At 42.5% G+C, this 72,089-nt stretch overlaps 1 long non-coding RNA gene across 1 annotated transcript; it reads left to right on the top strand.

Annotated features, from left to right (window-relative positions):
* The first annotated feature begins 37,022 nt into the window (after positions 1-37,022).
* On the top strand, positions 37,023-71,606 carry LOC148978574 (uncharacterized). The gene is made up of 4 exons (XR_016168871.1): positions 37,023-37,466; positions 62,271-62,348; positions 63,331-63,376; positions 68,580-71,606. It is a non-coding gene; the product is annotated as an uncharacterized LOC148978574 (long non-coding RNA).
* Positions 71,607-72,089: the final 483 nt, after the last annotated feature.

Genomic DNA, 72,089 nt, shown 5'->3' with positions numbered 1-72,089 from the left:
ACGAGTGTTATCTGCCTGGCCTGATCTTGGACTGTCTCTGGATTGTGATTTTTGCTGCCTGCCCCGAACTCTGCCTGTTATCTGGATTATCCCTTCGCTCTGCCTGTATTGCTCTGTCTGCCTCGTCTTGACCCTGCCTGTACGACTCTGTTTAAAATAAAGCTGCAAATGGATTCTTCTGTGTTCCGTGAGTCCTTACAGCTCCAATGTCCAGGCTGACCACAGTAATAACACCTGCCCTCTCTCTTTGGACATTTACATTTCTGTGGGTTTTCTGTGCTGACCTTAAAGAATGCTGCTGCAACGTTTACACTTGCCTTAACATCCGCATCTTTTTCCCATGCTGCCAACCTATCCAGATTACTTCTGAGAGTTCGGTGAGACCAAGTCAGATCTAAAAATGGCAACGCTCTTCTGTAGTCAACTATAAGGCCATCTGACCAGATGCGGACCAGCGGTGCTTTGTCATCGAGTACACCTTCAGAATCATCCACTATCCCACTGTACGTTACAGCTGACTGACAAAACCTTTGTCAGTCAAAAGTTTGGTGCAAGAATTGATGAAAAATGAATATGCTGTACAGTATCTGGAACTTTTATTTCTAGAAAATATTCACATCATTAAAATCGCACTGTAATGTCACTCTTTACATTGTCGTGGTCTCGGCGCTGGCTCGGCAGAACTGCGGATCGTACACACAAGTCTTGTACAGGACCATATAGGCATCTAAAGATTTATATGCCCTCAGTTTCTCTTTACGATCGGTTTCTCTATAAGGTAGGTGTAGAAGTCAGGCCACTACCCGAGGTAACGTACGTTAATCCTGTCAGATCATCCATGCATTGAGTGAGCGTGTAGGCGGCTACGGGTCGGCCAATCTGGTTCTGTCCGTTAAAAATAACATCGGATAATAAAAAAGATAAAAGATAATATCGGATTTTCTCCAGTCATTGTTAAAAAACAAGCGGCCAGTGAAGCGGCCAGATGGATCTTTCTGCCTCCACCTAAGCTCCGCTCACAAAAAAACGTCACCATGTTTACCAACTGTAAAAGGGTCTATATTCATGCACAGTTTCTTCTTTCTTTTGTACACAGTTAGTAATTCTAGACCAGGGATGGGCAACTTTGATGATAGTGAGGGCCACAAATATTTTATCATCACTATCCGAGGGCCAAATGTGACGTGCACTTCCACCAATGGGATATTGGAGAATTAGAGGTACCATTTTAGAAGAAAACATATGTAGGTATGTCTTTATTACAGACTCTGCTAAGTAAATCAACCTGCATATCCATATTCAATTATTTCCTCAGCTTCTTTTAATGAATGAACTTTTAACATAAACAAAGACACATTGCTGTCCCAGATAGCAAACTGACATTGAATCAACGTGGAAATATGACATCGAAACAACGTTGATCTGACATTGTTTTGCTCATCGAATTAACGTTGAACCAACGTCAGACGCGTCATTCTTTCAAAACTAACGGAAAATCAACTTGAAATCAACGTGTTGTTTCAACGTTATGAAAGCAAACCAATTTTCGATTTTCATTTAGCTTTGAAGAATGCCGCGTCTGACGTTGGTTCAACGTTAATTCGATGAGCAAAATCAACGTTGTTTCAATGTCATGAGAGACGTCGTTTCCACGTTGATTCAATGTCAGTTTGCTATCTGGGGTGGCATTACTGTGTTTTTATTATGATTCCAGTGAAAACATGTTGGGCTCTCAAAAAACATACAATGATTGCACAAAACTGAAAAGTAGCCTATTAAGTAAAAAAAATAAATGGGATATTGGAAAATAAAAAAACTACCATTTTAGAAGAACAAAACATATGTATGTCTTTATTACAGACTCTGAAATGTTTAGTGAACCAACCTGCATTTCCATACTTAATTATTTTTTCTGCTTCTATTCATTAATGAACTTTTTAACAAACTTTTTAAAATTATTTTTTTATTATTCCAGTGTAAACATTGTGGGCTCTCAAAAAACATTTACTGATGGCACAAAATTAAAGAAAGTATTAAGTGAAGCATACTTTTCACCATAGGCTGCCGCTTTATCTCACCTACAGAGGGAAGTTTACAGTTAATGAGATACTTGTGGTTTAGATAGATACAATAGACTGGATGTCAGTGTCAATGTTAGTGCAGCCAATCCTCATGAGCTGAAACAGAACGTCATCGCTGATCCTGTTTCTCTCTTTCGACTTGATATATTTCATTTCCCTTTGAATTCTGTAAATAGGTAGTCTGTTTCCCATCTCGTCTGAAAAGTGCGATTTTCTTGGTTCAGTTTTCTTTTTTTCCCGCTCATGGTTCTCTTCATCGTTGACTGTAGTGACGCTGGTCAGATTGGTCCAACTAAGCATGTTTTCACGAAGGCGCCCTCTATCGGTATACTTTATCATTACATTTGGAATTGGTTCAGATGCGCAACCCGTTTTCACGCGATAAAACATATGAAACCAACATTTCTATGGTATTTGAAAATTGACCCGCGGGCCGCACTGAGTGAGGAGGCGGGCCGCCAGTTGCCCATCTCTGTTCTAGACCAATCTATCTTGGGTCCTAGGATATTCTTTAGGATTTTCAAAACACCTTCTCTCAATTCATCTCTTCTGGCATGTTGCAGTTCAGCAGTAACAGCAGACTCAAAACTGTTGAATTCAGATTCAGTTACAATTTGAGACATTAACTGTGTGACTTCTGTCAACGACATGTCGTAGAGACGCATTTTACTGATCAATGCTCTTCTAAATTCAGTGAACTGTGTGCGTGCTGACGGTAAACTCTGTGACAATCTCTCTATGTTTCTAGGTCCAAGCGTTGTAGCAGTTTGGATTTGAACAACAGAAGCACTGGAAGGAACACTTTCTGACTGTTCAATTCCCTGTGATCTTTTTCTAGAAGCACATACCTTCACTGAATTTACACGCTTATCTGTTACTGATGGGATGTCTACATCTCTTTCAAACAATGATTTTGTAAGTCAGGATAAGTTTCATCTGACTGTTGGTCTTCAGAGTTACATTTGGTTGAGGCCTGGTTATGGCCCACCTTTGTCTTGAAACAGGACAATTGAGTCTGTAATTGTTTGTTCTGTTCATTTAACTTAGCAATACACCTAGTTTGTTCTTGTGCAATGGATAAGGTGAATTCTTTGTGACAACAGATAATGGCTTTCACATTGTTCTTGCGAATACTTGCTCCTAGCACTTTTTTACAATCTTCAATAGACCATATTTTTTTCTGGGTGAATGCCAAATTTCTTTGTCAAATTCAATCTGACTGACTGAGTCACTATGGAGTCAATGTGTTCTCCTAACAATGACTTAAATTCGCTATCTGACCACAATGGAGCGGCAAGGCCACTTTTCTCAGTTGTAGGAACCAACCTAGCATTTGTCACAACTATTTTGTGAGTTTCTTTGTTCATACACAAAAAAACTAGCCTGACTTCGACATACTCATATTCAAGAGAGAATATGAGTCTGAAACTCCTCCGTTGGGCTTTGATTATGAGGCGTGTCGTAACCGAACCAGGAAAAAAACCCCTCTGCACTCAATTGGATAGTCGGTAGACCTACGACCAATCAGAGCAACGCATTAAGTCAACTCCTTTGCATAGCGCAGTTTTCAAATACAGAACGTAGCCTAACTTTATTTATTTTAGAAGTTTAACGAGTGTTGCTTCTTTTACTTACTTCTCCATGAGTGCCACCAAAGGAGAAACCACAACGACCACAGGCTTTTCATTATGTCAAATCTTCTTAACGACCATCAGAGCCAGCTGATAAGTTACACTTTTCCCGAATCATGTAGGAAGGACGGCAAAAATATCTTTCCGATCGACAAATACCTTGATTGCAGTTCTCTGTTTGTCTATTAAAATGTCGATTATTTTACAAAAGACACGACAGCGGAATCTTTACATCTCAATTCTCCAGCTGCAGTCATCTTTGACAAGCGCTCTTTGATAACATGATGATTACGTCCCTGCAGATCATCTGTCCATCATCGTATAAAGCCTGCCCTGGCAATTTGATTGGCCCGATCATTTTTTGACTGATCATAATTACTCCTCAATGGATCGAGTCCAGACCGAACTTCCCAACCAAAAAATGTTGTGGGCGGAGTTCGGGCTGGCATCCAGGCTACGAAAAAAAACTAAACTTTATCTGAAGAGAGGCTACACTTGTTAACACAGATCAACTGTTGTTTAATCTTCTTTGGCAGAGCAAAGGAAAATCCACAATATTACTAGCACTTTATGTTAATCTTCTCTGTTTGTACAGAGGTTCAAACTTACCCTCTAAAAATGTATTTTAGAGATGAAACACCACAAAATAACAAAAAACAACACAAACTATTAGCATGTTACACTAATCTTCCCTGAAAGAAAATGGAAAGGATCTTTCAACTTCCAAAACTTTTAGAGGATAAGACCACAATAATTAGCACAAAAATGCTTATCCTTCTCTGTGAACAGAGGTTAATAACACGTAATGTTAATCTTCCCTAAGTTTAGATGAAGTTCAAAAGGAACTCTGAATCAGTGGTTAAATGCGCCCAGCAGAGAGTACATATATTGCGTAGGCTAAATTCTTTCGGGGTTTCTAAACCTATATTGTGCACTGTGTATTTGTTGTATATTGACAGCCTTCTTACTTTTTCTTTTATTTGTTGATTTGGTAATATTTCAGTGAGGATCGAAATTGTTTAAATAATATTGTGAAAGTCTGCTCCAAAATTATGGGAATTCAATTGTGCAACCTAAATTCTCTTTGGGAGAAACGTGTTCTTCAAAAAGTAAAAAGCCTTGTAAATCAACATCATATTCTGGTGAATGAATTTGTTCTTATGCCATCAGGTCGGAGTTACTTGCAGCCCCCGGCAAAAACCATTATGGAAGATCATTTATTCCCTCAGGAATCAGGCTGTTAAATATGTGGCTGAGGTAATAATTATGGACTGAACTGTTTTTCTTGGCACTATGCACTTTAGAAGCTATGGATTTTGAACTTTTGATGTTTCCTTTTTTATACTTCACTTGGACTCGGTCACTATCATGTTTATCCTGGTTTTACACTACATGGTATGTCTGTGTGTCTGTGTGAATGGTTGTATGTATAGACGGTGTACTGTAGAAACGGAATTGTTCTTTGGGGATTAATAAAGCTATCTGTATCTGTATCTTCTCTAGCAACGTAGAGGCACTATTCCGTTAAACAAATCTTCCCTGACTTATTCAGAGGATATCTTACAACTTCCCTGACTTATTCAGAGGATCCCAAAATATTAACATTTAATGTCAATCTTCCCTGCCTGACAACAGAGGATATCTATCATCTTTAAAAGACAACTTTTAAAGGATAACTTTAGTTAATCAAACACTACAGCTGTCTGATAACTCTCTGATGGTGCAGAGGCACAACTGGTCTGGTTCTTTGAATAGAGTGAAAACTCACAGAATCATTGTTTGTATGAAAATATTCAGTCTGGACCTCAGTCAAAAAAGTTCTTTTTGTTCTTGTTCTGGAACTCAGTCCGCTTTTTTGATCTTGTTCTGGAACCCAGTCCGCTTTGTTGATCTTGTTCTGGAACTCAGGTAAGATTTCTCTGTTGAAATCTTTTGTTGCAGTTCTTGATTCAGGTAAGATTTCTCTATCCGGGTCACGGCACCATCTGTAGTGAAGTTTTATTCTTCCACGCAACAGACCAGGAGACTCTTGAGGTCTCTTTCACGCAGAAGTTCTTTAATGCGTCGCCGTAGTCATCTCAAAATAAGTCTGATTTAACTTAAAATACAGAACTATTCTTATACATTTAGAAGGGAGGAGTTTACATAAGGGTGGAGTCACTCTGAAACAAAGCATGCAAATGAAGTAGGAACACACCCTGCTCTGAGGGCATTACCAATCCAATTGAATCAGCATAACTATTCAAATGCTGATAGTGGCCAGGAACTCTGGTTTCAAAGAGCCATCCCAGAGCCATTACAGACAAAAGGTGGAAGTCTCCCCTATAGCTAATCTAATCAACCTAAACGATTCAATCTCTTGGCTGATAGGTGAGAAAACAGGATTATCAGGAAAGGAGACTCTTGCTGGGGAATTATCTAAAATCCATCTACTAAACTTTATCAGTTTTTATACCATTGGAGTGGAAACCTAAATTAAACACTTGACAAATTTGTATTCCTCCACTATCTTACACTTGATGGCTGCTCTGTCAAGTCTACGTCGTTTAGGAACGTTGGTGTGCTCTTTGATATCAAACTTTCATTTGAAAGTAACGTGTCTAGTATCTGTAAAACCGCATTTTTTCATCTTAAAAATATATCTAAATTACGTCATATGCTCTCATTGACAAATGTGGAACAATGCGTTCATGACCTCAAAACTAGATAATTGTAATGCTCTACTGGGTGGTTGCCCTCTCTCCACAACAAACTACATCTAGTTCAAAACACTGCAGCTGGAGTTCTTTCCAGAACCAGGATGTATGACCATATTAGCCCAGCTCTAACACTGCATTGGCTGCCTATCAAACATTGTAAACATTTTTAAATATTGCTGATTACTTACAAAGCACTTAAAGGTTTAGCTCTGCAGTACTTCAGCCATCTCTTAAAGCCACACTGTTTAACTCTTCAACCTTTATAATATATAACCAGGCGCGCGGGAAGCTGTTTCAGGCGAGGGGGGCTGAGGGCTGGGTTGAAAAATATGACGTCATTATGACAAAAAAAACATGTAACTTCTCTGTACAGTACACGTTACGTGTTGTAGCCAATAAAGTAAATATATTTAGCATCATATTTGTTTAAATAGCCTATTATAGATTAATGTTTTTTTTTATTTGATCAATGTTGATTATGAAAGTGAGCATGCAGCATGAGAAGATGCATCATGAGAGACGTCTCGGTTACGTATGTAACCCTCGTTCCCTGAGTAGGGAACGGAGACGTTACGTCAGAAGTGACGGAGATTGGGGGATTTCGCATAGAAAGCCAATCCTCTTCGAGTATTAAAACACGAGCCAATGGCATGCAATGCCTTGGGGCTGCGGAAATTTGCATAGCGTACTCCGCCCTACTCCGTGAGTATAAAAGGAGGAAGTGAACGCAACCGCAGTATGTCTTCGCTGAGGAGCCAAGACTGAACTCGGCCTCTACCCAGCGATACAGCAGAAGTGGCAGGGAGACGTAACGTCTCCGTTCCCTACTCAGGGACCGAGGGTTACATACGTAACCGAGACGTTCCCTTTCGTAGTCACTTCGAGTTACGTCAGAAGTGACGGAGATTGGGGGTCTGTGCCATCACGCCATCTTCAAGCTGTCTTCCAGTGCCCTGCGAAAGACTGAACCCCCGAGCTTTATCTCTTTTTTTTTTTTTTTTTTTTTGGGGATCCGACTTTGACACAGGATTACCAAGGTACACTGGGAAACATATCCCGAAGGGGACATGCAACCAGTTGCCTACCGAAGGGAGGACTTAAGAATACATATGGCCACATAGGAACGCATATGGAACACTGGAGTACCAACCGCAGGTGGCTAATAATTTAAACTCCAGGGGTGGCAGATGGCTTGCCAAGGGAAGACACATGCTCAGAGAGGCTTACAGTGGATAATACACATGAGACGGTTACCAAGGGGAACCATGCGCATGGAGGCACCTAGCTAGCATCCAGAGCAACAGCAGTGGTGCCCACATCGTCGGTGCTGGAGGACTCAAGACTTCAATGGAAGAACTGAGAAATATCGCACTTATCCAGTCCGGGGAGTGGAGTGGCGAGCAAGCGAAGACACCTGAGCGGGTCCAGTACCGGCCGGAACGAGTACGAGAGAGGACACTGGCTCAATTCGCAGATTATAGAATCTGGCGAAGGTGTTGGGTGTCGCCCAGCCTGCAGCTCTGCAGATGTCTGTTAGCGAGGCGCCGTGCGCTAAAGCCCAAGAGGAGGCTACACTCCGAGTGGAATGGGCCGTCACACCAAGGGGGCACGGAAGGCCTTGCTGCTGGAAGACAAAGCAATGGCATCCACAATCCAGTGGGACAGCCGTTGCTTTGAGAGAGCCCTTCCCTTCTGGCTCCCTCCATGACAGACAAAGAGCTGGTCTGAGGTCCTGAAACACTGCGTTCTGTCGACATAGGTGCGGAGAGCACGTACCGGACAGAGCAGTGCCAAGGCTGGGTCTGCCTCCTCCGGGGGCAGCGCTTGCAGGTTCACCACCTGGTCCCGGAAGGGAGTGGTGTGAACCTTGGGCACATATCCAGGCCGGGGTCTCAGGATCACGTGAGAGTAAGCCGGCCCGAACTCCAGGCACGCTTCGTCAACGGAGAATGCGTGCAGGTCCCCCACCCTCTTGATGGAGGCCAATGCAACCAGGAGTGCTGTCTTCATGGACAGAAACTTTAACTCTACTGATTGCAAAGGCTCAAAGGGATGCCTCTGCAGAGCACTTAAAACTACTGAGAGGTCCCAAGAGGGTACGAGGGGAGGACGAGGCGGATGCAGCCTCCTCGCTCCCCTCAGGAACCTGATGACCAGGTCGTGCTTCCCTAAGGACTTACCCTCCACTGCTTCATGAGAAGCGGCAATGGCCGCGACATAGACCTTAAGGGTGGAGGGCGACAGCCTGCGCTCCAACCCTTCTTGCAGGAAGGAAAGCACGACACTGATCGGACATCTCCGGGGGTCTTCTCCGCGAGAAGAGCACCAATTGAGGAAGAGGTTCCACTTCAACGCATAAAGGTGTCTCGTGGACGACGCTCTTGCGGAAGTGATGGTTGCCGCCACCGCAGGTGGCAGCGAACTCAAACCTGCCTCGTCCCGTCCAGGAGCCACACGTGCAGCCTCCAAAGATCGGGACGAGGGTGCCACAGAGTGCCCCGTCTCTGAGAGAGTAGGTCTTGTCTCAGAGGAATAGGCCAAGGAGGTGCTGTCGCGAGGAGCATGAGATCGGAGAACCACGTCTTGGTGGGCCAATAGGGGGCTACCAGCAAGACCTGCTCCTCGTCCTCCTTGATCTTGCACAACACCCGTGCAAGGAGGCTCACTGGGGGAAACGCATATTTGCGTGGGCCCCGTGGCCAGCTGTGCGCCAGCGCATCCGAACCGAGAGTGCCCCAGGTCAGAGAATAAAACTGGGCGCAGTGGGCTGAGTCCCGGGAGGCGAACAGATCTATCTGTGCCTCCCCGAACTCTTTCCAGATCAGCTGGACCGACTGGGGATGGAGTCGCCACTCGCCGGAGATAGGACGGACCCGAGACAGCTCGTCTGCTGCCCAGTTCCGGTCTCCAGGAATGTGAACTGCACGAAGGGACCTCAGGTGCTTCTGACTCCATAGCAAGAGGTGGCGGGCGAGCTGCGACAACTGGCGCGAGCGTAGACCCCCCTGGTGGTTGATGTACGCTACAGCCATAGTGTTGTCTGAGCGGACAAGCACATGCTGGCCCTTGAGCAACGCTCTGAAGCGGTGCAGGGCGAGCCGTACTGCCAGCAGCTCGAGGCAATTGATGTGCATGAGGCGCTGGGCCCCCGTCCAGGAGCCGGCGGCTGCATGCCCATTGCACATGGCACCCCAACCCGTGGTAGATGCATCCGTGGAGACGATGAGATGCCTGGAAACTCGCTGAATAGGGACGCCCGTCCGTAAAAAGCTGAGGTTCGACCACGGGAAGAAGGTTCGCCGGCATGCCGGAGTCACTGGGACTCGGAGCGAGCCGCGATGCCATGCCCACCTCGGGACTCGATCGCGAAGCCACAGCTGAAGCGGTCTCATATGAAGCAAACCGAGCGGCGTTGCCGCGGCCGCGGATGCCATATGCCCCAGGAGCCTCTGAAAAAGTTTCAGTGGAACCGCACTCTTGCCCTCGAACTGACGAAGACAAGTCAGCAGTGAGTGCGCGCGCTCGATCGTGAGCTGCGCGGACATGGCGACCGAGTCTATCTCCACGCCGAGAAAAGAGATCCTCTGCACGGGACAAAGTTTGCTCTTTTCTCGGTTGACCCGAAGGCCCAGACGGGCTAGGTGCCGGAGCACCAAGTCTCTGTGTTCGCAAAGCTGAGCTCGAGAGTGTGCTAGTATCAGCCAGTCGTCGAGATAATTCAGGATGCGAACCCCGTGTTCGCGAAGGGGAACAAGGGCTGCCTCGACGATCTTCGTGAAGACGCGAGGGGACAGAGCTAACCCGAATGGGAAAACGGCGTACTGATATGCCTGGCCCTCGAAGGCAAACCGAAGAAACGGTCTGTGTCGAGGTAAGATGGACACATGGAAGTACGCGTCCTTCAGGTCGATCGCTGCAAACCAATCCTGATACCGAACACATTCGAAAATGCGTTTGGCCGTGAGCATTTTGAACGGTAGTCGATGGAGAGAACGGTTCAAAATGCGCAGGTCCAGGATCGGTCGTAACCCACCGGTCTTCTTGGGGACAATGAAGTAGGGGCTGTAAAACCCGGACCTCACCTCGGCTGGAGGGACCGTCTCGATTGCACCCTTCGCCAGCAGGGTCGCAATCTCCGCTCTCAGGACTGGGGCATTGCCACCGACTATCGTGGAGCGAACTCCCCTGAAGCGGGGAGGAGACCGTGCGAACTGAATCGCGTAGCCGAATCTGATCGTTCTGATGACCCAGCGGGATACCCCGGGAAGCGCTAGCCAGGCTTCCAGGAAGTGAGCCAACGGGGTCATGTGAACCACAGACGTCCCCCCGGAGGGGCAGCGTGGCGGGTCGACTGGCACGCGTGCAGGAGTTACCCCGCTCGGATGCGTCGAAGCCCGCTCCCCGACAGAAGGGACCAGGGAAAGCGGAGCGTTCCACGGGGGTCCGTTCTGCCGGGGGTCTGGCGAGAGAGGGGGAAGGGATTGGTGTAGCCCGGGGACGACACACGCACCCTTCCGCGCCCTCCGAGACAGAGAGGAGTGAGTGGGCCGACACACTGGGGCATCGGGGGCACTCACTCCAGTCTGTGAGCTCAGTGAGGATGTCAAGTCTTTCTTTAACCAGTTCAGGGTGCTGCCCACCCGTGGGTGAGCAGCGGGGAGCTGAGAACAAAAGATTCTCCCCCGGCCCTCCACCGGGGGAAGGAGGGGGCCTGCTACCGCCTCCTGGGAAAGACTCGAGATCGACACTGAGCTGCCCGTGTCAGGATCTTCGCTTGGCCTGGCGTTTAGCGGGGCGAGCGGCCTGAGGGGGCTGTGACGCCGGCCTGCGGCCTCCTCGACGCCGGGGCCCGGCTGAAGGCTGCTGCTGGGGCCGGGCGGGAGGGAGGGGAGCCGCAGGGGGGCGTCCTCGGCGGCGAGCAGGGGGAGGCACCTGTGCCGACGACTGGGTGGAGGCAGCAGCTGGTCGTCGGGGCAGGATGTGTTTAATGGCCTCCGTCTGCTTCTGGGCAGTGGAGAACTGTTGGGCGAGGTCCTCGACCGCACCGCCGAAAAGGCCAACCTGGGATAGCGGAGCATCGAGCAGACGAGTCCGCTCAGCGCTCCGCGTATCCGCCAGGTTGAGCCACAGATGACGCTCCTGAACCACGCTAGTGGCCATCACCTGACCAACGGCGCGAGCAGCCACTTTCGTTGCCCGAAGAGCAAGGTCAGTGGCGGACCGCAGTTCTTTAAATGCCGTCGGATCAGTCCCGCCCTCGTGCATGTCTCTGAGCAACTTCGCTTGGAAGACCTGCAAAGTGGTCATAGCATGCAGAGCGGAGGCCGCCTGTCCCGCCGCTCTGTAGGATCGCGCCGCCATAGCAGACGAGAACCCACAGGCTTTGGATGGGTGCTTAGGAGGACCACGGGTGGAAGCGCTCTGTGGACACAGCTGCATCGCAACAGAGCGCTCCACCGGGGGCATTCCAGTGTACCCACGGGCGGCCCCGCCGTCGAGGGGGGGAAAGGCGGGGGAGAGATCGCGCTCTCGAGTGGACAAAGGAGCCCCCCAAGAGCGCGATAACTCCGCATGCAGCTCGGGGAAAAAAGGTATTGGAGTCGGCCGTGGCTTTGCAGCGGCAGCCTTGTCCAAAAACCAATTATCCATCCGTGAGAGGTCGGGGCAGGATGGAGGTTTCCATTCTAGCCCGATACTCCCAGCGGCTCGAGACAGCATGGCCGTCATCTCGGGATCTGACACGGACAACGCTGGAACTCCCGAAGGAGGCAACGCAGCCGGATCTTCCTCTCCCGAGGAATCAAGCCCGCCTAGTGATGCTGTGATAGACATCGCATCATCATCTGGGGCGCTGCTCGAAGCAGCCGGTGCCGCCGAAGAGACAACCGACCGAGTCGAACTAGCGCCCGCTGGCTCACGCACTGAGGCGGGAGGTGTGGCCCGAGGAATCGTCGGGGCTTTATCCCACACCGTCACCGTTAGATCGCCCGGTCCCCGGGTCGACGGGCCCCCTTTCGAAAAGGAAGCCGATCGAGTAGGGGGGACCGGGGCTCTCACTCTAGTGAGATCATTGAGCCGCGACCTCAGTGTGGAGATGGTCATGCTCCCACAGAAGGAACATGAGTCATCCACGAACGCTGCTGCTGCATGCTGAATGCCCAAGCAAACAAAGCAGCGTTCGTGACCATCAGATGACGATAGAAATCTACCACATCCAGAAGGGCACGGGCGAACCATCTTTAAAAAGACGTGCCGCGTGCAGCTCTTTTACAGAGAGGAGAGAAATTCACTCTTTCAGCGCTGAGGCTACCAGGGAGAAGCGCAAAGTCTGGCAAACCACTGCACAGATCGCAGGCAATGCAGAATCTCGCTGGGTACCGCCGTCACACCAACACTGAAGAGGACGCTAGTCTCGAAGAGTCTTGAATCAGCTTTGAGGAGTGAAGAGGTTCTCTTGGCTCCGAAGCGAAAACATACTGCGGTTGCGTTCACTTCCTCCTTTTATACTCACGGAGTAGGGCGGAGTACGCTATGCAAATTTCCGCAGCCCCAAGGCATTGCATGCCATTGGCTCGTGTTTTAATACTCGAAGAGGATTGGCTTTCTATGCGAAATCCCCCAATCTCCGTCACTTCTGACGTAACTCGAAGTGACTACGAAAGGGAACATGATTTTAACCACTCACTTCATTGTGTTTTGTTTTGTAGAAAGACTCTTTTTACAAGATTTTCGTTTAATATAAATTTCTTAATTTTGATCAATGTGTTATCAACCAATTGCCTGTATTTAATAAATAAGAAGCAAATATCTAGCAGAATAATAAGGCGCTGGCACAATCACTTGCATTGCACGTGAACTTGGGGGCGCCGAAACTCAGCTTGTGCCTACGCTGTGTCCATTGATCACGCTTCATCAATAATCAATCACGTAAAATGAGAGGCCAAACACAAATATCACTGTGTGTCAAATAAAATGTTTTATTTACGATAATAGTGATTGTCAGACGAGATTGGATGCCTGACTTCCCTTGGCATCCGGTAGAAAACGCCACTGAGAACGGGTATGTGATAATATCTCTATGGATAATATGTGAGAACAGTAACTAATAATATGACAGTTACATTTTTATTTTTCAGAAATTATCTGATAAATAAAAATGTAACTAATGTCATATTTAATCACTATACATCCATATTATTTAGTGATGGGCTGCCCAATGTTAGCCTCAGGATGACGATGAATAGGCAACAGAATACAGAAATAAATAAAGGTAAAATGCTTGGCGGCAGTAGGCCTATTGTTACATGTGTGTCCTGTGGTCCCCCATTCTTTGTGTATTTGGTTCAGTCCTGTTTTTTTTTTTCCCGCTCCTCGTTTGTATTCAGTCCCTTCACCTGTGTTTGGTTAATTTGCCCCAGCTGTGCCTTGTATTTAAACCCTGTGTTCTCCTCACTCCTGGTCCGTTCTCGTTTATGTAAAGTGTGATTCTGTGCTTCCTAAGTTTTGTTAATTAAATATCCTGTTTCCTGGTATTCCTTGTCTCCTCGTGTTTCCAGTACCACACACCCGTAACAGAAGAACGGACCCAAAGAAGAAAAGGTGAAGAACGACGACCACAAACTACAGATTGAGATGGGCATTTTCGTCACAGCTTCCAACTCCACCAACCCTCTTTTGACCTGTTTCCAGGATGGTCGTCACATTGACGAATATGTGACTGAATTCCTGGAACTCTCTGAAGGGGTAAGCTGGGCAGATGATGTCCTAAAGACTGTGTTTTGGTGTGGCTTGGATGATATCCTATACCAGCAAGCGCCAGCTGCAGCAAGCCCAGGCTCATTTGCCCAGTACCTGGACTATGTGCTGTGGTTGAGTGGCTCAGCCTTTACTGTGGGTGAGGCTGATGACATCGCCACTCAACCACCGTCTCCAGCCATCTCCATCACGCCTACCATCAAATCAGCCACCGGGTCGGTATATGGATATCCTGCACTGATTTCCTGTGTAGCCGAAACCCCGCTGACATCAGCACGTGCTGCCAGGTAGGCCATAGTCCCAGAGTCTCGTCCCACCGAGACCGCCCAGGGTCCAGAGCCTCGTCCCACAGAGACCGTCCAGCCCGAGAGCGTCCAGCCCGAGAGCGTCCAGCCCGAGCCCATTGCCTGCCCGCCAGCGCCTGAGCCCGTTGCCTGCCCGCCAGCGCCTGAGCCCGTTGCCTGCCCGCCAGCGCTTGAACTAGGGTCTGCTGTTCCTGAGCCGGAGTCTCGTCCCGCTGAGACAGCCAAGCTTGAGTCTCCTCCCGCCGAGCCTTCGCCGCTGGTCAGCCCTGCCGAGCCTGAGCTCCACGCCAGCCCTGCCGAGCCTGAGCTCCACGCCAGCCCTGCCGAGCCTGAGCTCCCGCCGCTGGTCCCATCCAGCACCGAGCACGAGCCTACTCCGCTGGTCCCCTCCAGCATCGATCCCAAGCACGAGCCTACTCCGCTGGTCCCGTCCAGTCCCAAGCCTATCCCAGATCATGTTCCTGAGCCTGTCACTCTCCCCAAGAAAAGGGGGGCCTGAAGCCTCAGCCTGCTCCGCCCTGGCCACGCCCTCAGCCTGCTCCGCCCTGGCCACGTCCACATCCTGCTCCGCCCTGGCCACGTCCTGCTCCGCCCTGGAGGCTTCCTGCTCTGGATAGGCCTCGCCCTGGTCAGCCTCCAGGGCGCCCCCCCCCCCCCCATTGAAGTTCTACGGCGCGAGGTCGCGCCTTTTCGGGAGGGGCCGTAATGTTACATGTGTGTCCTGTGGTCCCCCATTCTTTGTGTATTTGGTTCAGTCCTGTTAATTTCTTCCCGCTCCTCGTTTGTATTCAGTTCTTTCACCTGTGTTTGGTCAATTTGCCCCAGCTGTGCCTTGTTCCCCTAGTCTGTTCTAGTGTATTTAAACCCTGTGTTCTCCTCACTCCTGGTCCGTTCTCGTTTATGTAAAGTGTGATTCTGTGCTTCCTAAGTTTTGTTAATTAAATTACACACACCCGTAACACCTATAAGGGATTTAAAATAGGGCTGCAACAACTAATCGATAAAATCGATTATAATCGATTATGAAAATCGTTGTCAACAAATGTCATTATCGATTAGTTGGTCTGATTACGTCACGGGGATTGTTTACATGGAACATGCGCTTCTTACATGCGCTTCATGAGGCGCACATGCAGTCTCTCTCCCTCGCCGCTCTACCCTGTCTCGCGCGCGCAACACGGACAGTTTGGAGCACATTATCTTCTGTCTCGCATGCGCACTCTTGATTCAGTGAGTTTGAACTAATTTGCGGTCATCAGGAAACCGCTATCAATATGCAGCACACGAAAATCATTCACCTTTCGGTAAATTTGCCGTTTTGAAACCAAAATAGGTGACCTACGTTAATCGTGTATACTTTATGAAGCCATACTATAGTATAATGTGAGATAGAAATGTATATTTAAGTCATTAAATTCAAGTTAACCTAAGCTTTTCCCTCCACTGCGGCTGTCAGTCATTCTCTATTCGGTGTTCAAACAGCGCGTCACGTTACAACAGTTAACATGATGATCTCTTTCCAAGATGATTCAATGTTATTATTATAATTGATCCGTAGATAAAGGTCTATGATGGTTTTTCTATCTTGCTAGACTTTTATTGCTGTAACTTAATCACTTTCTACTGAGTGTCTGTTAGATCACAACACTATAGTAGAGTCGGCGCAGTATAATTGTTCTTCACGTGCACAGTAGCCTAACTGAAATTTAAAACTGTTAAAAGAAAAGGCTTAATAAACTATTGCATAGATACTGTATAATACACCGTCAATATGTCTTTCTCTTTCCTTGGTGCTTTTAACTTTAATGCGGCGGACACTGAAGAGCTGCGCGCCGCCCTGTGACTCCGTGTTGCTTCAAGCGCATCATTCAGCGCTCGCGATGCGCATTTGCACTCTGTGCAGCTCTTTCATGATCATGTCATAATACTTTTGCGCAATGAAAGCTTATTAATAGCCTTTCTTGTTCTGTCCTATCTATTATATTTTGCTTCCTCACTAAACAGCTGTGCTTTACATTTAAAACAGCTGTGCATCTAAATTTTTACGATGTTTTTCATGAATGTATAACAACAATACAAAGAGCAATGTGTACGTTTTACCAGAGTTAGTGCTACACTTATTGTCTCTTATTTGTTCCCCACTAAGGAATGTTTTTTTCACTAAATGTTTAGATTTTATAAAATTATTGTGCACTTGTGATATTTCTAGGCTAAGTTTTGCTGAGTTATCCACTAATCTAGTTTACAATAGCATTTTTGTCATAGGTTATGGTCATATATTTTTTTTTATTTCTTGTTTTTCTTTATAATGAAGTTATCTAGGGTTTTATTTTGTTATAATAAACAAAAAATGAAATATAATTTTTTATCCGATTAATCGATTAATCGAAAAAATAATCGTCCGATTAATCGATTATCAAAATAATCGTTAGTTGCAGCCCTAATTTAAAACAATTTCTTACCTCTATTTAAAGTGCACCAAACATGGCCTTGCGTTCTGGTTCTGGTATGTTTCTGATGAATCTCCGAACAAGAGAGATTCAAACGAGTGTCAGGTTACGGAGGCAAGCAACTGAGGAGGAGGAGGCGCGCGCAGGTGTAGTATATCAATTCACGAAATATTAGTTTATTTCATTAGTTTATATCTTATACACTGCCCATACATCTTATACACTCTCTTATACATATCAAACACGTATCTTTTGTCTATTTTACATTTTTTCTCACGTTTTTAAGTATAATATTTATTATAGTCCACCACCACAGCCCCTCACCAGGAGGGGCTGATGCTATGACGAGGGGGGCTGCAGCCCCCGCAGCACCCCCCTTCCCGCGCCAATGTATATTACCAAAACCCATTGAGATGCTAGATCGACTTACAACAGGTTGAATGACGCGTCTGCCGTCTCCTGAAGGTGTCTGTATCGCTTTTACTTGCACTTTGTAACTTCGGGTTTCGGGTAGGACACTTCCCCCACCACCCACAACTTCCTCAGAATCTAACGTTAGTGCTCAACTCGCGTTTGATTGCCGTCTGTATGTTTTCGTAATGCCGAACAACAGCTACAAGGAAGAAGGCAAAGGTTTTATCCGTTTAACAGAGGAAACTAAAAAAGAAAAGGGGAGAGTGACAAATTAAAAGCCAGGACGAGGATTAACACATTGGTCCAGCTTTCGCTTCACTCGCTGGCGTGAGCTAAAGGAGGAGGGGTTCTCGACCGATGCGGATGCTTGCCTGCACACAAATGCCGTTTCTAAGGTAACTGTTAACCCAGATAAATTCATATAAGCAGTGTAATATTTTCTAGTATTCCGGCCACAGCCGATGGTGTTATGAGTGTAATATAATGCCCACAGCAAAGTGTTCATTTCTACAAACACAGCCCGCATCAGTGCAGGGCTCGCACTAATAAAATCGGCTCATGTCAAATATAACGTTACAATTAAATGTAGTGAACGTGCCCACGACTCAGTAGTACCCACAAACACTAACATTACACACCACATGTCCCACGGTTTCTGTAAAAATAAACCAACACGCATAATAATTTTACAGTCAGCTCTGGCCGACGTGTTTTCAGTGCAGTGAATGTGTCCGCTGTCCCGCGCCCACATTCACTCACAGACATGATAATCCCCATGGGGATCACCCTGCTCGCTATGTCTCAGCCGACTGCTATAAGGGAATCAAGCGCGGCAAGGCTGCCCGGCCCGCCTCATACACTGCAAGCACCATAGACAGTAAAAGCACAAGCACACACAATCTAAAGACACGGGAGGCTGACCGGTTGACTGTTTGTTGACTTTAATTTGCGACAGTGCTGCAGAGCTTGTGGCCTCTAGGGACACTGGACGTGAAAATTACATGTCGAGCACCATCTAGTGGCCAAAAAGTTCCGCAGTGTGCCTTTAACGTATTATAGTCCTTCACGTCTATTGCAATGTCAAAGTTCCGGCCAGTTGATAATACCTAGAATATCAAAATCGGTAGACCCTTTTCCTTTCTAGCACCAAAACTTTCTCTAACACCCTATCATTGTCCGGGAAGCAGACACACTCTGTCAGTTCAAAGCTAGATTAAAGACACATTTCTTTTCCCTAGCATTCACATAATACATTATCGACCTCTATAATTCAAAGTTAGGTTGCATCGATTAGGTCAGCCAGAACCGGGAACACTTCCCTTAAATTCTGATGTACTCGTTACATCATAAGAAGAATGGCATCTACGCTAATTTTAGTGTCTTTCCAGGTTCCCCAGGTTTTCCTGAAGAACCTTCACCTGGATCGATGACAACGCAGTGCTGAAGTACCAATAGCCTCTCCCTATGGAGGTTCCCTATACCACTCTACAGAAAAAGCGTTGTGAAATTTCGGTTCTTGTACCGACCTCGAAGAGATAAATTAAAATAAAATTCTGTGTCAAAATTCATAGGCAAGACAAGTAGTTTGTTTAGGCATGGTTTGTAGGGAATTACAAACCTGCGCACATATATTCTAATACACATAACTATAGTGCAAGATATCCCCTACTCGGCTCAATCCAGGTGGTTGTGGTGCTGGTCCACTGGAGAAGCCATACTGTAGTTGCAGCCGTCGTGTGTATGTAAAGCTGCTTTGAAACAATCTACATTGTTAAAAGCGCAATATAATTGAGGATGACTTGACTTGACTCATGCAACAAAGAATTTTTAAAAATCTTTTTGGAAAAAATACTTCTCAAACCAAGGCTGCTGAAAAAACAGTCTAACAGAAGAATAACGATCTCGGTTACTTAACTGCAACCTTGTTCCCTGAGAAAGCGGAACGAGATGCTGCGCTGCTCAGAACTTTGGGAACATCTTTAATCGTGACCAGCTGTGAATATTGTGCGTAACGCGTCGATAGAATTGACCCGGAGGTAATATAGCCTCGGTCGATGACGTCATCGCACGCACCTGCAACACGAGGTTATAAATAAATGAGCCGCAGGTGCATCAACAGGATATTTTGTCTGAAGAGCAGTCCTGGGACATTTTCAGCATGGCAAAGCAACGCAGCATCTCGTTCCACTTTCTCAGGGAACAAGGTTACAGTTAAGTAACCATGCTCACAAGAACGCAAGAAGGCCTCAGACAGTCTGTGATATTAACTTAAGGACATGAGAGCCCGGAGTTGCATGAACATCCAAACTATAAAATCTTATGAATGTGTGCGGAGAGGACCAACCTGCCGCACCACAAACCTTTTGTAAGGGGGCACCCCTCGCCAAAGCACTAGAAGAGGTGACCCCCCTGGTGGAGTGAGCTCTAAAACCTATAGGCGAAGCTTGATCGTGCGCCTCATAAGCAAGAGCAATAGCATCCTTGACCCAATGAGACATGGTCTGCTTGGTGGCAGCTGCTCCTCTGTTACTTCCACCATAACATACGAATAGTTGCTCTAACTTACGCCACTGACTAGTGCGGTGGATGTAAGCCTGAAGAGCACGGACTGGACACAGTCTATGAGATTTCTCCTGCTCCGGCGTTGTAAACGGTGGAGGACAGAAGGCTTCTAGAATGACCGGATATACAGCCGAAAATGGAACCATGAATGGCTCCTGGGGCAAAGTCTAGGCAGGATAGAGAGATAGACAGAGCCTGCATATCCCCAATTCTCTTCAAGGAAGTTATTGCCATTAGAAAACCATCTTTAGAGTCAGAAGTTTATCAGACGCTGATTCTATAGGTTCAAAGGGCATTTCAGCCAGACCCTCAAGGACTATAGGTAGATCCCATGAAGGGATCCTGGTTTTTACTGGAGGCCTCAGTCGCCTGGCCCCACGAAGGAAGCGGGAGAACAGAAGGTGTCTCCCGAGCGGCACCCCGTCCACTAAGGCATGGCAAGCCGAAAGAGCGGCCACAAAAACCTTAAGAGTGGCAGGGCATGTGCCTGTTGATAATTTCTCTTGCATGAAGTCCAGAACTGAAGCAACCTGGCATTTGACTGGATCTACATTGTGTACAACACACCACCTTTCAAAAACACCCCATTTACTGGCAGAACTTAGTCTAGTGGAGGAAGCCCTAGCACTCAGAATGGTCTCAATAACAGCAGGCAAAAGCCCAGTGTCCCTCAGTTGGTTCCCATCAGGGGCCAAACATGAAGATTCCACAGGTTGGGCCTGGGATGGAATATCATGCCCTCCACCTGAGACCTGAGGTCCCTCCTCTCTGGAATCGCCCAAGGCGAGCCGTCGAGGAGAGATATTATCTCCGAGAACCACACTCTGTAGTAAATCTGCTCCCACATTCAAATGCCCTGGAATGTATACTGCCCTGAGAGACAGGAACTTGTCCTGGGCCCAGAGAAGAATCTGCCTCGCTATTCTCGTCAGATTGTGTGAGTGCAGAGCTCCCTGGTGATTTATATAAGAGACTGCTGCTGTGTTGTCCACCCGCACTAGGACATGGCCATCAATTTATCAATATTGAGAAAATATTTCAAAGCCAGAAATATGGCCTTCAGCTTGAGGCAATTGATGTGCCAATTGAGCTGATGACCCTCCCATTCCCCTTGAGCTGGACGGCCATCTAAGACAGCTCCCCAGCCCATCAGGGAGGCGTCCGTCATTAGCAGTCTGCGACATGGATAGTGTACGATCGCCACAGAGATAGTGTACGAAGCCCGCGGCACGCCACTTTTATTAGCCTTTAGAGGATTGGCTCTTGGACGAAATCCTCTGACTTTTAGCCACAACTGAAATGGTCTCATGTGCAACAGCCCCAGAGGAATCACCATGGATGCTGACGCCATGAAACCCAACATTTTCTAGTACTGACGAACAGTGAGTATTTGGCCTAGCCTGACTTTGCTCATGGTCTGCTGAATGGTTTTGATTCGAGCGGGAGACATTTGTGCCCGCATCATGATCGAATCCCAAACAATCCCGAGATAAGTCGTTCTCTGGGCCGGAGAAAGAACACTTTTCTTGGTGTTGAGTCTCAACCCTAGAGCAATTCGATGAGCTAACATGATGTCTCTTCAACTGCCAGGTTGTTGGAGAGCCATCTCTCGCGATTGTGCTAGTATTAACCAATCGTCATTCGTGTTATTCATTCGCGTCAATCGTCATCGTGTAATTCAAAATGTGAATGCCCTGGAGTTCTTAATGGAGCCAGTGCTGCATCCATGCATTTTGTGTATGTGCGGGGTGACAAGGCTAGGCCGAATGGAAGAAATCGAAACTGGTACGCTTCGCCCCTGAAAGTGAACCTCAGGAATATCCTGTGTCGTGGCAATATTTCGATGTGAAAATAAGTGTCCTTCAGATCGATCGTGACAAACCAATCATGATGTTAAATTTGCGTCATGACCGTCTTGACGGTTAACATCTTGAACTTGAGTGCTTTGACTGTACGGTTTAAGCTTCGATGATCTAAGATTGGATGCACCCCTCCATCCTTTTTGGGAACCAGTAAGTATCTGCTGTAATAGCCTGACTCTCTCTCTCTGGAAGAGGAACATGTTCTATGGCCTCTTTGCTCAGAAGGGATTGCAGCTCTTGTGAAAGTAAATGCATCAGCTCTGGTTTTACGGAAGTGAAAACCACGCCGTTGAAACGTGGAGGACGACAAATAAATTGGATTCTGTATCCTATCTGTACTGTGCTTAACACCCATGCAGAAATGCCAGGCAGAAGTTTCCACGCTGCCTGACTTTCTGAGAGTGGTATCAATTTTAATACTTCCTATTGAGGGGATGTTAGATGTTCGGTGTCCTGAATGACGGCAGGAAACAACGGAACATCTAACATTTCGCTGGAAACCGCTGCCCCCCGAAACACCAGAGGTGGCGGGGATGGAGAGGTTTTGTGAGGGTAGCGAGAAGGGATGAAAAGATCTTGAACGCGCCCCATCCTGCTGGGGGCTACCCCCACCAGATTGAGCGCCAGACCATCAGGACTTCTTCTTCTTAATAATAGTCCTGAGGTCTGGTCTGGAAGGCTGTCCCCAGTCTCTACGAGGGGAGCACGACTCGCCACACTCTGCTTTTTAAATTCCCTGGGTTTTGAAGGACCGGGGCGGGGCTGGGTGGCCGACGGCCCCTCCCCTTGAGTACGGCGAGGAAGGAACTGAACATACGCTTCTTTGTGTTTCTTAACATCCTTGAACCTGTTGACTACGGTGTTAACAGAATCGCCAAACAGACCCGATGGTGAGACCGATGGTGCACCCCCCCTTCTCTATATATCTTTATTGATGCAAAAGTCATTGTTAATAATTAATAGTGAGAATTGAACCCTAATCTTAAGTGTGACCTAACTATTATATAGTAAAAATAATATAGTAAAATAATTTCTCAGGGTTTATAAATTGCCTTATAGTCGCATTTGAAATTTATTCGAAGGATAGCCCCTTGAGATGTAACATCTTTTTTTCAAGGGGGTCCTGAGTACAAACATAAATCAAAACAGCATTTAGCATTATGTCACATAATAATACACAATCATATTCTTACCAACATTTACAAACATTTACAAACAATTACAAACATTTAGCTCTCCATAACTATCTCATCACATACAAGCCTTATAAGTACAATAATACAATAAGTATGCAGTTATCACACATAACATACGTTATGAAAATAATGAAGTCCACGTGATAGTTGAAAATAGTTATACTCAAAAACAGGAACATGTGTTCTGAAAATAATCATTTAGTAATAACTTAAAAAAGAAAGTAGTGGATTTAATTTCCATTGGTAAACTGTTCCAGTCTGACGGAGCTTTATATTTGAATGCCAGACGACCCACTTCTTTATTAATTTTAGGAACGTGAAAAAATAGTTGATCAGTGTGTCTTAAGTTTAGATATTGTTTTAGATACATAGAATAATTGAAGTAATGGCATTTAAAAATAAACTGAAACAAGTGATACTGCCTTCTTGAATTTAAAGAAAACGTCTCGGGTTATGACTATAACCCTTGTTCCCTGAGAAGGGAACGAGACACTGCGTCGATAAAATCGACTCTTTGGGGACGCTCATTAAGCGTGCGCCTCTGAAGTATGAATGAAACTAATTCAATCCTGAATGGTGTTGCGTCGTGACGTAACATGTGACGGCATACCCGGAAGTATAAAAGTGACGCTGTCACAACACACACTAGCCTCGCGATGAAGCAAGACGCTCAAGGGTCTTAAGGGGCGTGGCAACACGACGCAGTGTCTCGTTCCCTTCTCAGGGAACAAGGGTTATAGTCATAACCCGAAACGTTCCATATCGAGGGAACTCAACACTGCGTCGATAAAATCGACTCTTTGGGGAACGAGTGCCCACTAGGCCAAGCACCGAACAGACCCGCCCCGGAGTGAAACTGTATAGGCACTTCAGCAAGGGCTGAGTACGTGTGCACCGGGCGTACTGGGAAGGTGGAGACTATAAAACCTAATGAAAGTATGTGGGGTAGCCCAACCGGCTGCCTCACAGATCTCCTGCAGAGGGACTCCCGAAAGAAGGACCCTAGAGGAAGCCATGGCTCTAGTTGAGTGAGCCCTCAAGGCCAAAGGTGAAGGCAACGCGCGCACCTTGTAAGCCTCAGTAATAGCCTGGACAATCCAGTTACTTATAGTCTGTTTGGTTGCCGGGAGCCCCCACTTAGTTGACCCAAAACATACTAACAACTGGTCCGACCTTCTCCAAGAAGCGGACCTTTCAAGGTATACATTCAAAGCTCTGACGGGGCAGAGCAAGTGAAGCCTCTCTTCTTCTGCCGACACATGAGGAGGAGGATGGAAAGCCTGAAGGACTATAGAACGAGCCGTATTTGAAGGAACTTTAGGCACGTAGCCTGGACTCGGGTGCAAAAAGGCCTTTACTCTGCCAGGGGCAAACTCCAAGCAAGCCGGCGTTACCGCCAGGGCCTGGAGATCTCTCACCCTCTTTAGTGAAGTAATCGCTAAAAGAAAGACCATTTTTAGTGTTAAGTCCTTAGGCGAAGCCGACTCCAAAGGTTCGAAGGGGGCCAGGGATAACCCTTCCAGAACTATTGCCAGGTCCCAGGCAGGAACCCTGGACCTGGTCGCCGGCCTCATCCTCCAAGTACCGCGGAGAAACCGAATGACCAACCGGTGCCTCCCCAGAGGTCCACCATCTACTTGCGTGTGGAAAGCCGCAATGACACCTTAAGAGTGGATGGGTAGAGACCCGCAGAGAAGCGATCTTGGAGAAATTCCAGAACTGAAGCCACCGGGCAGTTTACTGGATCTAACCCCTGTTCTCTACACCAAGTGACAAACACATTCCACTTGAGGCCATATAATCTCCTGGTAGACAGAGCCCTAGAGCTAAGTATGGTTTCGACCACTCCAGCTGACAAGCCAGTATTCAGGTACTGAACCCCCTCAGAGGCCAGACCCACAGTTTCCACAACTCTGGGCGCGGGTGGCAGATTGTGCCCTCCGCCTGAGACAACAGATCCCTCCTCAGAGGAATCTGCCATGGCGGAGCTATGAGGAGTGATATTATGTCCGAAAACCATACTTGCGTTGGCTATCTTGGGGCAACCAGAAGTAGACTGATGCCCTCCTAACGGACCCTCTCCAGGACTCCCGGGAGCAGAGCGATTGGGAGAAATGCGTACAGGCGAAGCCTCGGCCAAGCCTGTACCATGGCGTCCAACCCCAGTGGGGCTGGATGTGAGAGGGAGAACCAAAGTGGACAGTGGGACGTCTCTCGAGACACAAACAGATCCACTTCTATTGGTCCAAACCTCTCCCATATCGACTTCACCACCTCCGGATAAAGTCTCCATTCCCTGGGCCTCAGCCCCTGCCTCGACAGGATGTCTGCTCCCTGATTCTGAACCCCCGGAATATACATTGCTCTTATTGACCGTATCTTCCCCTGGGACCAAAGGATAATTTGATGCGCAAGTCTGCACAGAGGGTGTTGTGGCAAATCAGAAGTCTCAATTCAATTCAGCAGAGTCAGGTCTTGTTCTTGTAGAAAATGCGCAGAGTCGAGGTTTCCAGTCTCAGAAGGATAACTTTATTGAGCAGTTGAACAAAGTGAGAAGGTGGCCAGAGCATCTGAAGCTAAGTCAGTCTGAACTCTTCATAATATACTCTTTTCTTATCGGAGCTGACCAATTGGTGCCTTTACGCTTATCTCTTTTCTTCTGCTCCACTTCTTCATTTCGCTACCATTATCATTTGCATATGATACATATGAAACATATGTTAAACTGTTTTTTTTTAAAAAGCTAGTAAACCCTAGAAAACTAATAAAAAGCTAATGCATACATTTTATTTGTTTAACCATGTTTAACCTTAGGTACATTCTTACATGCTTAGTTTGAATAACATAATTGCATTTACCTTTCATCCTGTATTGGTCTTTCATCTTGTATTGGCCTTTCATCTGCTGACCTCTGCCCTTCAGATGATTTGACCACTTACACAACATGGCCCTTGGCCCTTAGGTATCCCTCTTCGAATGATTAACTTTCACAGACATGACCTTTATGTATTCTTCTTTGAATGACTAGAACAAGCAGATTTCCCCAACACATCCCCCCTTTGGGACTAATATTAGTCCCACATTTTCTTAAGCCCAGAATGCATCTGCATGAGCTGATCCTCTTTCCCTCATGTTATATGATCAATGAAGTCCATCCACTTTTACCAAGCTGACCTGCATCACCCAGGTGCATCCTGGAGGATAGGTATGACCAAACCCCCATTTGCCCCCATCTCCACCCCATTTGACTAGAGTGGAGTAATAGATCCCACCCTCCTAGTTATTCAATCAACTTAGGGGACATGCTTAATTAACCACATTCTGCCAACCTTTCTACAATGTAAAAATCTTTTATGTCTTGTCCCGCGATGCCAGAGGAACTGCACAGGCGCTTCCGGTGGCCTGGAGTGCTATCTGGGTTGCTCCATCGTTGCCAGAGGTGCTCAAGTTGCCTTGGAGCGCTATCTGGTGTTGGAGCAGACAGTGGGTTTTTAAACCACCAGTTGAGTCTGCCCTTGCCTTCTTTGACAATCGGTGACCGCGCCTTTAATGCATAGTTCCTCTATCTACGGCATCACATGCCCATCTAAAAGAAGCAAACATCAGAGTGTGTCTGTGTGTCTCACAATATTTGTTCCTCCATCACGTCCCGGTAAATGTATGCTGAATTTTTTGTTGCGTGGCTAAAAGTTTAAGCATATGATGAATTGCCACAATTGGTCTGACTGTCGTGTGAGAGAGACATGGGTGCACGCGCTTGCTTACCTCTCTGCCGTTGTACGCGACCCGCGGTTAGGAGTTCAACATCTTGCATGCGCGCTCGCACTAGATGCGATTCGCACTAGATGCATTTATTACTGACAGACTTATAGACTAATTATAGACTTATAGACTAGCCTTTAGCCCGCTAGCATTCCACGCGTGCCCTCTCGCCTATTGATTGTCTCATTTTACACCCGTTTCACTGAATCCTGGTTATTTCCGACATTTCAATCCTAAATTAGTAGTGATAGTTGTAGTATCACTAGTGGTGCAACGGATCATCACTGATCCGTGATCCGTTCGGATCAATGTCTTCGGTTCGGCACACACGTGATCCGCGGATTGATTATGAAAAAAATAAAAATAAAACGTGCGCATGTTGTTCAGTCAACGCACAGCTTCGTCATAGCGAGCGGAGGAACGGAGAAGCTTGAACGCCCCGCGTCATTTCAGGGCTCCAGACCAGACTGCGACCAAAATTTGAGAGTGTGCGACTGAATTTTACATCCAGTCGCACATGTGCGACCAGTAAATTTGCCACACGTTAAACGCATGGTAAAGCGGCGCGACAATGAATCCGTGACAAGAATAGCGCGCGTAAACATCTGTGGGAGGGAGACGGAGACAAATATCACAACCTGATGTGCGTCTGAGCAATCAGCGATCTATCGACTCGTTAGTCGTTACCTAGCAGCGAATGCAAACAAAATGAAAGTGGAACGAAAATACGCTACTCATTTATGATTAGGACCGTGGAGCAGCAGCAGCGATCCGAACCATTGACAAAATAAAGCCCCGAACTTGCCAGTCGCGGGCCGATCTCGCTCACGCAACACTGTTAATAGGAGATCCAGTGAAGAAATCCATTGAATTCGCCTCAGAATTAATAACATCAACACCACGAGATCCAGTGAGAAACACCTAAACCAGCGTTATAAACCATATCAGATCAAACAGAGCTGACGTGGAAACCAGGAGAAACACTTATAGAAGGCTTTCAGTCCACAAATCAGCCTATATATGATAATGTGTAAGAAATAGTCAAATGCTTAGCCTACAAGTAGCCTACACATCTTTTCCCAGCACTTCAATAATATCATAAATAAATGTTTTATTTATTTTTTTATTTTTTTATGTGATTACCAACACATTTTTTTGTTTATCCTTTAAAGATTGTCCTAAAATGAAAAAAGTACGATGATATTTTCACTACTTTTATTAATTGATATTAAGACATTATAAATGATAATAACTAAGTTAATTTCATCTACACCCTAAATTAAGCTTAGTGATTTATTGTCAGCCCCAGTGCTACCAGAATTTTTTTTTGTTTTTTTTTGTTTTTTTTTTTGTAGAACTCGCTGTGAGTTCTCATTTGAGGTGATGCTGCCCTCAACTTTGAGTCTGGAACCCTGTGAAGTTAAAATAAAACAGAATATAATATTGTTAAGTCTATTTATTATTAAAGAATTTGTCAGTAGGCTATTACAGTTATTTTGAGGGAAATTTGAATAATTGCATTGCAAGCTGATGGTGTGCCCCTAAATTTTCTGCTTGCGCTCCTAAAATTTTCAGTCAGGGGCAACAGCGCTCCTAGTAAAGTTAGTCTGGAGCCCTGCATTTAAATCACCTGTATGGGACCATTTTGGATTTTCCATCAAATATAACATGAAGGAAAGAGTTGCATAATCAGACCGGGCTAAAGCCATCACAAATGCTATCGGTGTGTTTATAGCTGCAGACATGAGGCCACATTCGGTTGTGCAAAACGAGGGCTTTAAACACATACTGAAAGTACTTGAGCCACGTTACGACATGAACTGTGTTGGATGAACTATCCCGAGCATCTGTTGCGCTCACGACAGACAGGTGGACTTCTAGGGGAACGGAGCTATGTGACGATAACCGTTATCGTCACATAGCTCTCACCGCTCACAATTTAAAAGTGTTAATAATCAAAAAGACAAAACTTATGTTTATTTGTCTTGTCTTTTTTTTTTTTTGCTGATCCGAAAAATGATCCGATCCGTGACCCTGATCCGAGAAACGATCCGATCCGTGAGTTTTTTGATCCGTTGCACCCCTAAGTATCACTACTAATTTACTGATCATCTGTTATAATGGCGAACATATCAGATGCGTGTCTAACATTACCTTTGAGTGCAGGTGAAGACACATTCGAGCTCTTCACGGTGAAGCAGGAGCTGGAATACGTCGACAAACAGATCCGCGGTCTGCTGGTGAAGCAAGCCGAGCTGTTGGATCGGCGCTCAACGCTTGAAGCATCACGCGCCGACGCTAACAAATCAGTGGTTAGTGACGTTAACTCTTTGACTCCGAGTTCGTCTACTCCGTATGTTACTCTGCCGAGGAAGATGCGATCATCTCAGGCTTCATTCACTCCGGCACCGAAACAACATGGACCATGGATCACACAGCGGAAGACACGAGCCAGGACCAGAGCTGCCTCTCCGCCCCTCCCGGTCTTCGAGATCTCCACCCGGAACCGCTTCTCCCCTCTTCGCGAGCCGGAACGCGATCCATGGTCCACCATGTCCGCGCTAATTCGGATAAAGGTAAGGTGCGCACTTACTGCTTTCCTGGTGCTCATGTTCTTGATGTCGCTGCACAGGTTCCCGAGATCCTGAACGGGGACGAGCGCGTCGGAGCTGTTGTGCTGCACGCGGGAGCGAACGACATTAGGCTGCGGCAGACGGAGGTTCTGAAGAAGGACTACAGGAGCCTGATCGAGACGGTACGCAGCACAGCGCCTAAAGCAGCGATCATCGTGTCTGGACCGCTTCCCACGTACAGACAAGGACAGGAAAGGTTCAGTAGACTTTTTGCATTAAATGAATGGTTAATGTCATTGTGTAATGAACAGAGGCTGCACTTTGTAAATAACTGGCATCTGTTTTGGGAAAGACCGAGGCTGTACAGCACAGATGGACTCCATCCCAGCCGAATCGGAGCGGCTGTGCTGTCGGACAACATTTCCAAGACACTACGCACCAGATGACTAATAAGTTTTGTGTCCAGCCTCTCACGGGGATTTCGGATGCCCCAACGCCTGTGATGAGACGACTCAACGCCTGTGATGAGACGACTCAACGCCTGCGATATGTTATGGCGCCGTTTGATTCATAAACAATATTTATATTTAATATTTATATTTAAACAATATGAATGTAAGCCAGAGGAGAACTGGCCCCCGACTGAGCCTGGGTTCTCCCAAGGTTTTTTCTCCATCCAATCTGATGGAGTTTGGTTCCTTGCCACTGTCGCCTTGCTTTTGGCTTGCTTTGAGCTTGCTCAGTTGGGGTTATTTAGTGTTTAGCAATGTTGTTGATCTGTGTTGTGCTACTTACATGTTATCACTGTGAAGCTGCTTTGATACAATCTGTATTGTGAAAAGCGCTATATAAATAAATGTGACTTGACTTGACTTAATGAGTCAAAGTCCAAATTACAGCCTTTGCGGTCCAAACTTAACTAATATGCATAGTGTGGAACATTATATAGAAACTGTGTCTATTTCTCGTTTAGTGAAGCCAAACAATAAATCTAGTGTAGGATCTAGCAAAAATCTTATTGTAATTAAACCAGAAAATCTAAATATCAGTGAACAAAAACAATTTCTAAAGCTAGGTCTCCTAAACATTAGATCGCTCACACCTAAGGCGGTTATTGTAAATGAAATGGTCACAGACAATAACTTCGATGTTCTGTGCCTTACTGAAACCTGGCTTAAACCAAATGAGTATTTCGGTCTAAACGAATCTACTCCGCCAGGATACTGTTATAAACATGAGCCTCGTCTGATCGGTCGTGGCGGCGGTGTTGTAACAATCTATTAAGATATTTTTAATATTACTCAGAAAACAGGTCACAGGTTTAATTCATTTGAAGTACTTGTGCTAAATGTTACGCTCTTAGATGTAAGAAGGAAATCCATATTATCTCTAGCCCTGGCTACTGTATATAGACCTCCAGGGCCATATGCTGAATTCCTAAAAGAGTTTGCAGACTTTCTCTCGGATCTATTGGTAAATGTCGATAAAGCAATAATTGCTGGAGATTTTAACATACACATAGATAATACAAATTATGCTTTAGGGGCTGCGTTTACAGACTTATTAAACTCCTTTGGGGTCAAACAAAACGTCAGTGGTCCCACTCATCGTCTAAATAATACACTAGATTTAATTATATCATATGGAACCGATCCAACTGATATAGTTATTATACCGCAAAGCGATGATGTCACTGATCATTACATGGTGACTTGCATAATACGTACTGATGAAATACACTCACCGGCCACTTTATTAGGTACACCTGTCCAACTGCTCGTTAACACTTAATTTCTAAGCAGCCAATCACATGGCGGCAACTCAGTGCATTTAGGCATGTAGACATGGTCAAGACAATCTCCTACAGTTCAAACCGAGCATCAGTATGGGGAAGAAAGGTGATTTGAGTGACTTTGAACGTGGCATGATTGCTGGTGCCAGAAGGGCTGGTCTGAGTATTTCAGAAACTGCTAATCTACTGGGATTTTCACGTACAACCATCTCTAGGGTTTACAGAGAATGGTCCGAAAAAGAAAAAACATCCAGTGAGCGGCAGTTCTGTGGGCGGAAATGCCTTGTTGATGCCAGAGGTCAGAGGAGAATGGCCAGACTGGTTCGAGCTGATAGAAGGGCAACAGTGACTCAAATAACCACCCGTTACAACCAAGGTGGGCAGAAGAGCATCTCTGAACGCACAGTACGTCGAACTTTGAGGCAGATGGGCTACAGCAGCAGAAGACCACACCGGGTGCCACTCCTTTCAGCTAAGAACAGGAAACTGAGGCTACAATTTGCACAAGCTCATCGAAATTGGACAATAGAAGATTGGAAAAACGTTGCCTGGTCTGATGAGTCTCGATTTCTGCTGCGACATTCGGATGGTAGGATCAGAATTTGGCGTCTACAACATGAAAGCATGGATCCATCCTGCCTTGTATCAACGGTTCAGGCTGGTGGTGGTGGTGTCATGGTGTGGGGAATATTTTCTTGGCACTCTTTGGGCCCCTTGGTACCAATTGAGCATGGTTGCAACGCCACAGCCTACCTGAGTATTGTTGCTGACCATGTCCATCACTTTATGACCACAATGTACCCAACTTCTGATGGCTACTTTCAGCAGGATAATGCACCATGTCATAAAGCTGCAATCATCTCAGACTGGTTTCTTGAACATGACAATGAGTTCGCTGTACTCAAATGGCCTCCACAGTCACCAGATCTCAATCCAATAGAGCATCTTTGGGATGTGGTGGAACGGGAGATTCGCATCATGGATGTGCAGCCGACAAATCTGCGGCAACTGTGTGATGCCATCATGTCAATATGGACCAAACTCCCTGAGGAATGCTTCCAGCACCTTGTTGAATCTATGCTACGAAGAATTGAGGCAGTTCTGAAGGCAAAAGGGGGTCCAACCCGTTACTAGCATGGGGTACCTAATAAAGTGGCCGGTGAGTGTATGTCATGTTGCACCACGTTATAGACCAGGCAGAACAATCCTTCCAACCACTATAGATGTATTTTCAAATAGCTTACCTGATCTATCTAAGCTGCAAAGTGAACCCAAACAAACAGATGAATTAGAGGAAATGACTAGCAGTTTAAGCACCATTCTTACAAGTACATTAGATATTGTTGCGCCAATTAGATTAAAAAAGGTTCGAGAGAAAATGAAAGCACCATGGTACAACAGTGCTACGCATGCCATCAAGAGAGAAACTCGCAACTTAGAGCGTAAATGGAAACAAACTAATTTAGAGGTCTTTAGAATCGCGTGGAAAGACAGTATGTCACGTTATAAAAAGGCCCTAAAAACAGCCAGGGCTGAGCATCTCCGCAAACTAATCGAAAATAACCAAAATAATCCAAGGTTTTTATTTAACACCGTGGCTAGACTAACAAATAAACAGACATCACCAGAGCAAAATATACCGTTACAGTTTAGTAGTAATGATTTTATGAATTACTTCAATGCGAAAATAGAAAGCATCCGAAACAAAATTATAAATGTACAATCCGCTATGGTGTCTTATGATTCAGCTTCAATTATGGCCCCTCTAGAACAACTACACCGCTTTACAACGATAGGACAGAAGGAGCTAAATAAACTTATCATTGCATCTAAACCAACAACATGTTTATTAGATCCAATACCCACTAAACTACTGAAAGAACTATTACCTGCAGTGGAAGAGCCTCTCCTCAATATTATTAACTCGTCTTTATCTTTAGGTCATGTCCCAAAAATATACAAGCTGGCTGTAATAAAACCGCTCATTAAGAAACCGCAATTAGATCCAAATAACTTGGCAAATTACAGACCCATTTCAAATCTTCCATTTATGTCCAAAATACTTGAAAAAGTAGTGTCCGCTCAATTGTGCTCTTTTTTGCAAGAAAATGATATCTATGAAAAATTCCAGTCAGGATTCAGACCGCATCATAGTACAGAAACTGCGCTAGTTAAAATTACAAATGATTTACTTTTAGCTTCTGACCAAGGCTGTATCTCAATACTAGTCCTACTTGATCTTAGCGCTGCGTTCGACACTATAGATCATATAATACTCTTGGATCGACTACAAAACTTCACCGGTGTCCAGGGACAGGCATTAAGCTGGTTTAGATCGTACTTATCGGACCGTTCTCATTTTGTCTGTTTAAATGGGAAAAAATCAAAGATAACGTCAGTAGACTATGGAGTACCGCAAGGATCGGTTTTAGGCCCTCTGCTATTCTCAATATATATGCTGCCACTTGGTAATATTATAAGAAAACATGGAATTAATTTCCACTGTTACGCTGACGACACTCAATTATATATTTCATCACGACCAGATGAAAACACTAACTCATCTAAAATGACAGAGTGTCTCAAAGATATAAAATGCTGGATGATGCGTAATTTCCTGCTATTAAATTCAGATAAAACGGAGGTATTACTTATTGGTCCAAAGAACTACTCACAAAACCTCTCACAATACAACTTTAATATAGACGGATGTCCTGTTACTTTATCCACTACAGCAAAAGACCTGGGTGTTATACCAGACCTCAACTTGTCGTTCGAAAATCATATTTCATATGTTACAAGAACAGCCTTTTTCCACCTTAGAAACATTGCTAAGCTGCGTAACATGCTATCTATTTCTGATGCTGAAAAATTAGTTCACGCATTCATGACCTCGGGACTAGATTACTGTAATGCTTTATTAGCTGGTTGTCCTGCATCCTCAATAAACAAGCTACAGTTAGTACAAAATGCAGCTGCTAGAGTTCTTACTAGGTCAAGAAAATATGATCATATAACACTGATTTTATCATCTCTACACTGGTTACCTATTAAGTTCCGCATCAACTACAAAATACTACTACTGACCTATAAAGCCCTAAATGGTTTAGCACCTATGTACTTAACGGACCTTCTTTCGCCCTACAATCCACCGCGTTCCTTAAGATCACTAAATTCAAGGCTTCTGGTCATTCCTAGGATATCGAAGTCCAGTAAAGGAGGGAGGGCGTTCTCGCATTTAGCTCCAAAACTCTGGAATGGCCTTCCCGATACGGTCCGAGCCTCTGACTCGCTGACACAGTTTAAAACTAGATTAAAGACGCTTCTCTTTAGTCAAGCATTCACATAATGCTTACCTTCTAGTCCTCTCTTATGCCATACGGAACCGTTTGCCACTGAAACTGCTTAACGCACCAGTGGGGCTCGACAGCCTTTTAGACAAACGGGTCAGCGCGTATGGTTGGGTTGCGGAGAGTTCAGGTTACGGAGAGTTTGTGAGTTATAACGGAAATCATTATGAACATCAGCTATGCTAATTATTTCCCATCTGCCTTTCTGCTGTTATCTCGGGACGCTTGTCCCGAGAAAAATGGCGTTCGTCAGGTCCAGTTTTGTGTCCAGCCTCTCACGGGGATTTCGGATGCCCCAACGCCTGTGATGAGACGACTCAACGCCTGTGAAGAGACGACTCAACGCCTGCGATATGTTATGGCCCCTTTTGATTCATAAACAATATTTATATTTAATATTTATATTTAAACAATATGAATGTAAGCCAGAGGAGAACTGGCCCCCGACTGAGCCTGGGTTCTCCCAAGGTTTTTTCTCCATCCAATCGGATGGAGTTTGGTTCCTTGCCACTGTCGCCTTGCTTTTGGCTTGCTTTGAGCTTGCTCAGTTGGGGTTATTTAGTGTTTAGCAATGTTGTTGATCTGTGTTGTGCTACTTTCATGTTATCAGTGTGAAGCTGCTTTGATACAATCTGTATTGTGAAAAGCGCTATATAAATAAATGTGACTTGACTTGACTAGATTACAGGATATTTTAACTTGCGAATTAATATGCGGCGGTAAAACTAGTCGATCACGAGTGGCTCAACAGGTAGATCTATAGACGAACTCATCTTTCAGGCATTTGACCGAAGGGATTGACACTTCAGCGTGAGAAATCGAATTGCGCAAGTCTCGCGCTGAATGCGTGAGAGTTGGCAGCCCTGCCAGGTATACTTTGCAGACACATTGCATCTTGTTCTCTCCCTTTATAAACATATAATGATCCCAAACTTTAGACATTCTCTGCCATTTATGAAGTCAAATGTATCATGCGCTATGGTGTGCTTCCTGAAGAACGGTCCGTGTGAAACAATCAGATCCCTGCGTGCGCGTACAGTACGCTTCATAGGAATTTAACGAGGCTTTGAGGCAGATTTTTTGCCTCGAGGAATTTTTGTAATCGAGTAACTCGAGGAATCGTTTCAGCCCTAGATTATAGTAAACTATCCTTTGTAGATTACATAAGCATGCTATATAGAAAACAGATTATATGCGTGCAAATAATTATGGAAAGACAGCCCTTAACCAAAAATCAAAGGAATGTAGAAAAACCCTCTACCTACCTACTCTACCCATGCACTAAATGTTCTAACTAATTTTATCCCCAATATACTGTTCTCTCTATATGTTTGTTTTCGAAACGTGAATATAGATAAACAGCAAGCCAAACTCCATTCAAGAGCCAGGAAATGAGTGTCTTGCTCCTTTAATAGTACAACATGTACTGCAGTTTACATGGGCAAACACCAGCCATTGAACCGAGTAAAACTGTAAATAAATGAAAGAAATATGGAAAATTTATTAGAAATCAAAATGACATACTTATTAACAGTGTAACAAGTAGAATGTATGTAGATACATTAGGTTAGAAGCATTATTAACACAACACATTAGCGCCAATCTGCATTAACATAAACATCTTCAATTACAGGAGTTTAAACTCCTGCAATATTCACTAGACAGATAAATGATTCAAATTAACTTACAGCCAATGCTTACGACAGGGATTAGAAGAAGGATTGATTCAAATGCGACTCAAACATCTCTCATGCGGTCACTGCATCATGAGCTTGTTATTTCCTGTTACCCGATGTGCGTTGCTCGTGGAAAACCATCAAAATAAAAGTCCTCACATAGGATCTGTTAAGCACCGAGGGACTTTTTAGAGTTTTTAAACTTTTTTTTTGACACTTTTCAAAAAAAAAAAAAAATATATATATATATATATATATATATATATATATATATAAAAATTACATTACATTTGGAAATTCTCCTGCCAAGAAACTGCTGATGAAAGACAATATATAATTTTTATTATGATTTTGCATATCTTTCTTATTTGTCATGGAATAACTCAGGAAGGAAAACAGGTAGAAGGAAAATTCTTTTTTAGTGAAGTCCCTCTACATGTGACCTCCAGCTGGATAAAATTTTGTGGTGATTGAATGAAGTACTCAAAAGTTGTAGCACGTGGAACCAATATAGCCCTTGACGCCCCCCAAAGGACATTTTTTAAATTGTTTCTCCATGAAGAATTTCTTATCATAAAAGCAATATATTGTGTTCATTTTGGGCTCATTTTAATTGTAATAATATGCTTTAAAAATTAATTGACATTTTCAACGATCTGTGAATGTTTCATGAGCTGTATGATGTTTTTGACTCATTGCAGTTCATAGTAATAAAATATTTTATAGATTATGAAATATGTTTTTATTTATTTATCAGCAAATAACTCAGCACTACTTAGGAGTTTATCACATTGGCTACATTCACTGCAAATTTCAGACTCTAATCTTTCAAATGGCACCAATTTTGTGTTAATCGAGGCATTATTTTTTGAAAAAACATGATAATGTCCTTTTGCGCAGCCAGATGCCCACGCGGTCGGGAGCGCCAGAGTTAGAGGGACTGACTAGTCAGCTCTCGTTCAGAGAAAATCAAAGTGATTAGATGCATCAAAATGCTGAGATTCTAAGCTTTAAAATTACACCTATTTTGTGTTATTCCACGTTTGGGAACGAGCACGGATGGCTCCGGGAACATTGGAAAACGCGCATTGCATGGAAAGACGAGTTCATGAATCATGAGGAATATCTTGTGATCAACGCGATGGATTATATTGGCTTTGGGCTCTTTTTAATCGTGAGAATCTGCTGTCAATAAAGGTGTTCAATTTTTCACAATCCATGCATGTTTCGTGGAATTATGAGCTGAAACGTCTCATCAAAACAGCATAGCATCGCTGCTACTGCTCCTTCATTGCGCCTAGATGCAACTTCATGTCTTTTCCACGAGGAAAATCTTTAGATCTGAGTGATGGATTACGGTGAGTTTGGGCTCTTTATATTCTTAAAAAATCTGCTGTAAATAATGATGTCCCATTTCCCACAATTGCTGCATGATTCGTTTATTTATGAGTAAAAACGCGACATCAATGTTCCATCTTTATACAAGGCTCCATAAGCGCCTGTGGGGATTCGCGTATCGCAACTCCATCAGGAATATCTTTTGATCTAAGTGATGGATTATGTTGTGCTTGGGCTCTTTTTAATTGTGAGAGTCTGTTGAAAATAAAGATATGCAATTTTCTACGATCTAGCCATGCTTCATGAAGTTACACGGGAAAACCAAACGCTAGTGCATACTTGTCTTGGTGCGTCTCTGGTATTTATTTTGATAGAACGCCATGAGGAATATCTTTAGATCTGATTTATGGAATATATTGAGTATGGGCTCTTTGTAATCGTGAGCTCCTGCTGTAAATATCGATGTGTAATGTGTATGTTACATGAAGATACGAGTAAAATGGTACGTGGCCATGTGCGTCTGGATTTTTTTTTTGTGTGTGTGTGTGTGTGTTAGAACTCCATAAGGAACAACTTTTTTTATTTTTATTAACTTTTAAGCTAATATGTCATTTGATATGTTTCATAAAAACGAAAGTGATGGTATTCTTTGTAAAGACTATTCTAAGCTTTCAAATGATACAATGCATTGGGTTATACCTTATATGGAAGCATGTAAAAAAACGTATGAACATCATAACAAGGTGTTGCCCCCGGTACCGGGGGCGCTGGTTAAGCCCTGTGTTTTAGGCTATGTTTACACTGAAACGATTCTGAAGAGAAAACGCAAAAGTAGCGTTGCGTTATCACTTTTTATATAGCATTTAGACGAGCGTTTTGGGTGGGAAATCCGCGTGCATACAGTGAAGCAAAAGTGCGTGAAATTCAATGTAGTATGCATTCCAGGTGGCTTGTGACAACGTGAAGCCACACAACAACACCAAGTCCGCGTGCCTGCAAAGCCAAGCTTACTTTTGTGTTTTTTACCCTTACGGGAACGCAGCTGGGGAGCGTTTTTATGATTTCCACTCTGGAGGGTGGTTTCACTTTTTTTGCATTTTTAAGCCTCCAAAACGCCGTCGCTGTGTAAACACAAGGAACATCCGATCAAATATTTTTATGTTTTCACACACGATCTCGTGTAAACAGGGCCTTATTCAGTCCTTGTGAGTTCTTGATGTTTAATGTTTGTCTTATTGTTCCCGTCCTGAGTTCCCTTTTCCTGTTCTGAGTGTTCTGTCGTTTACCCTGGTTTACCTGTTTGTTTATTAAAGTGCTTGGGAGTGGATTCACTCTCTGCTTCATTCCTGCCTGCATCGTTACAGAATGTGCATGTTCTCAATATATATTGATATATGTACAATATATGTAGGCCTACATATTTTTAAAATATATCCCACAATATATTGAACACACATCTATACATATATTTTATTAATATATTTCCATATAATTGTATATTTAAAATGTATTCCACAATATATTGAACACATATCTATACATACATTTTATACAAACCCAATTCCATAAAAGTTGGGACACTGTACAAATTGTGAATAAAAACAGAATGCAATGATGTGGAAGTTTCAAATTTCAATATTATATTTAGAATACAACATAGATGACATATCAAATGTTTAAACTGAGAAAATGCATAATTTTAAGGGAAAAATAAGTTGATTTTAAATTTCATGGCATCAACACATCTCAAAAAAGTTGGGACAAGGCCATTTTTACCACTGTGTGGCATCCCCTCTTCTTTTAATAACAGTCTGCAAACGTCTGGGGACTGAGGAGACAAGTTGCTCAAGTTTAGGAACAGGAATGTTGTCCCATTCTTGTCTAATAAAGGCTTCTAGCTGCTCAACTGTCTTAGGTCTTCTTTGTTGCATCTTCCTCTTTATGATGCGCCAAATGTTTTCTATGGGTGAAAGATCTGGACTGCAGGCTGGCCATTTCAGTACCCGGATCCTTCTTCTACGCAGCCATGATGTTGTAATTGATGCAGTATGTGGTTTGGCATTGTCTTGTTGGAAAATTCAAGGTCTTCCCTGAAAGAGACGATGTCTGGATGGGAGCATATGTTGTTCTAGAACTTGGATATACCTTTCAGCATTGATGGTGCCTTTCCAGATGTGTAAGCTGCCCATGCCACACGCACTCATCACTCACTCACTACCATCAGAGATGCAGGCTTCTGAACTGAGCGCTGATAACAACTTGGGTTGTCCTTGTCCTCTTTAGTCCGGATGACATGGCGTCCCAGTTTTCCAAAAAGAACTTCAAATTTTGATTCGTCTGACCACAGAACAGTTTTCCACTTTGCTAGAGTCCACTTTAAATGAGCCTTGGCCCAGAGAAAACGCCTGCGCTTCTGGTTCCCATTTAGATATGGCTTCTTTTTTGACCTATAGAGTTTTAGCCGGCAACGGTGAATGGCACGGTGGATTGTGTTCACTGACAATGTTTTCTGGAAGTATTCTTGAGCCCATGTTGTGATTTCCATTACAGTAGCATTCCTGTGTGTGATGCAGTGCCGTCTAAGGGCCCGAAGATCACGGGCATTCAGTATGGTTTTCCGGCCTTGACCCTTATGCACAGAGATTGTTCCAGATTCTCTGAATCTTTGGATCATATTATGCACTGTAGATGATGATAACTTCAAACTCTTTGCAATTTTTCTCTGAGAAACTCCTTTCTGATATTGCTCCACTATTTTTTGCCTCAGCATTGGGGGAATTGGTGATCCTCTGCCCATCTTGACTTCTCAGAGACACTGCCACTCTGAGAGGCTCTTTTTATACCCAATCATGTTGCCAATTGACCTAATAAGTTGCAAATTGGTCCTCCAGCAGTTCCTTATATGTACATTTAACTTTTCTGGCCTCTTATTGCTACCTGTCCCAACTTTTTTGGAATTTGTAGCTCTCATGAAATCCAAAAGGAGCCAATATTTGGCATGGCAATTCAAAATGTCTCACTTTCAACATTTGATATGTCATCTATTTTGTATTCTAAATATAATATTGAAATTTGAAACTTCCACATCATTGCATTCTGTTTTTATTCACAATTTGTACAGTGTCCCAACTTTTACGGAATTGGGTTTGTATTTCCATATAATTGTACATATATATAAAATATATTCCACAATATATTGAACACATATTTTATTAATATATTTCCATATAATTGTGCATCTATTTAAAATATATTCCACAATATATTGAACAAATATCTATACATATATGTATGCATACATTTCCATATAATTGTACATATATTTAAAATATATTTCACAATAATTGAACACATATCTATACATATATGTATGCATATATTTCCATATAATTGTACATATATTTAAAATATATTCCACAATATATTGAACACATTTCTATTCATATATTTTATTTCCATATTTCCATATAATTTCATATAAATATATATATATATATATATATTGCAATGTATTCTACCATATATTGAACATACATGTGACCTTATATCTTTACATATATTACCAATACATTATCCCATACAAATTGTAATACATCCAATACGGTGGATATTAATAAATATAAAATTGCATATATTTTCAGATATATAATTACATATATTACATATTCATTTACCATATATTTCAATATATTGAAAGCGGCAATCATTTGTATATTTTGCAATATATTACAATATATTTAATATATCGTATAATATATGTATCATCAATATATTACTCCATGTATTTCCAATATATAATATATTGGAAAATGGAAAGGAAAATAATATATTACAATATATTACAATATATTTCAAGTAATATATTGGTAAATATATTTTTCTTTCATATGGGTGAAATCTCCATTCAAAGATGAAAAAAAACACTTTTAAAGCTCTGAAGCTGGGGGCTGCACACACACAAATATGCTCAGACTTGTCCACTGCAATCTCCCAATTTGTTTTGACATGCAAAAAAAAAAAAAAAAAAAAAAAAAAATGCCAGCAATGCTGAGAGCTGTATGATGGCCAAAGTCTGTCAGAACTAAGACAGATTTATTTTGAAATCTTAAATATTTAGAAAACATGGCCTAATTGTAATTAAGTTAAAATGTGTTTTTATTAGTTTTATATTACATGAAAATTGTGTCACCCACATTCCACCATAATTAACATAACAGATTGAAAGAAAGGTTCAAAGATCACACTGATCTGAACAGAGATACACCCACTGTCCCTGAATAATTGCTACTGACCTGTCAAGATGTTGCTGTGGTCCTGTAAACAGGGCTTTAAGCCATGGAGCGCATGCCAGAGAAAAGAAGCAGATGAGAGAGAATGAAAGAGAGAGAAAAATGTCTAGGTTACGACTGTAACCTCTGTTCCCTAAGAACAGGGGAAAAGACACTGCATCGATGACGCTATTTGGGAATGCCCTCCACGTGAACTAGTGTCTGAAAAGCTATCCAATCACGGCAATCAAATTTGACCGGGTAACAGCCTATGACTTCAATACTAGTGCGACCCGGAAGTATAAAAGGGGCGTCTAGAGAATGTCATCCACTTTCATCTGAAGGGACTGTTCAGCAGGCATCCCCAATGCATGGTTAACGAAGCAATGTCTCGTTCCCTGTTCTCAGGGAACAGAGGTTACAGTCGTAACCTAGTGTGGCGAGGGGGTGTGGTTCAGTGGAGTCTGTAGCCGGAGAGTGGGGACGGAGCCGAGCGGTGAATGGGCTCTATGCACGGCGGTATTTCCGGTGAAGGTGTAAGGATGCTCGATAACTTCTGCCAATTGTAGAGTCCAATGCAATACAGAGAATTTATATTGAATTTTATACTCCATGGTTATACTAAAGAAACGTTAGTCACAACAGACAAAACAGACACCCCTTGTTGTGTTTATGCTTCTTTTTTTTTTTTTTTTTTTTTTTTAATAATTTTATTTGTAGCAGTTTTTTGTACACAAAACATATCCAAATCTCAAAAATGTTTACAGAAAGATTGATATACATAAAATAAAACTAAACAAACGCACCCACCGCCCCCCACCCACCCACCCGCCCGCCCCCACACCAGACAGAGAGAATAAAAAAAAAAAATTACACTTTGAATCAATTGAAAGAGGAAATAAGAAAAAAGTCATCCATATTACATACATGTCCAAAGACATATTTCAATTCTTAGAAAGATACTTAAGGAAGGGACCCCAGATTTTATCAAATTTTTTAGAGGCATCAGCTTTAGAAAAACGAATCCTTTCGAGCTTAAGGGCAGCAACCATTTCAGCCAGCCATTTATGAAAGCTGGGTGGTACAATGGACTTCCAGTCCATCAAAATCACCCTTTTGGCCACCATCATACCAAACGTTAGAGACAGTTGTTGAGAATGTGTCAATGCTAATGTTGGGTCGGAACACCCAAACAAAGCCAACTCAAAATCTGGACTAATCTCTTCTCCAAAAACATTTGAGTACCACGAAAAAATATTATTCCAAAACTCAGAAATCTCAGGGCAGAACCAAAAAGTATGAGCATGCGTCCCATCAGAGCGCTTGCATCTATAGCATAACGGGGAAACTGAGGGGTAAATTTTATTAAGTTTAAATTTGGTATAGTGTAATCTATGCAACACTTTGAACTGAATAAGTTGTAGTCTTGCATTAATAGAACAATTATGGATTCGCTTTAGACCTTCTTCCCAAATCTCATTTGAGATATTAATTCCTGCATCATTTTCCCATGCTACTTTAATGTGCTCAGAAGAGACTGGAAATTGAGATACAAACAAGGAAACAAACCGTGTCACCAACTGTTTAGCATTAGGGGGTTGACCCAGAAGACAATATAAATTATGATCCTGAGGCAACCCCTGAAACTCATTAAAAGAATGTTTAATGAAATGACGCACCTGAAGATAACGGAAAAATTGTGATTGGGAAAGATCAAATGTTTTATACAAGTGCTCGAAAGTGGCAAATTTTCCATCTGTATAGAAGTCCTTAATCATGGTCAATCCTTTGCTTCTCCACAGTGAAAATACCCTATCTGACTGGCCAGGCAAAAAATTTGGATTATCACAAATGGACTGGAAAACTGAAGGACGTGTAATATTCAAAACAGTCTTCAATTGATTTAAAATTCTAATGGAATTGAGCACAACATCATTTTTACATTGAAACTTCTTTAAAGATACAGGGATTGAAAAAAGAATAGCGGCAAGAGAGCTACCCACAACTGACCGAGCTTCCATGTACAGCCACCTGGGCTGGGTGTCCTCCAAGTTCTCACCAGCTTGGTCACTGATCTGCCAGAACATCATAGCCCTGGCATTAGCAGCCCAATAATAATGACGGAAAACAGGTAGCGCAAGACCACCCAAATCTTTCGGCTTCTGCAAATGGGCCTTCGAAATTCTATGTGCTTTATAACCCCAAATAAATGGCAAAATGACAGTGTCTAATTGTTTAAAAAAAGAATGTGGCAGGTATATAGGCAGGTTCTGAAAAAGATAAACAAAGCGAGGCAAAGAGACCATTTTAATAGCATTGACCCGACCAATTAAAGATAACGGGAGTACCCTCCATTTATCAATATATATTTTTAACTTATTCATGGCTTCGGAAAAATTTAGACTGAAAATTTGTTTAAATTTCTTAGGAATAGTTAACCCTAAGTAAGTGAAATGGTCCTCTGTTATTCTAAAAGGTAATGACCTCAGAAACTGAGCATCTAGTCCCTCACCCAAGGGCATGAATACACTCTTCTCCCAATTAACAGAATAACCCGAGAAAGAGCCGAATACCTCAAGTGATTCCATTAAAAAAGGCAAAGCAGAAGAGGGATCACTCAAATATAAAAGCAGGTCGTCTGCATATAAGGACAGTTTAACCTCAGAGTGACCACATAATATACCCCTAATCTCAGAGTGATTACGAAGATGGATGGCGAGGGGTTCTAAAGCTAGATCAAATAGCAGTGGGCTTAGACAGCAGCCCTGACGTGTACCACGCTGAAGAGGAAAGAAAGCAGACCTATCCGAATTAGTAAGAATTGCAGATTTAGGGGAAAAGTAGAGCATTTTTCATGATTCGCTTGTAATTCTCACCAAAACCAAACCGATCCAACACAGAAAACATATAACTCCATTCTATTCGATCGAAGGCCTTTTCAGCATCTAAAGAAATAACTGCTGCCTTGGAAATCTTACTCTGATTACTGCATACAATATTTAGCAGGCGACGTGAATTAAAAAATGAAAATCTTCCTGGGATAAAGCCAGTTTGGTCTGGGTGAATTAACGAGGCCACATGCTTATTCAGACGAGTGGCCAGAATCTTGGCAATAATTTTTTGATCACAATTGAGAAGACTTATTGGCCTGTAACTAGAAGGCTCCGTAGCATCTCTGTCTTTTTTCTTCAAAAGGCATATATGTGCCTCATAGAAAGAATCAGGAAATATTTCCTTCTCAATCGAATGGTTTATCATTCTAAGTAACAGAGGAGCAATAACATTTGCATTAGCCTTATAAAATTCCACACTAAACCCATCAGGGCCTGTGGCTTTCCCGTTGGAAAAGGAACTAATTGTCTCCAAAATTTCACAGAGAGTAAACGGTTCCTCTAATTCCTCTCTGGCACATTCATTAAGTTTTGGAAATTCTACCGCATCAAGAAATTGGCACCCAGTAGTGTTCAGCTCAGAACAGCTGGAAGAGTAAAGCTGCTTATAAAATTCAACAAAGCGATTATTAATTTCTTTAGGATGTGTTAGTAGAGTACCATTCTGAGATTTTATTTGATGAATGGCCCGACTTGCCTGCACACCTCTTAGTTGTCTGGCAAGAAGCTTATCTGCCTTATCTCCCAATTCAAACTGTTTCTGTTTAAGTTTGATTAACAAGTTAGAGACATGATCACTCAAAATAGAGTTATATTCATATTTCAACTTAAGAATAGCGTTAAGGTCACTCTGAGCTTTAGAAGAACGAAAAGTTTGTTCTAAAGATGGAAGTATGGATTCTATCTCAGCCAGGCGCTTGCGTTTCTCCTTCCTCGATGAGGATTCATATGCAATAATATGACCTCTTAGCACTACTTTACATGTTTCCCACAAACAAGAGTCTGAAACATCCCCCTTGTCGTTAGTCTCCAAAAATTGTTGTAAACACTCAGACATGAAAGACTGAAATTTTTTATCCACTAATAATTGAGGATTAAAACGCCAGCTATACTGTGCCTTAGGTAATGAAATTTTCAGACCCATAGAAATAGGGCAATGATCAGAAATCAAAATATTATGATATTTGGACTGAGTCACCGCCTGAATGAGTTTAGAGTCAATGATAAAGTAATCAATTCGTGTATAGGATTTATGAACATGGGAAAAGAAAGAATAATCACGACCTGTCGGGTTAAGTAATCTCCATATATCCACAAGATTCATGGATTTAATCAAATTATTTAAAACACCAACAGATTGCATAGGGTGAGGAACTTGTATAGAGTGACGATCAAGATGAGGATCCAAATAGCAGTTAAAGTCACCGGCAATTATCAAATTAGTCGAGTTAGTATCAGGAATAAGCCCAAATAATTTCCTGAAAAAAGCAGGGTCATCTATATTAGGACCATAAACATTAACACATGTAATCGGGAAATTATTAATGGATCCGGATGCAATAATATATCTTCCCGCAGGGTCAGACACCACAGAGTGCATTCGAAAAGGAATGGATTTCCTAAAAAGTATAGCCACCCCTCTTGCTTTAGAGGAAAAAGTGGCTTGATAAACTTGTGAAATCCAGCTTGCCCTAAGTCGCATCTGATCGCTGGGTCTAATATGGGTTTCCTGAAGAAAAATAATGTCAGCCGACAATGACTTTAAATGTGCAAAAACTTTTCCCCTTTTAATCGGGTGTCCCATTCCTCTTACATTCCAACTGACAAATGTAATATTCATTCCGGCATCGCTAGTAATAGTGCCACTCGGACAACATCCTTAAGAAATAAATAAATACACATAGAAATAGAAACAATTCGTAGCAAGAATAACACTGTCTGGTGTAAAAAAAAAAAAAAGAACTTACGAACTCCCCACAGCTGCTCCAACCGAAGCAGCAAGTATTCCCCATCCTCTCGGAGACAACAAGAGTGCAAAGTCAGACAAAGCTTACCTTAGCCCAAAAAGAGCAGAAATAACAAAAAAAAAAAAACAGGAGTAGCACACACGAGAGAGAGAAAAAAGAACATGCTCCACCGCGTGAACAACCATTCCTCTGAATTAACTTTACGTACCACGATAATAACAAAAAATAGTCCAAAAAAATAGTCCACTTCTATTAGTTAGTCGAAAAATGTTACCACAGGTCAAGATGCGTAAAATCAAACCTGGAAGTTACGCCGAGTCATTCGACAAGTTATCCACAAACTTCTTAGCCTCCTCCGGAGATTCAAAAGAGCGCTCCCGACCGTTATGAAGCAATGTCAGTTTCGCTGGAAACCGCAGGGACCATTTCAATCCAGCCTCCCGTAGAGCTTTCGTGACTGAACTGAAGGCACGTCGCCGAGCGGTCACTTCGGGTGTGTAGTCAGGGAAGATGTGAATCCGCTTTCCTTTATATTCCAGAGGAAACTTTTCGCGGCTCAGACGAAGGATTAAATCTTTGTCACGATCATTGTGGATCCGTGCGATAATAGTGCGAGGTCTCTGGCCTTCAGAAGGCTTGGGTAACAGGGCCCGATGAGCTCGGTCAATTTTCACAGGTTTATGAAAGTTGTCTCGGCCGAAGAGCTCAGTAATCAAGTCCGAAATGAACACCGAGGGGCGCCCCCGCTCCTCTCCCTCGCTTATTCCCACAAATTTGAGGTTCAGCCTGCGAGAGCGTCCTTCCAAGTCATTCAATTTAGTCCAGAGAGATTTATTTTCCGCACGCAAATCTTCACACACCTTTTCGACCGCGCCGAGGCGTAGATCCGCATCGTTCAGGGCACCTTCTATCTCAACCATTTTCTGTTTAACACCGGCCTGTTCCGACTGCAAATTAACCAGTGTGGCGTCCAACGCATCCAAGCGAACACTCAGAGCTGTCATCTTGTCCTCTATCAGTTTTTTTAAATCATCTCCTTGGGCACCGATTGCAGCAAGTATCGCGTTCACATTTCCCTGAGCTATAGAATCACTTGGATTGGTGTCCTCCTTAACAGATGCAACGGTTTTTGAAGATTTCTTCGACGCCATTTTGCGGACACAGATTGAGTCAGTGAAAAACGAAACTCGCGCTCAATGCTCTTAAAATTCACGAGATACTTAAAACAACTGACGATTGGTAACACTCAAAAGAACATAATCGCCTGTAAAGCGAGTTGCTGGTACTTAATTTACAAAAACATTAAAAAAATAGTGTCAGCGGGTAAGAGCTCTGTAGAAGGCGACTACTCCATAAACTGCGCGCATGCGCCCCCGTTTATGCTTCTTTTTAAAATTATATTAAATAAACAACTATATCAGGGTTGCCAACTCTCACGCATCTGGCGTGACACTCACGCATTCAGCCTCAATCTCACGCTCAACAAAGAAATCTCACGCTAAATTAGACATTCTTCTGTTATGTATTTTTTTTGTATTACTATAAGCAAGTTCAGGCTCTTAACTATTGATTGGACGCAGAGAAGAATCGCGGAAAAAGATGAAACTGACACCGACAGACAAGACAGAGAAGTTTACTCTTGATATCGAATGTTTTGTCGCTTTTAAATGTGACAGATCGCAGTAGCACGTCAGTTCAAACGGCACGTGATACAATTGCCTACAACACCCACAGGGCACAACAAAATACTGTATCTGGTGATCTCCCGCTTCATATTAAACAAACAGTTAACACGGGCTTTTGCGATGAAAGAGAGACGCTGCGCTGTCTATGACTTTGAACTTGAGTTTAGAGCGTACATTTGCACTTCGTAACTTGTCTTTTTAGCAAAAAAAGATACCCTTCACTGATTACCTATGCTATAGTGGCGTAGGGCGAGGGCGTGAGGTGCTTGAAAGCAGCTTTTTACGCGTTCAACATGAGTTCGAATCTGCCTTTTGCCGTATTCTCTCTTCTCCCTTTTCCCAACACCGAAATCGTGATATGACATTGTGCCCTTTATAAAACAGCACAAGACTGTAATTAAGTAGCCTATATAGCCATTCTGTTGTGCTGCTTGAGCATTGTGATCTGGTGTTTTCTACAAAATAAAAGCTTAAGGGTTTATTTCTTGCAAATGAAGAAATTATAGGACAAAACTATTGTAATTAATTTTCCTATACAAAAGTGTTTGTAAAATATACTTTTGAAATATTCATTTTCATTTATACAGTACATTTATAGGCTAGGCCTATATGGATTTTACATAATAGGAATAATTATATAAATCATTATTACCTTATTATAATAATCATCTTGTCACAGTCCTTCGTCTGCACCAGTCTGTCTTCGTCATCTGCACTATGTACTGATACTGGCTATAGTGGCAGTTGACCAGCAGAGGGCGCCGTTGGGCGTTGTTGCTTTATGTTGTTGTACACGGAGGTTGAGCAATAAAGCACTCTTAAAATGGCAGTCTATGTGTACAGTCCAGTCAATACATGGTACCAGGAGTAAACTCGTAAAACATGAGTGTAATGAATAATATACGCCCGCCGGACGAGTTGAAGTTGACGGGTAACGTCCATGCTAACTGGAAAGCCTTTAGGCAAAGTTTTGAGCTTTATTTGTTAGCTATTGGGCTCGACAAAAGAAACGATCGACGGAAGATAGATCTGTTGCTAACTGTAGCTGGACGGGCAGAGCTGGATGTATACAACACGTTCGTCTTTTCGGATGAGGAAAGAGACACTCTGCCTGCGGTACTGAAAAAGTTTGAGGATTACTGCACGCCGAGAAAGAACGAAACATATGAACGGTATGTCTTCAGGAACAGAATGCAAAAAGAGACAGAATCAATAGAGCAGTATGTGACAGACTTGCGCCTTAAGAGTCAATCCTGCAATTTCGGAACACTGTGAGACTCCATGATAAGGGATCAAATTGTTATAGGAGTGCAGGACAAGAGAGTAAGGATGCTGTTATTAAAAGAAACAGAACTTACCATTGAGAAAGCAGTTGGTATTTGTCAGGCTGCAGAAAGCACGAAGATGCAATTGAAGTCGTTTGAAAACGAAAGTGAAACTGCTGCTGTTGATACGGTGCAAAAACACAAAAAGAGATTTGATAAGAGACAGCCACAAAAACCCAAATGGAAACCACAGGGCAGGGACTGTGAAAGATGTGGAAGTAAACATGCTCCAAAAGAATATCCAGCTTTTGGCAAAGAATGTCGAAAGTGTGGAGGCAAAAATCATTTTGCCAGGTCCTGTCTCACAAAGAAAAGGGTACATGTCGTCGGACAAAATCAAGAAGAAAGTGACAGTGAGGACGGAGAACCACTGTATGTCGAAGCAGCAATTCTGACTAATATGGACAGTAATGATGATGAATGGATTGCACCTTTGATGGTGGATGGTGTGACTGTGCCAATGAAAATAGACACAGGTGCTCAAGTAAATGTCCTGCCGAGAAAATACTATAATAAGATGAGCACTAGGCCAAAAGTGAGACCAAAGAAATTGGACTTAAGGGCATTTAACGATCAGCCGATTCCACATTTGGGTGTTTTCAGAGCGAGTCTTAAAGGAGAAGGACGCACCATAAATGCTCTGTTTGTTCTAGTAGAGGAGGATAGACAGCCGATTTTAGGTCTGAAAGCAAGCGAAGGACTTGGACTTATAAAGAGAGTTCATGTCATTGATAGCGCTCTAGTGACTACTAGGGGCACAGCACACAGCAAACGGATGGACATATGTGCCGATTCTACTGCTGAGATAATGAGAGAATACAAGGATGTGTTCCAGGGTATCGGTTGCTTACCAAATCAGTACAAAATACGGCTGAAAGAAAATGCAGAACCGGTTATCCATGCAGCAAGAAAGGTGCCATTAGCCCTGAAGGAAAGACTGAGAAAAGAACTGAAATCCTTGATAGACAAAGGGATAGTAAGAAAAATAGAAGAACCTACGGAATGGGTTAATTCTCTCGTCATTGTGGAAAAAAAGAACGGTGATTTGAGACTTTGCATTGATCCAAGAGATCTGAACAAATGGATTAAAAGAGAGCACTAAAGGCTGCCAACTAAATCAGACATCACAAGCACAATGGCTGGAGCACAGTTCTTTTCCAAGCTTGATGTATCTTCAGGGTTCTACCAGATTAAGCTGGATGAGGAAAGTGCAGCATTGTGCACATTTAACTCTCCCTTTGGTAGACATTGCTTCCTACGTATGCCTTTTGGAATTGCCTCAGCTCCAGAGGTTTTCCACAGGACAGTACAACAAATCTTCGATGGCATGGAAGGTGTGGGAGTCTTTCTGGATGATGTAGTCGTATGGGGTGCTACAAGGGCAGAACATGATGAGCGACTGGAAAAAGTGATGGCACGAGCACGAAAATCATTGCTGAAACTGAACAAGCAAAAGTGTCAGTTTGGGGTGAGAGACATTACTTACCTAGGAGACAGACTATCTGCTGCAGGGATACAGCCAGACCCTGAGAAAATAAGAGCTATAAAGGAAATGCCACAACCCAAAGAAAAAACAGAACTGCAACGTGCATTGGGCTTAGTCAACTATGTGGGAAGATTTATTCCAAATCTGTCAGCTAACACAAAGGCATTGCGCAGCTTGCTAGAAAGCGGAACTGAGTGGCGATGGGAGCATGAACATGTGACAGAGTGGGACATGCTCAAGAATAGCTTAGTTAGAGAACCGGTGTTGAAATTCTTTGATCCTGAGCTTCCAGTGAAAGTATCTACTGATGCTTCAAAGGATGGACTTGGAGCAGTTCTGCTTCAAAAGCATGACGTGGCATGGTTTCCGGTGGCATATGCATCACGAACGATGACAGAAGCTGAAAGAAACTATGCACAAATAGAGAAAGAGACATTAGGAGCAGTTTTCGGATGTGAAAAGTTCCATGAATACATTCATGGAAGAGAAGTGGTATTAGAGACTGATCATAAACCACTGATAGCGATCTCAATGAAGGCGCTAGGAGATGCTCCTCCTCGCATCCAACGGTTAATGCTCCGTCTCCAGAAATACAGTCTGAAGTTTGAGTTCACTCCAGGGAAACACCTGGTGATTGCAGATGCACTAAGCAGAGCATCTTTGAGCCATACAGGATCAAGTAACACAGAACATGATGTACAGGTTCATGTAGACTGCATACAAAAACACCTACCAGTGTCTGAGGATAAATGGAGACAAATTGCTAAAGCAACAGCAGACGACCGTGAGCTACAAGCTGTCATAGACAAAATCCACCTGCCAGGAGATCAGAGGTTGACAAACCCATATCAGAGCATTAAAGACGAGCTGTCAGTGGTGCATGGTGTGCTCTTAAGAGGCGAACGGATTGTCATACCTACCTCCATGCGCTCACAAATGGCAAAGCTCACGCACGAGGGACACTTAGGCATTGAGAAATGTAAGAGACGTGCAAGAGTTTTGATGTATTGGCCACACATGAATAAGGACATCGAAGCGCTGGTGCAGCGCTGCGAGACATGTCAGCGGCACAGGTACCAGCAAGCTAAGGAACCCCTGATGGCTCACAGTAAACCTGAGGAACCGTGGAGAAAAGTCGGTACAGACTTATTTCACCTAGCAGGGAGGGACTACCTTGTCATTATGGACTACAAGTCAAACTATCCAGAGCTGGCGATGTTGACTAATACAACAGCACAACAAGTGATAAAACACACTAAAGCCATCTTCGCCATCCTTCATCATCCAGCTCTCCAATCCTGTACCGGTTCCTCTGGGTTCATTCCTCTATCCATCTTCTGCCTCCAATCATCCTGTACAGATAAGAGACTCTGATTATAGACTGTTCTGAGATACCTGCTATAATCTTCCAGTCCAATACTCACCTGCCATCCTCCATTGTGCATCTGTTTCAATAAACCTGTGAAACTTACTAGTCTGTGTCTCCCGATCGCTGACACATCTGGCATCCTAAAACAGACTGAGAATTTATATCACTAAAAAGGTGTTTGATCCCTCTTTGCAACATATAATAATATACATAAAATGTATTAAAGGGGCCGAAGGCCAATTTAGCTCAAAGGGAAATGATTCATTGATTTGCAATGAATCTATGGAACCGAATCACTGAACCGAGCAAATGACTCGTTTGAAGTTCATTTGAACGGGCCGTAATTTGCAAGGATATAAATACCAAATCTATAGTGAAACACTATGTCTTAGCAAGGTAACTTTAGATCGAACTGTACAAGACATTAAATGTGCAAACACAACACAAGGCAATTATCTTTTCAAATATATGGAAGCCTTTATTAGCTATTCTAAACACAACTAAGGTCTAAACATAATCACGCACACACACACACATTCATACAGTCGTGAAAGGGAAAGAGTGAGTTGGAAAGAGTGAGAGAAAGTTTCAACTTTCTATATGCACGTAAGACATGACCTGAAAGGACTACCAAGCATTAATTTGAACCTTCGTTTCTTAGAGAAGTTATTCAATTTACATTAAAGCACCAGTTCAGCTAAGAGTCTGGAGTACTTGCTTGTGTCTTTGCGTGGCTTTGGGGATTCCTTTGTTGCGTTGCAAGGAGGGGCGGTTCCCCGGGTCCTCGTGGCGGGTCGTCTTTGAAGTGCCTGGAGGGATGTTTGGAGCTGCCGATCACGTGTGGTTGGCAGGCAAATGAGAGTCCTTATGCTTCGAAGCGCGTTGCGGAGAGCCGTTTGAAACGAAGCTTTGCAGCAAACTTAACTTTGAAACGAGACTCTTACGAAAAAGACAATAAAGGAAAGAAATGAAAGTAAGGCGAGTCGGATGGCTTGAATGAGCTGAATTGTAACCCTGATCTTGATGGGTTATTCGTCTGCTGGTCGAATTTGGTCTAATCGATGTAGAAGCATGCGAACACGTTCTTTGTTTCAGAGATAAGCACGAACAGAACACTCTCTTGCTGTTTTAGAGAGAGGCACGAACTTAACAGTTACAGAACTGAACGAACTGAACTGAAAACAAAACATAACATAACATAACATGAGGTCTTGTTCCTTTGTTTGGATCTTTAACTTAAACTCTAGTCCAACCTCCTAGAAACTTCTGGCCAATGAGGTAATGTCATGATCTCAGGAGGTGGATCTACTTCTTGCTTATCATAATTTATGCATGGTCTGTGAGCTGGTCTCCAGCACTTAGCAGAGAGCCAAAAGACCATAGTTTAAACCTTATGATTATTATAATCATAAAACAAAACCTTTTACGCAGATTTCAATCAAGCCATCTTTTGAATTATGAGAATACGGTTCGTTTAAGAGTAAACGAGGCATTCACACTTCTAATGGTTGTATAACAATTACAAGAGTTAATAAGTAACATCAATTACATGATTAATATGTGATCTAAGCATTATCAAACACATATATTGTATGGACATTAGCAAACATAGGATTAGATTCTTGGGCAGAGGTCCATTGAAAATGGTTCTGAAGTGAGTTTGATTTTATGTGGGAGATCTCCGATCTCAACCGTAAGGTTACTGAGAGTTCAACTCGTAGGGGGACGAGGGAAGGTGTTCTGTGGAACATCTCTGTCAGGGGATCAAAGGGGGCTTTGTTGTGAGCCTCTCGTTCCACCATTTTGGAGCCGATTTGTCTTAGTAAAACATTAACATATTGACACGTTCGTCCTGTTTAGTGCCCATCTCTTGGGCCTGCAGGGCAATAAAAAGTCTCCTGAGGGGGTTTTATTATCCCCTAAAGCAAACCCTTGGCACCGTTCCGTGACTCTGGAATGTGGGCTCCAGAACTTTTGGAGTGTTGAAGCCATGTGAATTAATCCCATGAGAGATTACTTTGATTAAGTTGTGTTTGATTCGCCTCGATTCTCTACACTCTTTAATGTCCAGGTACAAGTCGAGGCTTTTCCTTTGTTCAATGTCAGTTCATGGGTTGAAGCCGGTTCACGCTCTTAATTTTGAGCTCTCAAAGTGCTCCAGAGTGATGCATTTAACCTTAAAATGTACAAAATTTTCTTGCGGGGGTGACATTTTGCCCTACAAGACATTGTGACGACCACCTACCAACCCCAGTTGGACCTCTTCTTTATCCTCATCAGCCATCTCCTGCTCTCTTGGGCTCTACACCAAATTCCAAGACCACCATCAGTTTGGCCAAAATTACGCTGTCTGACACTTCTAGGCTTGAAAGCTAAACCAACAGTCAGAACTGTGGTTACATAATACAGGCCCCGAGATATTATCCTGTGAAAAGCTTCAAATTCAAAACAGAGCTGCCACCAGAATTGAGGTTGGAGCCAATGCTGACTATAATTACAAACATTCTTCAAGCGAGTCCTACATATTATAGAGACAGAGCATTCCATTAATGTCAACTCCTCTCTTGTTCACACTCGGCATGTGTGTGAGTGGGCTCTCACAATCCTCTGTATGATTATGTCACAAAACCTCATTTCCATCATATTTATAGAGATTATAAACCAGTAATCCTTCCATTACAACAAAATGCTAGCAAGTTTCTTGTTTGTTAGTTTTAAGATTTCCATTACACGAGAGTAGATGTTAAAACTTCATGCTAATTTGTTCTAGGCTTTCGACAAGATAAGCAAAATTAAGATGTAGCTTTACAGTAAACTATGCTTCTCCATCCATTTACACTTCTTTCCATATGGTGGGGTGACTCCCCTTCTGTCCGGCGTTAACGGCTGCAGTGTACTTGGGGGGTGACTCTGGCGTACCAGAGTCACTCCCCACTGTCCCCCACTCAACTCAGCCCAGCTTACTGACCTCTACATCCCTCCTGCTGCTGAGACCCACAATCTCACAATCTCTCCGCAAATAACAAATACAATGTCGTTTGGACTGTGTGGAGTAGGCCTATGTTTCTCTTATTTTCTATATTTTTCTTTCTACTTTTCCCTGTTGCTGTTGGGAAAACAGTAGTAACATTTTACAACATGAGTTATATTTATTAGCCTTGAGCATCAGAAACACAATTAACGGAATTTTGAGCATTTATTAATCTAGGTTACTGCAAATTTATGAAAATACTATCATTCACTGTAAATTAGTAGCTTCAAAAATACATATAGAAATTACAATTTTCCTAGATTAATAAGTGGTTTAAAAGCACAAAGTATAATTGCGTTTTAGCTTGTATACCTGATGCATTAACTAATGTTACTACAACAAATTGCACCTTATTTTAAAGTGTAATCGCAGAAAAATGGTCACATGTTTACCAATATTAATTTAAGTTAAAGCAATAGTCTGTCTCTGTTTGTGTTTTTTTTAAGGGGGGAGATAGAGAGGGGTGTGAACAAGAAAAAAACTGACTCAAGAGAGCAGATGTCTATAAATGTCTGGGCAAAAATGCAAAGCCCTTTTTGGCGCCATCCCGACAAACACAAAGTATGCAACAGATGGGCTATAAACACATTTAAAAGATTCAGCTTTTCAACGTTCTTTCAGCATTATTGTGGCTCTTTAACAATACTGCTGGGGGCCCTGCACTAGCTGAATTGTGAGATGTGAAAGTGGAATTTTGAATTCCTGTCTGTGGGAGGTCCGCTTTGTGCGCTCATAAACTGCATATCCAAAAAAAAAAAAAAAAAAAAAAAAAACTGACTCTACATTAGTAACATATTTTCCTCACAGCTAGATCAGTGCTATGTAAGGATGTTAGAAACCATGAAGGTTTTTTGTTGTTGTTGTTCATAAATTCTCCTATTCAATCTTATCAACCCCACACACTCAGTCTGCTGCTGAACATTGGAAAAGAAAACAGTCAAAACATCAGAAACTCTTTCATAAACATATATTGATATAATACAATATTGACAAACATTTATCAATCAAGTACAACAGCCAAACAAACAATCCCTAATAGTAACCGTGGGTGATCAGAAGAAGATTCTAGAGAATGAGTTAAGTCAATCAAAAGTCCATTTCCTCAGAATGAGATCAGGTCTGATTGCAGTCTTTAAGAGATCACATAGATGTCTTTCCAAACAAAAGATTACATTAATTTCTTGGCTAATGGCATTTCTGCCACCCAAGAGCATCAAGGAAATAAGTCCTCGGATAAGTAATCCAAGAGTGTCATCCAGCACAAAAAATCCTCTACAACAAAAAGAAATACAACAAATTACCCCTCTTACATAATCAAACAATATATATAAAAAGAAAACGGATCAACTGAAACAAACATGAAAATAGATTCACTCACATTTGGGCAGCAAACAAACAGTTTCCCAAACCAGGATTTCAAAAGTAGCAGCAAACAGCATGTGGCAAATCACACTGGATATATCACTTCTTCTACTACTTCCCTTTTTTATAATAACCACAGGGTGCTGCTAGTGACCCCTAGTGGCAAGGATGAACATGGCCCCCAGAGGAGATAACATGCCTTGTAACAGGTTGTAACTGTTACATATCCCCCCCTCTTAATTAGAAGGATTATCAACAGTCCCATAGAAAGGCTTCATATTTTGTACATGAAACGTATCGACCTGATTAGGATCATCTAAAAATGACACGGAACAATTAACAGGACCAAGACACTTTTCAATCCTAGCAGGACCTTTCCACTTCACGGCAAGTTTAGCCATAAAGCCATCACTAGCACGTGACAAAGGATGAGTGTGAACCCAAACCATATCCCCAACCTGGTACTGCACGTCTTCTCCATCGGTTGTAATAACGTCTCTGTTTTTCCTGAGCTCGCTCCACTTTTCTTTGCACAGTTTTTATCAGGTCTTCCTGTCTTTCTAACACTGGGTACGCAGGATTGTCTGGATCTGGTGGTCTTTGAATGGCTCTTTCTAGAGGTCCTTTCAATTTCCTGCCTAGTGCGACTTCAGCTGGAGTGTATCCCGTGTTTTCCTGCCAAACCGTGTTAATGGCAAAACGGAACTCCGCCAACTATCTGTCCCAATGCCAGTGGTGATCCTGAACATAAGATGAGATCATGGTCTTGAGTGTACGGTTGACCCTTTCAGTGAGGTTAGTTTGAGGATGTGCTGTGGTAGTCAATTTTTGGATGACACTCCATTGCTTGAGGAGTTGGGAAGTGAACTGGGTTCCTCGGTCGGATACCAAATACATTGGAGTTCCCCACCTGGTGAAGATTTCTTCTACCAAGATACGGGCGATTTGAGGTCTTTTTGCCACCCGCAGAGGGAACATCTCTACCCATTTCGAACAGTAGTTTACTACCACAAGGAGATGCTCATTTAGCTTGGAACTCCTAGGAAACGGTCCCATGAGGTCGACCCCTAACATATGACCAGGTTCCACCACAGGAGTTGACTGCATATGACCAGCTAACTTGGAAATGGAGGGTTTATATTGTTGACAAACCTGGCATTCTTTCCAATACTTCCATACATCTGAGCGTAATGTAGGCCAATAACAGATATCTACTAACATCAGCAGAGTCTTAAGTCTACCAAGGTGGCCACTTAACGGGTTGTCATGCGCATATTTGGGAAAATCTTTCCGTAGGCAAGCAGGAATGACTAGCTCTAACTTTGACCCTTTCTGTCCATCTGGCATGCTGCGGAAAAGAAAGCCATTCTTTAACAGGTAATGTATACGCAATAGGTCAGGATCTGTGAGTCATCTGGCTTTGTTGGTGAGTTCTTGAATTTCTAGATCATCATTTTGATATTTGGCAATGTCAGACCATTCTATTGGAAAACTGGAAAAAGTGGTAGATGAGTCCTTTGATTTGACATGGGCTAACAGAGGAAGTGAAGAGACATCCGAGTGACTACGTGAGAGAGTGTCTGGTACAATGTTGCACTGACCTTTAAGATATTTGACATTGAAGTCAAATTCTTGTAGTCGGATGGCCCATCGGGTTAATCTGGAAGACGGCTTTGGGTGGTTGAACACCCATGTAAGAGCCACATGATCAGTAATTATTTCAAAGGCTCTGCCTTCAAGATAGGGCCTCCATTTCTCAACAGCCCATATGACAGCACAACACTCCTTCTCTGAAACTGAATAGGACTTCTCAGCTCCTTGTAGCAGGCGAGAAGCGTAGGCTATGACATGTTCTGCTCCGTCCAACTCTTGCGTAAGGACAGCTCCTAAAGCCACGTTGATAGCATCAGTCTGCACTTTGAAAGGCTTTGTCAAATCCGGGGCAATCAAGACAGGCGCATTGGTCAGATCTTGCTTGATCAATTCAAAAGATTTCTGACATTCCTCAGTCCAAGACCATGTTGCTCCTTTTCTTTTTTAAAGCATGCAGTGGTGCAGCCTTCTCGGAAAAACTATCAATAAATTTTTGGTACCATCCTGCAAGACCTAGGAACCGTTGTACCTCCTTCAAGCATTGAAGGACAGGAAATTTAGTAAAAGCTTCCACCTTTACAGGGTCTGTTTGTATTCCGTCACTAGATACCACATGTCCTAAAAAAAAAAAATCAAAGACCTCTGCATGAGGTTGCACTTCTGAAGATTAAGAGTGAGCCCTGCTTTGTAGAGACAATGATATATTGCTTTCAGGTGTGTCAAATGTTCTTCTTCAGTCTTGGAGTACACCACAATATCATCGATGTATACAAAACAATTCTTCCCCTTAAGATCCCTCAGCACTAACTCCATCAATCATTGAAATGAAGCAGTAGCATTTTTGAGCCCAAAAGGTAAACAGAGAAATTCAAATAGGCCTGATGATGTGACAAAAGCAGTCTTGGAGATGCTTTCAGGCTCCAATTCCACCTGCCAATACCCACTTTTTAGATCCAGGGTACTGAAGATTCCGGCTCCATGGAGTGACTCAAGAATGTCCTGTATTTGTGGCATACGATACGCATCTAGGAAAGTATTTGAGTTCAATCCTCTAAAGTCAACACAGAATCTTTGTCCTCCTCCTTTCTTGGGTACAAGGACAATTGGAGCAGCCCAGGGAGACGTTGAGGGCCGAATAATTTTCTTATCAAGCATCCCCTTTATCTCTTGATCAATGAAAAGCTGTTTTTCAGGAGACACTCTATAGGCTTTTCGGCGGATGGGTACTTCATTAGTGGTTATGATACGATGTTTTACTATATTGGTGTGCCCTATTTCATTGGTGCACACTGTGGGCCAGTCTTTCATAAGCTGCTCAAGTCGTAACTTCAATCCTGGAGATGTGTCTGCATTGTTCACAAGTTGATGTATAAGTGAGTGGGTTTCAGATGACTCTTCTGGTATGGGTAAGGCTAGATAGAATGACAACAAAGCTGTGGAAGAATGAGCAGGGGTGAATGAAAATATTTCTTCTCGGCATCCATTTGTGTTAGGCAGAGTATATTGGACTTTATGAAAATCCAGACAAATTCTAGATGACATAAGGAAATTCATTCCTAAGATTATAGGCACACTGAGATCAACATCCCTCATTATATACATGGACAGTGCAAACTTTCTCTGCTGTAACTCACAATCACATTTCCACAATCCTAAAGCACTTAAAACTTGTCCATTGGCTTGTTGGAAAGTTTGTCCACAACTAGAATCCAACTGCTCTCTGTGCTTCAATTGATTCGAACAAGATTCTTGCATTAGAGTAAGTGAACTCCCTGTGTCGATCATGGCCTGGAAATATCTTCCACGGATCAGCATCGGTAGGGTCCCCATCTTCAAGTTGATCTGAGCAGTAGTGTGAATAGGTTGAATAACTCGTGTGTTTGAGGGATTCGACTTTGTATGAATGTCCCTGTCAGTTTGGATTTTCCGTTTCTGTACATCTGCGTTGGCCTGACTCCAATATTTCTTAGCTTCTTCCAGATCTCTTTCAATTTGAGTTCCAATCCTTACCAACTCACCTACTTCCTTTACAGTTCCTCTCAAGAGACTGGCAAGGCGAGGGTTGCAATTTCTCAAAATGGACTGGACAATCTCTTTCTCTGTCATCTCCTTTTTCCATCGTAGACACAGGGCTCTATAATGGTAGGAAAAATCATGAATAGACTCTTTGGGACTTTGCTTTCTCTCCAACAACCGTTTAGCAGCTTCTGTTTCATAGTCGTCGTTTAAAAAAGCTTGAAGAAAAGTTTGCTTGAACTGGCTCCATGTGAAGACGAATCGTCGTTCTGCTAGCCACCAATCCTTAGCTGTTCCCTTCAAAACTGAGGTGAGAGAAGCTAAAATCTCAGATTCAGTAAGAGGTCTAAGAGCAAGATATTCTTTACAATGTTCAATGAATGATATGGGGTCATTTTCTTCATCAGAGCCGAACTGTGGGAATTCAACTCTAACAGGAGGACGATATTGTGAAACATGACCACTATCTGGATTGACAGGTACAGGAGGCTGAGTTTGAGCACTGTAAGTTCTGTGGTGTGATAAGGTAGGAGCAAACATTGGAGGCACCACGGGAGTAGATATTAAGGGACCTTGAGATTTTAATTTGGCATCAATTTGCCTATCTCTCCTTTTCAAACAATCCACGACGGACCTGCCCATTTCTTGAATACTCAACTCAAGAATGTTTTAACTCTCTCACACTCTCGTTCTATTTTATAGTTTAATCTCTCCTCAAGAATACGACACTGATCATTGAACTCTGCACTTAAGCAGCATAAACTCACTTTTTGTACACAGTCGTGAAGGGCTTCTTCCAAGGTGGTAATGTGATGAACTATCCCATCAATTGACTGAGCTGAGAATTCTGGATCAATTACATCAGGAGGTGGTGGAGGAAGTAGAACGTCCTGCGGAGTCTCAGAGTCATTATCCTCTTCGGAGTTAATGTACAGTTCACTAAAAGTAGTAATGAGCTCTCGTACAGGAGGTGGATCTCTTCGTGTGACAAAATATCCAGCAGTGAAATCTGGATTGGGCTCGCCCTCATCCCCTACAGCATCTGAAGAGACTGACATTTTACTGCATAGTTTTCAAACAAAAATGTACAAAATATTCTTGAAATACTTAAATTGCAAAAGGTCCCTGTTCGGGCGCCACTCTATAACTGTCCCAGCTACTTAAAACCGATGAGTCACAGAAATTAAAGGGGGGATCATATTTTGCAAAATACACAGGGAAGTATATAGGGTAAATCAAGAATCAAATAAAGAACATTGGAAAAGAAAACAGTCAAAACATCAGAAACTCTTTCATAAACATATATTGATATAATACAATATTGACAAACATTTATCAATTAAGTACACCAGCCAAACAAACAATCCCTAATAGTAACCGTGGGTGATCAGAAGAAGATTCTAGAGAATGAGTTAAGTCAATCAAATTCCCTAACAAGTCCATTTCCTCAGAATAAGATCAGGTCTGATTGCAGTCTTTAAGAGATCACATAGATGTCTTTCCAAACGAAAGATTACATTAATTTCTTGGCTAATGGCATTTCTGCCACCCAAGGGCATCAAGGAAATAAGTCCTCGGATAAGTAATCCAAGAGTGTCACCCAGCACAAAAAATCCTCTACAAAAAAAAGAAATACAACAAATCACCCCTCTTACATAATCAAACAATATATATACAAAGAAAACGGATCAGCTGAAACAAACATGAAAATAGAATCACTCACATTTGGGCAGCAAACAAACAGTTTCCCAAACCAGGATTTCAAAAGTAGCAGCAAACAGCATGTGGCAAATCACACTGGATATATCACTTCTTCTTCTTCTTCTTTCAGGTTTAATGGCAGTTGGCAAACCAAACTTTAATGGTGCATTCCCGCCACCTACTGGATTGGAGTGTGGATAACGTTATGGTAGTACTGACCTAAATCCTGTTAATTAAATGAGTATCCTTTAAAAAATGAAATAATAATTCATATATCTTAAATTGCTTTGGGCCATTCCCTAATAATGCTTTGATAGACAAATCTTCAATTTCTATTTCTCTTAATTCTTGTAATAATTTAAATCTTTCTCTCGTATACGCCTCACACTTCAACAATACATGTTCTACACTTTCCATATTTCCTGAACTGCATTTGTCACAATATCCAGTCTGGTGTTTCCCAATCCTGGCCATACTTTGATTTAATAAACAATGGCCAATACGCATTCTTGAAATTATAACATCCCTCCTTCTATTACCAAAATTTTTCCTTACTGAACCAACTGTTCCTTGAATTTTGTATAGATGCCGACCCTTTTTTCCACTATCCCATTCCTTCTGCCATTTCTTCCTAATTTCCTTTGCTATTATACTTTTTATCTCAGTCTTACTTAATGCAATTTTAATATCAACTTCTTGTAATTTTAAGGCCTGCTTTGCTAAACTATCTACCTCTTCATTTCCTGCCACCCCCATATGAGCTGGTATCCAAAGAAAATTAATAACGATTCTCAATTGTTTGATTCTAAACAAACTTTGTAATATTTCATAAATTAAGTCCTGTCTAGCTGTAGAATTACCACTTGCTATACTTTCAATTGCCGATAAAGAGTCTGTGCATATAACTGATCTGCTTGGCTGAATTTCTTCAACCCACTGTAATGCTAATATAATTGCTATTAATTCTGATGTAAATACCGAAATGTAATCTGATGTTCTTTTTAAAATGTTAACTCTAAATTGTGGTATAAATACTGCTGCAGATGTTTTTCCAGAATGTGGATCCTTTGAGCCATCAGTATATATCTGGATGGCACTATAATATATATGATCAATGTATTCTTGTACCTTTACGCTATCCAAAATAATCTTCTCATTATGTTTGTCTTTGTGTAACTGTATATCTATAGAAGGCATTGGAAGAAACCAAGGAGGAATTGCTGGCAAAAACACACAGTTAGTAATATTAATCTCTTTAACTATTTCTCTTGCTTCCTCATTAATGATCCATCCAAAACTTGTTAAATTTTTATAGTTATATTCCCAACAATCCCTTAAAACATTTTTAACAGGATGATTTTCTGATTGACCCTTTATGTTTGCCCAATATCTCATTCTTAACTTAATCCTTCTCATTCCCAGTGGCATTACGCCCATCTCAACATTCAGTGATGACACTGGTGATGATCTCATTGCTCCACAACAAATCCTTAATGCTTGATTCTGAATTGTCTCAATCCTAGCAAGCTGAGTTTTTGAGGCAGAACTATACACAATGCTACCGTAATCTATAGTTGCTCCAATTAGTGCCATATAAATACTTTTGAGCGATTGCCGATATGCTCCCCATTCGGCTCCAGCTAGACATCTCATTATATTTATCACTTTTTTACATTTATCTATTATATTCTGAATATGAACTCTAAAATTTAATTTTGAGTCCATCCATACTCCTAAAAACCTAACAACTGATGTCTGTTCTAATGTTTCTCCATACATTTTAATATTTATACTAGGGTTCAACTTCTTTTTTGAAAAACAAATTACTTGTGTTTTTGCCATAGATAGCCTAAAGCCCCATTTATTAGCCCAGTTTTCTATCGATTTTACAGCATTTTGAACCTTATCCTGTACAAACTTGACATTCCGACCTCTTTTCCATACTGCAGCATCATCAGCATATAAAGATTTCCCTATCCCAGGTTCTATCTGAGAAAATATGTCATTGATCATTAAGTTAAACAAAATTGGACTGCTGACACTTCCTTGCGGAGTTCCATTCTCTATTTCATAAGTCGGGGAAAAACTCACATCCCACTCTGACTTGAATAGTTCTATTTAACAGAAAGTTCATAATCCAATTATACATTTTACCTTTAATTCCCATCATATCCAACTTAATTAAAAGTCCCTCCTTCCACAACATATCATACGCCTTTTCTACATCAATAAAAACACCTACCAAAACCTCTTTATTGATCTGAGCCTTTCTTATATCGGCTTCCAAACACAGCACTGAATCCATAGTATTTCTCCCCTTTCTAAAGCCACTTTGGAAAGGGGAGAATATATCCCTCTTCTCGATAACATACACTAGCCTATTCATTACCATACGCTCCATTATCTTACATACATTTGAAGTTAGAGCAATAGGCCTATAATAACTGGATTGTGAAAGATCTTTTCCTGGTTTCCCTACTGGTATAATTACTCCGTGTTTCTATTCCATTGGAAGCTTTCCTGAATTCCATACTTTATTATAAAACCTTAAAATGACATTTAATGACTGATCTGATAAATGCTTAAACATTTCATAACATATCTCATCCCTACCTGGAGAAGTTTGTTTGGTCCCTTCAATTGCTCTTTTTAACTCATACAAAGTTAATTCATAATCCAATGATTCTCCAGTTGACTCCTTAACTTCCAATACATGTGGATTCTTCCTCATACTCTGTTCCCTTAACTTCATCATGTCCTTTGATATATTTTCATTACTATGTACTTTCACAAAAGTTTGTGCTAGAATCTCTGCTTTCCTGCTATCAGTCATAACTACTTCCTCATTATAAATTATCGTCGGAATAGTTTTATTTCTTTGTTTTCCTCCCATCTTTCTAATCATATTCCAAATCTCATTAATTCCAATATCTCCCCCAATATTATTGCAATACTCTCTCCAGTACTTTCTTTTTGCTGCCCTGATAGCCCTCCTCACAATTGCCTGAGCTTTTTTATATACTATAAAGTCATCATATCTCATAGATTTTCTTACTTTTTTAAGCGTTCTGTTTCTTTCTTTAATTGCCTTATTGCATTCTTCATTCCACCATGGAACACTTTTCCTCTTAACACATGCCTTCTTTCTACCAAATACTTCTTCTGCTGTACTCTTAAGAACCTCACTAATTTTTGAATTTAAAACATCAATATCTTCATCGTCATTATCATTCATTTCAACCAATTTATCATGACATATCTGTAAATACATCTCCCAATCCCCTGATTTAAAATTCCACCTAGGAATTCTTTCCAAGCCTGTTTTTAATAATTCTACTCCAATTGTACTACAAACAGGAAAATGATCGCTACCAATAGTACTTTCATTTAATACTTTCCAATCACACTTACAAGCTAGATTTTCTGATACTATTGTCAAATCTAATACAGAATATTTGCATTTAGATAGATTAACTCTTGTGTAGCTTCCGTCATTAATGCATACTAGCTCTCCCCAGTCCAGCATATCTTCTATAATCCAGCCATTATAATCAGTATTAGAACTCCCCCATAAAGTGCTGTGTGCATTAAAATCACCACACCACACCCTTTTAAAATCCCCAATTCCTCCAATGTTTTCCATCATTTCCTTCGTTAGCTTGTCACATGGATTATAAAAGTTAATCACTCTAATACTTTGATTTCTTTCCCATACTTCCACTACCACAGCCTCAAATTCATGATTATCTACAATTTTCCTAAACCCTATACCTTCTTTAATAAAAGTTGCTACTCCACCACCATTTCCTTTACTTCTGTCTTTCCTAATTGTCTCATATCCACTAATCATAAAATTTAACTGAGGCTTAAGCCACGTTTCCTGAACACAAATAATATCAGGGTACACATCACAATTTGCTAAAAAATGCTTAAATTCTTGCCCATTTGCGATTAAACTTCTTGCATTCCACTGCAAGATTACCAAAACCATTATGAGCCCCCACATGCTATCTGACTGTTTGTTACTTGTTGTGCCACAAGTCTTTCATTTATCATGTCAACAGATATGTTCTTCAGTTCCAAATATTTTTCTGCAGCTCTAATGATTATCTTAATCCTTTCTGATCTACTTTCAGTCTGCGCTGAACAATTCACCACTTCTGCTACAAATGCCAAAAATGAGACTTTGTCTTCAATCAATTCATTTTCCCTTGGTGTTGGCACCTTACTTGGTTGTGGTTGTACCCTAACAGGGGATTCCTCTACCATGGTTACTTTAGGGCCTTGTTTTACTTTTTTAAGTGCTTGAGCAAACGTTATTCCTTCTTCCATTCTCACATTTTGAACCTTAATTGCATCTTTCCTTACTTCACAACCTCCGTAAGCTGCACTGTGCTCTCCCCCACAATTACAGCATTTTGGTGTTTTACTTGGTCCACATTTACCATACTCATGGTCGCCTCCACATCTTGCACATCTTTGTTTGCCTCTACATACAGCAGCCACATGCCCAAATTTTTGGCATTTGTAACATCTTACTGGAGGAGGGATGTATAATCTGACTGCATAACTAACATATCCCAAAGAAACTCTTTCTGGTAATTTGACCTCATCAAAAACCAGCATTATTGACAGACTGTCCGTTTTCTCATTATTTCTGAAACATTTTAATCGTCTTACCTCCTTAACTGCTGCCCCTTTTACGTTTCTTTTGATCATCTCATCTGAAACATCCAAAGGAATTCCAAATATTACACCTCTAATCCAATTTCTCTCTTCTGGAATGAAGCTTTCAACTTTATGTCCGATCATTGATTTAATTCCCAGAGCTGCTTTTTGTTGGCTAATATCTTTACAAAAAAGCAACAGTCTTCCATCCTTCAAAGTTTTAACATTCTCTACAATTCCTACCTTTTCCTTAATAGCTTTTGTAAGTCTCAAAGGATTGATGTTACTCACAGAGTCGGAAGCAAACTTTAGCATTACTTTAAACTCCTCCTTCTGTCCATGAGCCAGTTGACTTCCCTTGTCACTTTCCGAGTCTGAATTTAACACACGGCATTTCTTCCTTTTCTTTGTTTTAACAACATTCCATCCTGAATTTGAATTTACCCCACTATCTTCCTCAATCCTATCTTCCTCCATTTCCGGATCACTTCCGGAATCTACGTCAGATCCTACCATCCGTACACCAGTCACAATCCAGCTGTTTGCCCACCAACCACTCATATATCACTTCTTCTACTACTTCCCTTTTTTATAATAACCACAGGGTGCTGCTAGTGACCCCTAGTGGCAAGGATGAACATGGCCCCCAGAGGAGATAACATGCCTTGTAACAGGTTGTAACTGTTACAGTGTTTATGGGGTGCAATATAACATGTATTCGTGGTTTTTAGTTTTTAAAAAGTCTTATTTTTCATAAACTTCACGTTTATTGTCAGCCGCGCTCTCCTCTGTCCTCGAACGAGCGGTTGACTTCCTGAGTCTATGAAACCACTCCCTCAGAAACGCGTCGTGGGCTCAGATTGGTTAGCTTGGTCCAGTGTGTTGTGATTGGCTAAACTGTCGCTTACGTTGTCCGGAAAGTTAACGCCCATTACCTTTACGGGCACGTCATGAGCTCCGGTCCAGATGTAAATATGCGTCGAACTGGAGTATCAGTATGACCCAGAATCAGACCGAGAAAGCCGAGATGAAGCGAGTCAAACAGAACCATACCACACACGGCTCTTAATAAACGTTTCTGAATGATAATTTGCTACATTTTTTAACTTTATACACGTTTGTTTAACACAATAGCATCTGACTGGCAACAATAGCAACTGACTGGCTACTAATGCTGCTGAAATATGGCCATGCCCTTTTCTGCTTATTCCGGAGGGAGTGGTTGATGCAAATGTGTGGGTTATTGACGTACCATAACCCAGCTGTAGTCCAAATCCAGTCGTTTTTGTAGGCAATATACTTCCTGATTTTTAAAAGACGATATCTCTGCTTACACTGAACTTTCAGCGCTGCAACTTTGCAGATACTGTTCATGCACCAACAGCAACATTACACACTATTTAAAATGAAAAAAGTGAAATCGCAGTCAACCCCCCCTTTAAAGCTAGAGACGAGGCAACAGCAGGACTTGAATTAATATTTGTATAGATAACGCCAAATAAGAATATGGAATGGATTAATTACATATATTACAATCAGCAGAGATTCGTCAACTACACAGATACAACTAAAATACACTAGCAGAAAGATATGGCAAAACAGACAAGCCCTAAATTGGTTATTGGCAGAAAACGGAGGAGTATGTGTAATGTTTGAATCTGACTGTTGTACCTTCATCCTGGAAAGACTGGCTCATTTAGGTGGGAATAATATTAGCAATATTAGTTGGTGTTTTCTTTCTGTTGTTTTGTTGTGTTGTGCCTTTTCTCAGATCAATGCTGGCCAGTGCAGCTGCCAAACAAATGATCAATGTATCAGTGAGACAATCAGGAGTTGACATTGGATGTGCCAACGAGATTCAACAAAGTGCCCCAGACCTGGACGAGCTGGACGAGTTTCTGTAAAGTAACTGAGACCATATGGAAAGATGGTACCTTATTACTTTTTGATTTTTACATTTTTACTCTGTTTATGGTTAGAGAGGGAGATAGCCCCACTGTGTATTTTGATTTTGGGCATAAAATTAGTTAGAACGTTTAGTGCATGGGTAGAGTAGGTAGTTAGATAGAGGGGTTTTTCTACATTCCTTTGATTTTGTTTAAAGGTGCAATGTGTAACAAAGTTGAGTATCTATTAACAGAAATGCAATATGACATCCATAACTATGTTTTCAGTGGTGTATAAAGAACTTACTTAATTAACCGAAATGTTTTTATTACCTTAGAATGAGACATTAATAGCTCCATAACCGCGGGAATCCCCTTCTATGAAGGTCGCCACGTTGTGACGTCATATTCCTACCGTAGCCGAACGCGAACACACAGCGCTACAGAACGCGTTTCATCACTACCTTGAAAGAGAAGTAGCGGAAAGCTGGAAGCTAGCCTTACACTCCGTGAGTAGTGACTTTTCCCTTGTGAGTGGTGTAAAATATGTAGTTGGGATTGTTTCATGTAACTTAGTTCTCCCTCGCTGTGTTATGGGTTTGTTATGTTGGGGATAGATGTGCTGTTACGTTCGTGAGACAGCTGATGATTAGTATTCATGTCATTGACCGTAAAACAGTACGTTACAGGAATCACTAACCCGTCGATAGAGACTTTTACTAAAGTCTTTTATCACTAAAGTCGATCGCGAAGATTTTTCAAAATCAGAGAAAAAAAGCCTATTGTGTAGTAAATAGTATCTATGGGATGCGGAGATGATGATTGTAACAGCGCGCGCAGTTCCGACCTTTGGACTCATGCGGACGCGTCCCAGCTCAGCCACAGTAACAGCTCATATTAGCCAGCTAAACTATTACTACCCTGTTAGAAAAAATATATAGCTGCTCCCTCGCTGTATTATGGGTTTGCTACAGTATGTGGGGATAAATGTGCTGCTGGTTACGTTTGTGAGACAATCAGCTGATTAATATTATTTTATTAAATTATATATTAAAACCCTTGATCCTCACCTGACTATGGCTTTGTAAACAGTATTCATGATGTGGTTTATAATGGACTGTGGTACAGAAACAGTGACAATGTTACACACTCTTGGCTTACTCTGGCTATTCTCTGCTGTCTCAGCCGACGAGATGTTTGTCCCGTTTTAGCAACCGTAGCTTCTTCGAAAGGGAGGGGTGAGCAGTGGGCTGAGCCCTTAGTGCAAACCTGGTGCAAACTCGCAACCGAACCACTAGATGTCGCTAAAAGTCACACATTGCTCCTTTAAGGGCTGTCTTTCCAGAAATATTTACACTCATATAATCTGTTTCTATATAGCATGCTTATGTAATCCACAAGAAATATTTTTACTATAATCACACCCCAACTGTCACAACTATGAATATGTGAATGTTAGGGGATGTTAGAAGGTCTGAAACAGGTCATTGTCCGTGGTACGAGATAATGAAACCAGAAAAAAATGAAAAGTCAAGAATGTTTTATTATTACTACTCACTTTATGTCACGGTTTATACCACTTTTTGAGTATATTCATATATAATGTGTTTTGAAAATTAAAGAATGAAGGAAAAGGATTAGAAGGAATGAAGGAAGAGATTAAAGTAAGTTCTTGTAATAAAGAAATGATGCAGTATGAGGGATTGAGATGAAAATGTTTTCATTGTCATTTGTTTTTTTGTTTTTTCTATACCATTTATACTCCTGAAAGTAGTATGTTGAAGTGCATTAAAAAAAAAAGAAAAAAAGAGAATGGTGATATTTTACATGGATGGAAAATGTTCATGTGTGTAGTAGATAGAGGAACTATACGTGAAGCGCGGTCACCGATTGTCAAAGAAGACAAGGGCAGACTCAACTGGTGGTTTAAAAACCCGCTGTCTGCTCCAACACCAGATAGCGCTCTGAGGCAACTTGGGCACCTCTGGCAACGATGGAGCAACCCAGATAGCACTCCAGGCCACCGAAAGCGCCTGCGAAGTTCCTCTGGCACCGTGGGACAAGATAAAGATTCAAAAATGCAGGAAAATAGAAAGAAACATGCCCCTTAAGCTGATGATGTAAAAAGGAGGGTAGGATATTTTACTCCACTCTAGTCAATGGAGGGTGGAGATGATCATGCTTCTCCTCCAGGGTGCACCTATGTGATGTGGGTTAGATTGGTAAAAGGTGAATGGTCTATATTGACCATATTGGCAAAAGGAGAGAAGACCGACTCATAAAGATACATGCTTGGCACAATTATTGAGTGTGGGACTAGGGAAAGTCCCAAAGGGGGGCTATGTTGGAGAATTCTGCTTGTCCTATGTACATGTGAAAGAAGCATGCTGTACATGTGAAAGAAGCGTGCTGTACATGTGAAAGAAGCGTGCATGTGATGTAATGCCAAGCAGAAAAAAAAAAACTAGGGCCATAGGGCACATGAGGACAGGGACGAGAGAGTGGAAAAGTACCCAAAAAACATTTGTAGCACAGATGCAGGTGTTGGGAGACACTGGGAGAGAAACAGATGTAACAATGTATACAATGTGACAATGTGCCACTGGGAAAAGCGTACTTTTCAAAAAACAAGGAGCCCATTGTGTAAAAAGACACTAATACAGATGTCCATTTTTTTAAAAGAAATGATACGCATGCGCAAAGAAGGTTGTCCCAATAAAATGATGATGCAGGTGTTTTTAATCTGGGAGGAGTAATAAGGAGGAGCAAAGAGAGAAAAGATAACAATTTGAGCGCTAATTGGGTACCACAAGGTATAAGAATGTGTGCAGACCATTGTAAGATCAGATGCCTGGCCAACATCTCACTTTGTTGAACTGCTCAATAAAGTTTCTTTTCTGAGACCCAAGACCTTGACTCTGCGCAATTTCTTCAAGACCTGAACCAGACTTTGATGATTTGAATTGAGACTGAACATCTGCCACAACAAGAGACAGAGGAGAATGAGAGTGGCGAGGCCCGGGGGTGTAACACACTTTAATTTTCCTCTGTGTGCTCAGTGATGGTGTCAAGTCTTTCTTTAACCAACTCAGGGTGCTTCCCACCCTTGGGTGAGCAGCAGAGAGCTGAGAACAAAAGTTTCTCCCCCGGCCTTCCACCGGGGGAAGGAGGGGGCCTTCTACCGCCTCCTAAGAAAGACTCATCGCCAACACTGAGCAGCCCGTCTCAGGAACGCCACTTGGCCTGGCGTTTAGCGGGGCGCGGGGCCTGAGGGGGCTGTGGCGCCTCCCTGCGGCCTCCTCCACGACGCGGCCCAGGTGAAGGCTGCTGCTGTGGCCGTGCGGGAGGGAGGGGAGCCGCGGGAGGGCGCCCTCAGCGGCAAGGAGGCTGAGGCG

Source organism: Pimephales promelas, chromosome 6 (genome assembly GCF_988280905.1).
Source record: "Pimephales promelas chromosome 6, fPimPro1.hap1.1, whole genome shotgun sequence".
Lineage (NCBI taxonomy): Eukaryota > Metazoa > Chordata > Actinopteri > Cypriniformes > Leuciscidae > Pimephales > Pimephales promelas.
The sequence above is the reverse complement of the archived record's forward strand: the minus strand, read 5'-3'. Positions and strand labels throughout refer to the sequence as shown.